At 33.3% G+C, this 72,089-nt stretch overlaps 6 protein-coding genes and 1 long non-coding RNA gene across 14 annotated transcripts in view; 2 read left to right on the top strand and 5 right to left on the bottom strand.

The window, feature by feature from the left end:
• The first annotated feature begins 9,519 nt into the window (after window positions 1–9,519).
• Window positions 9,520–31,992, top strand: LOC110825680 (RING/FYVE/PHD zinc finger superfamily protein). Of its 2 annotated transcripts, XM_088206625.1 has the most exons (10): window positions 9,520–13,952; window positions 16,528–16,625; window positions 17,453–17,741; window positions 20,040–20,347; window positions 21,312–21,397; window positions 22,355–22,501; window positions 23,351–23,459; window positions 26,903–27,026; window positions 30,149–30,419; window positions 31,528–31,992. In XM_088206625.1, exons 4-10 carry the CDS (start codon window positions 20,260–20,262, stop codon window positions 31,633–31,635), a joined length of 933 nt encoding a protein of 310 aa, XP_088062751.1. In that variant the 5' UTR covers window positions 9,520–13,952; window positions 16,528–16,625; window positions 17,453–17,741; window positions 20,040–20,259; the 3' UTR covers window positions 31,636–31,992. The 2 variants fall into 2 exon arrangements, with proteins under 2 accessions (XP_088062751.1, XP_088062750.1); XM_088206624.1 differs by lacking the exon at window positions 20,040–20,347 and having other exon boundaries at window positions 13,583–13,952.
• LOC148253461 (uncharacterized) lies at window positions 12,862–13,236 on the top strand. Its single transcript, XM_088223383.1, has one exon. The coding sequence runs from the start codon at window positions 12,862–12,864 to the stop codon at window positions 13,234–13,236; it is 375 nt and encodes a 124-aa protein (XP_088079509.1).
• Window positions 31,993–32,713: 721 nt separating the features above from the next.
• LOC110825679 (uncharacterized) lies at window positions 32,714–33,664 on the bottom strand. Its single transcript, XM_022056160.2, has one exon. The coding sequence runs from the start codon at window positions 33,509–33,511 to the stop codon at window positions 32,930–32,932; it is 582 nt and encodes a 193-aa protein (XP_021911852.1). The 5' UTR covers window positions 33,512–33,664; the 3' UTR covers window positions 32,714–32,929.
• Window positions 33,665–38,407: 4,743 nt separating this feature from the next.
• LOC148253462 (uncharacterized) lies at window positions 38,408–39,667 on the bottom strand. The gene is made up of 4 exons (XM_088223077.1): window positions 39,519–39,667; window positions 39,260–39,406; window positions 38,845–38,991; window positions 38,408–38,702 (listed from the first exon to the last, which is right to left on the bottom strand). Exons 1-4 carry the CDS (start codon window positions 39,574–39,576, stop codon window positions 38,671–38,673), a joined length of 384 nt encoding a protein of 127 aa, XP_088079203.1. The 5' UTR covers window positions 39,577–39,667; the 3' UTR covers window positions 38,408–38,670.
• A 1,061-nt stretch (window positions 39,668–40,728) lies between these two features.
• LOC110826426 (uncharacterized) lies at window positions 40,729–59,449 on the bottom strand. Of its 6 annotated transcripts, XR_015821465.1 has the most exons (4): window positions 58,768–58,906; window positions 58,558–58,628; window positions 52,947–53,008; window positions 47,973–52,850 (listed from the first exon to the last, which is right to left on the bottom strand). It is a non-coding gene; the product is annotated as an uncharacterized LOC110826426 (long non-coding RNA). The 6 variants fall into 6 exon arrangements; XR_015821469.1 differs by lacking the exons at window positions 47,973–52,850; window positions 52,947–53,008 and adding an exon at window positions 40,729–40,818; XR_015821468.1 differs by lacking the exons at window positions 47,973–52,850; window positions 52,947–53,008 and adding an exon at window positions 43,820–43,936.
• A 4,512-nt stretch (window positions 59,450–63,961) lies between these two features.
• On the bottom strand, window positions 63,962–70,775 carry LOC110826427 (SAP domain-containing protein). Its single transcript, XM_022057065.2, has 5 exons — window positions 70,330–70,775; window positions 68,053–69,502; window positions 65,842–66,042; window positions 65,600–65,751; window positions 63,962–64,839 (listed from the first exon to the last, which is right to left on the bottom strand). Exons 2-5 carry the CDS (start codon window positions 69,470–69,472, stop codon window positions 64,372–64,374), a joined length of 2,241 nt encoding a protein of 746 aa, XP_021912757.1. The 5' UTR covers window positions 69,473–69,502; window positions 70,330–70,775; the 3' UTR covers window positions 63,962–64,371.
• Window positions 70,776–72,030: 1,255 nt separating this feature from the next.
• Window positions 72,031–72,089, bottom strand: part of CSI1 (binding protein) — a 17,500-nt gene continuing 17,441 nt past the window's right edge. For both annotated transcript variants that reach the window (XM_088206740.1, XM_022057068.2), the window contains exon 8: window positions 72,031–72,089. This exon is cut by the window's right edge and continues 446 nt beyond it. The gene's annotated coding sequence lies outside the window, so the exon portion shown is untranslated.

Raw genomic sequence — 72,089 nt, forward strand, 5'->3', positions numbered from 1 at the left:
TCTTGCTTGGGAAAAGATCCCTTATGGTTTAAGGGAATTTTTCATAAGCTTATCTAAGCATCTTCCCTTAATTGGGTGAAAATACATGATCGACTTTGTTCATGATCGAATGAGCTTATTCTTCTTCCCTTGTGGTCTTCCATGCTAGTTCAAGTCCTTCTTTTTGACTAATCCATTCCTTTATATAATTAAAGAAGTAAAGAAGTCTTCCTTAAGCCTCTTGGTCTATGTTCTTGTACTTGGCCCACTTATCTTTGGGATACTTTTCTCATGTGTTCCAACTCCATCATATGAGACTTACAAACTTTATTTCCCTCCATGTAGGCGCTGGTTATTGCCCAAAACACTTTGATTGTAACACTCAGGCTCGAGATAATTTTTTCCAACTTATAAAAGATATATATACAATTAAATTTTAATTTAATTTAGTTTTTATTAAATTTTTGAGAAAAAATAAATTAGGGACGAAATTAAAAATAATTCTAGAGAAAATGGGTGAAATTTGAATAAGAGGGGTGTTTTTGAAAGAAAATTTGAAAATAAAGGTTGAAATCGTAAAAAAAAAAATGGCCACGTGGGACGGCCACGTCAATAGTCACAACGAACCAGAACATGTCACGTGGCAGAGACGCTGATATCGACTCCACGTGGGAGGCCACACGAGCCATTCGTATGCCAAGATGATCTGACGGTCCAGATAGCATTCCACACGCACGGACGACACATATACGTTTTTCCTTCAAGCGCGATCGAACAGTCAGATTTCATCCAATTGTATGGTCCAGATTTATTCTCTGAATAAGAAGGATTTAATGGATGGAAAATGGTCATATGTCTCCACACGGACGGCCCAGATCAACTCGAGAATTGTATTTAAACATCGTATTTTATGAAACCCTAACCATAGCCGAACTAGTTCTCGCCGGATAAAAATAAGAAGAGCGACTGAAAAAGAAACCAATCATCGTCGTCGCTGCACCAGAGCCACTGCTAATCGCCCAAAAAGGTAAAATTTTTCCCTTTCTGCTCAGAATTCAATCCTGAGTCTCTCTATGGTCATATTGGAGAAAAAGGGTCGACAGGTGAGTCGAAAACTGTGGGCAAAGCTCAATCGAGCCACTGCAGCTAAAATCCAAAAATCTCTCTAATGACCCCTTCCCGTTTTCCATTTCGCGTTATTTTTTGACCACCATGCCGTCCTTTTCTAGTGTAGGTTAACTAAAGAGGGACCTGAGCTGCGAAGGAGGACTAATGGAGCCACCGCACCAGGAGACCCTCCACCGGTAAGTTTTGATTTTCTTGGCTTTTTCAGCTAACCGAGGCCTCCTAACTCGTTTTTTTGCAGGTTTACAAGTAAAACCGGCCAAAACTGGCCTAAATCGATCAAAATTAGCCAGATCGTAAACCGCCGCCGTGCTGGAACCCTAAAATCGGCCATAAAGGTTTTAAAAAGCCTATTTTGATATTTTAGAGTATTTTTGGGTACGTGACGGGTGCTTTAATTTCTACATAAAAAATTCAAGATACTTAAGGACTGCTAGAAGGCGCAGTGAAAAGTATGGTACTTCAGACATTAATCTAGTGTAAGAGTCCCTCACCCTCTTCCCTACTATGGTAAATTGAAGCTCAATAATCAATAAAACTGTATTTTGTGAAAATTAGAAAAACCTAAAAATAATTACAGGTCACTAGTAGAGGCAGAACCAGTTAGTGTATATTTTTTCTAGTTTACTGTTTGTTTCTCCTGTACTACTTAAAATGTTTACTATTATATTGTGTGTATTAAATTGTAGTTTAAATCTCTTTCTCGGTTATTTAACTTATCTAACTGCATAGCCCTCATTTGTCGATGTATTTTATAATAAATGTCTCAATTATGTTTCTTGATATACGTATCACCTATTTACATAACTTACGGTTGATCTATAAATATGAGATATTGGTATATAATTGATAATTGGTTAATAGTGTGAATTTATGTATGAAAGACTTACTAGGTACCCTAGAAAATGGTGGACAGACCTGGTACATAAGAAATCCTACTATGAACATTTTTTCAGTCACACAGGGCTAAAAACTCTTATAAGGTTTGGGATTATGGTTTACCTTTATATTGGGCAAGATATCGAGATGATGGTGTTTGACGCCTATTATCGGACGGAGTATGAGTACGACTGTTTAATCGATAAATTTGGATGTTAGATTCACGCATAGAGGACCCCCAGAGATACCAGTAAGCAGATAAAAAAGGAAAAGTTATTGTTCGTATTCATTTGTATATGAAATCATAATGTTATTTGAGTTATTGTCTTTATAGGTCGATTTTAGAAACTCGTAACGGTTAGTGTGAAATAAATAGTTTTATATTAAATGAATTTACTGAAATTAAGGGCTCCATTAATTGTTTTATAATTTTTACCAACATTCAGTTGTTCACATCAATGATTAGTATGATATTTTTACTGCGCTAGTGTAGCTCATCCCCTTATTTAACCATTTTAAATCAAGAAGACCAAGATGCAGATCTTAAATAACAGGAAGATTGCAAGTAAAGAATGTAAACCCTAATTATTATTTACTTTTACTGTTTTAATATATATTCATTTCTTTAAGGTTTCAGGTCTTTATATTGATTATCCATAGAATGACCCATACCATGACCTATTAAGAGTATAAGGTCCAAATCATTCATGCTCACATTATCCCCTCATTCCTTGAAAACAATTCGTCTTAGAAACATAAACTTATTATCTAGGAGTTCTATCAAGTCCCCTCATTGTGAGATGACATCACGTAAAATAATACCACTAGTCAAAGAAAGGTTAGATATAATCTCTTCTATTTCTCCCACCAAGGATTCATCATTGGTCTTTTTTTTCTTAGTAACATTGTTATTTTCTTTTCGGACATCATGTTTCTCTCCTGCATTTTTATTTTCCTCTTCTCCTTTAGTATCACTTTTCACTTCTCTTGCGAATTCATTAATCTCTTCTCTTTAATTTTAATGTCTCATATTCTTTGCTAGTATTTTCTTAATTCTTAGTTGATCTTCGAGTGTTTCTTCGGGTGATCACAAGACAAGTGTATGTTTTTTACCATTCAAGCTAAAAGAATAGTGGTTTCTAAAGCCATCAAGGATTGTTTATCTATCATATTTTCATGGTAGCCATAGTAATATATGACTAACATGCATAGGCGCAACATAACAAAGGATTTCATCAATGTATAACCTAAAAGAAAAAGAAACCAATAGTTGCTTAGTTACCTCCACCTTCTTATATTCATGCAACAATTGTAACTTGTATGGATGAGGATGTGTTGTACATGTTAAGCCCAACCTATTAACCAATATAGAACTAGTAGTGTTGGTGCAATTATCTTCATCAGTCTATAGGCTACATACTTTTGCATTCACAAAACATCATGTATATAATATGTTACCCCTTTGATTGGATCATCTTTCCTCCAAGTCATTACATTAATGGTCCTCCTCCTTTTGGATTTGAATTTTGACCCTTAATGAATTAGGAGTCTTTGTAAACTTTCATTAGAACTCTTCCATAAGGAGCTTCATATTTTTTTGTTTATTAGGCAAAGACATCGTGAGAAACCAGCAAGAAAGGTTAGTAAAAAAAGTAACACTCCCTCATGTGTTTAACTTAAGGTCTTTTTACCTTTCAACGTCCTTCCTTCAAGTTAAATGTTAGAATTAAAATATTTTGAATTAAGATGATCCAGTGTTGTTTAAGACACTTCAAGGAATCATAATTGATGAAAATAGTAAACAAATCTAGTTGAAATAGAATTTAAACATACAGATGAAGATGGTGTATGTTTATGTATAATGCTAAATAACTAGGATCAATTAGTTACTTAATGATGTAATTGAACAAAAGCGCAATGAAAGAAGAAACTTAGAGTGTAAGAAAGACAATATAGATCTGATAGTTTTATTTTTTTTATTATGTGGATGAACATATGCAAAAGATATGTATATAATAATAACTTAATGGAACAAAAATAGAAAAAACTATGCAAAGATAAATTATGTAAGATAGTAAGATCTATCTAGTTTCTGAGCTTTGATATAAAATGATGTAGAATATAAGATTAACAATGTGATCAAAAACTCACATATACATAATTACCACAAAAAACTTAATCTTTTGATAAAACCCTCCCTACTTAACCCAAAAGTAACCTGTGATTGGAACTAAAGTAATAGAGATAAGTGAATTGATTAAAATATCACAAGAAAAACCTTGATAAGTTAAAATTAATTCAAGAAAGAGATTGATAAAAATACAATAAGTTACCTTAATAAATAGAGACCAATTTTCACTCAACAAGAAGGTTGAAGAAACCTCATAAGTTGACAAGGTAGAAAACTTTGTATTTTATTACTTGAATATTTAAATCTTGAACGTTTACAACCAAATTCTTGAGGCCTATTTATATTTAAAGTGCCAAATGAACTATAAAGAAATAAAATCTCCTAATTAATTATACAAGCTTTATTAGGAAACCAAATCAAAAATAAAATAATATAAAAATTATAATAAAGAAAGATTTTATCAAAATAGTGTAGAAATGTTGCTCCCTTTAGAAAACCACTTAATTGATAAAGATCTTTCTTTAATTGATGAGATTCTTGAGTGAAGAAAAGGAAAATTAGGGTTAACTTTAAAGTGGATACCAAATATGTTTATAATCTTGCTAAACCCATGAAGTCCATGCATTTAAATGCTTGAGATTTGGTTTCCTCTTTCTGAATGATTAAGATCGATCAAAAAGGATCTTTTGGATTCAATGAAAATTCTTCTTGAATTTGGTTGCTAGTTTAAGATGAAAAATTTAGGGCAATAATATTTTCTTGCTTGGAAAAAAATCCCTCACAGTTTAAGGAATTATCCATAAGCTTGTCACAACTTCTTCTCTTAATTGAGTGAGGATACATGATTAAATTTGCTAATGGTCGAATGAGCTTATTCTTCTTCCCTTGTGGGCTTCCATATTTGGTCTAAGCCCTTCTTTCTTACTAATCCATCCCTTAATATAATTAAAGAAGTCTTCCTGAAGCTTTTTGGTCCATGTTCTTGTACTATAGAATTCTTTTCTCATGTGTTCCAAGTCCATCATATAAGATTTTCAAGCTTTGCTTCCCTCTATATAGGCATTTTTTATAGCCCAAAACACTTTGATCATCCATGGAACAACCCATACCATGATCTATTAAAAGTATAAAATCTAAATCGTCTGTGTTCACATCATGTTTAACTTTAAAGGAAAATTTAAGAGTTATAGTTTTTTTGTTTTTCTTATTTGAGTGAAAGTGAAGGATTATTGTCTTCTTCTTTATAAAACCCAAAAAAATAAAAGTTTGAATAAATTGAATCTCCAATCATAAATGGATCAACTTCAATAAATGAATTAGATTATAATGGAATGGATGAAAATAAGAATGTAGATTACGATAGAACCAATATAAAAATAAAAACTATTACCATAAAATATTTAAATCCTATTATTACAAATTTATCTACATAAAATCCACCATTATTATGTTTTAATCTTCACTTACTTTAGGTCTGCTCCTAAAAAGAGATAACATATATGCACACTATAATCCCATCTTCTTCCTGTCCAAGCAACAACATCAAAACATCATTCTATTACAAAAGTCAAAACTAATACCTAAAAAAAAAACCTATTAGTTGTCCCTCATCCAATCAACAACACTGTGCAAAACTAACCTTTCATTCTCCTATGGTAAATTGTCATTATAATTTCATGTTCTTCTGCTCGAACATGAAACATCGGTAGTTAGCTTTATATGTGGGTGCCACATTGATTTTTACTATATTCATTGGTTACAGTCCAATTGGATTTATTAGCTATTCTCTTCTTGAAATCGGCTGGCGAAATGAATTTCTACATTAGATATCTTAGATATTCGACTAACCAAAGAAGCCTTATAGGGAAGAGAGGTTATGGGCGGCATTAACAACGTTTTAGAGGTTTGAGTCAATAATCTTGCAAGTTCAGATGTTTAACTCAGGTCATGTCATTTTTCAGGAACTTTGTTTTTACTTTAGTGATACTCATTGGTTTCAATCATCTTGCAACTTCTGTTAACTTCAATTTATACTTTTACTTAATTTTTGGTTTATATTTTTTGTGATGATAAGACTTTTTTTACTTCAATTGTGGTTTATAGTTTTGTTACTTTATATTGGATTAGGTTTATAACTAGATTGTTTCAAGCCTTCAGATCAATTAGTATCCACGATGAAGTAGTGACTTAGTATAATATAGTGTCATGTAAGACTAAATAGAAGTGGTTATATTTTCTTTATTGTTATTATATTTTATGTATTTTAAATATTTATAAGTATTTTAAAGATTACATTATTTTTAATAAGTAGCTAGCATTGGACTTGTTGACTCTTTCACCAAATCCTATATTGAGTCAACTACGATTAATAAACAAGATTCTAATGGACAATGGTGTTGAAGTTAAAAAGTCATGTCAATCTTCTTGTGTACCAAAGAATTGGGCCCAACCTAATCAATAACACAATCACATTTATATACTAAGTTGATTGAGGTAAGACTAAGTGTTATTTTTCTAGTACTAAGTATGTTGTTAATTTTTACAATAACAAAAGTAAAAGTATGTAAAACTATGTGAAAATTATAAATTTAACTCAAATAATAAAAACCACAAGCACAAGTATAATCCCATTTGAACTATAAACATGGAATCAATAGTGGGGAAGAAGGATCATTAACTTGTTAGAAGTTTGATCAAGAATATAGTATAAATCAATTAATAAAAATGAATGTGGTAAATGAAGTTCCATTTAAATATTTTGAGCATCAAGGATTCCAAGATTGTGTCAAGTATTTTTCCTATATTTTTTGTTCATTCACGAACAATTATAGCATATAATCGCTTTAAATTGTACACGATAAAAGAGCGAAATTGAAGGAATTGGTTAACAGCTCATGTCAGTTCTTAATCTTACAATTAAAATTTTGACATTATATTCAAAAGATAGAAGAATTTTGCATGATTGTGTACTTCATTAATAGAAATGAGATATTGTATAAAAAATTATAAATTTCAATCAAATACACTTATAGGGTAATAATGTTGGGAAAAAAATTAAAGCATCTTTTATTGATTAATGACTTGGGAATGAAATCCTACCTGTTGCAACTAATAATGAATCAGCCAATGACTTTGCTTAACAAGACTCGAGGGGAAAACTTACATCGATGGGACTCTGTATTTTTAATAGAAGACACATTCACATTAGATGTATTGCGCACATTGTTAATTTGATTGTGTTGGATGGTTTGAAGAGAATAACAATAGCATTGAATGTGTATATGCAACAGGTGATTTTGTTGGATAAATTCCAAATACCTATTAGATTATTGAAGTTTAAAAGATGTATAACCATTGAGCAAATACTAAGTGAGACTTTTTTATCTTTTAATGTTCAAACACAATGATATTCATATATTATGTTATATGCAACTCAAAAATTTGTGAGAGTATTTGAGAGATTTGTAGAGCAAGATATGATGTTTAGACTTGAACTTGGTGAAAAATACGGTTTACACTGAGGAGGATTAAAGATTTGTTAGATAATTATCAATGATGTCTCAGAGTTTTATGAGATTACTATGTGCATTTTTTGGTGCTTTTATGTGACAACAAATAAATATTTTATAAAAAATATGTCAACACCAAGACCTCTTGAATGGATGGAAAAAAAATAATGATGTCAACATAAAAAAATGGCTAAATCGTAAAGGAAAAGTTTAATAAATGTTAGGTAATAATAAGAAGATGAATATAATGGTTTAAGTTGCTTTTGTTCTTGATCTGATATGGAACATGAAAATTTTATATGTTAGCTTATATGATTTTTATGATGATTTGTAAGCTTATGATATTTTCTACAAGGTAAAAAGAGTTTCTTAATGAACTTTATGATGAAAGTATATGCACCTAATTATAATATAAAGTAGTAGTCAACTTAAAGTGATCAGATGTCATCTAGTACTGTTGGTTCGAAGACTTTTACAAATGAGGATAACATTTTACGGGGATATAAAAAAGCAAGGGTCAATTCAGAGTTGAGCATTGATAGTAAGAATAAATTAGATAAGTGTTTAAGATAAAACATGGAGGAGGATGCAATTACTAAATACTTCAATATACTTTTGTGGTTAAGTTCAAAAGTCCTATATTTCATATTATTTTTAGTATTAAAGGCATACACTTGACTAATTTAGTTATTTGAGCACTAGGATATAATATATTTTCTATTCTATTCTTTTCTCTAAGAACATATAAAAATATTATCATTTGGTATTATTTTTTTCTTTTTTTTGACAATTTAGATAGTGAAAGCTCTAATTTGTGTTCAAGATCATATCAAACCTAAAATGACCTATAAGAAGATCTACGATATATTTTAAAAATTTGAACAAAGTATCATCATTTACTCAATATTCATATATACTCATTTCTAACTTGTATACTATTTTTGGTTTTATGGAATTCAATGAAGCAACCATTACATTGAATTGATGTAGATAAAGATGAGAAATCATATAAGTTCAAGAATAATTGATCATATGAAATGTAATTTTATTTGATTAAGCAATTTTTTTCGTAACTCATCATTGATAGCATTTATGCATTTTTTTTTTTTGTAGATGACTTGAATTTTGAACAATTGAAACTTGATCATGGAACAAATGTTCATGGTATAATCTTAATATAATGATGATATGTTCATAAGTGATGTTGAGAAGATACAATGAGAAATTTGAGAATGGATGTATGTGATTTACAAAAAATGCCGTATCACAATAATAAAAGAAATTAGAGGATGTAGTTAAATGAGTAACTCATCCAGAGAAAAATTTGAACGAGGAATTGGGTGAGGTCAATTTGATAGAAAATAAATTATACCAAGAATTAGGCTTAAGGCTTAAGGCTTAAGGCTTAAGGCTTAAGGCTTAAGGCTTAAGGTTAAACAACTCTTGATCAATCTTTACTAGTATGTATATTTGGTTGGCTTTGGAAAAGAATCCCATGCATTAAAAGATGAAGACGTGCGAGCCAATCCAACTCTAGTTAAAAAAAAAAGAATTAAAAAATAGAAAGAAACCTATTTTAGAGAACTCAAGATTGAATTTTCCAAGATTTAACAAAGAATCAACTAGAGATTGGATATACAAAATAGAATGATATTTTGAGGATAAACTATTATTCTTATTCCCCTCTCTCTCTCTCTCGCTCTCTCTCTCTCTCTCTCTCCCCTGAAAAACCTCTCTCCCTGTTATCTCCTAGGAAATTGCGACTTAGGATGGCGACGTCGACGCTATAGTTCGCCGTTTTCTCCTAGTTCTAGTACGTTGTCTATGCGCGGCCCGTCGCGCATAGGCGACGTTTTCACAGTAAGTCTATGGTCATCGTTTCTCTACGATTTTTGGCAGTCGAGAGGAAGACTTTTGATGTGGTAGCTGAAGGAAAAAATATTAGGGTTTATGAGAATGGAAGAGGATTTCGGAAATCTATTTTCTATCAGAAGGAGGACATCAAATGGTTATTGCAGTGCTTTAGGGAGTTCAGATAGTGTAAGGAAGATGGTGCATGGGGAAGGAGCCGAAGGAATAATTTGAGAACTCTCATGATGACGCTCAGCGGTAATATAAATGGCAGGTTTTTGGTTCTTACGGAAAGGAAAGTGGATGCTATGGGAGACGGGAATAGGTATTTATTCTTGAAGGGGATAAGGCGGAAGGTTGGCGGCAGATGATGGAGGCTCTTTATGAGGTGGCTGGAGTGCCGTTGGTTCCGCCTGAGTGGGTAACGAAGAAAAATGTTATTCCAAAGAGGAATGTGGTTATAGCTGTGGAGCCGCTGGTTAATGTGTTTAGATGCCCAGATTGTAAGACGTGTTTGAGGCGAAAATGGTGAAGTGAAGTGGTGCATCGTTCGCTGATCTTGTTGGAGCGGGTCATGGCAATTTAAAATTTAAAAGCAGAAGTGGAAGGGATCACGTGAGGGAGGTTTGGCAGGATGTTCCAGTTGGGTTCAGGAGTAATGGGCCTAAGACGGGTAATGCTTTTGGTCTGAACGGGAAGAGGAGGCTATCTTGGGTTGAAAAGGGTAAATGGGTGGACCAAGCCAACCATAGTTCTCTAAAAGTTAAATCTTCGGTCCCGAAAATGTACCTACCCCCACAGTTGAAATAGAATCGATGGAAGCTAGGGCTCGGGAGGAAATTATATTCGTCGATGAAGGAGAAATGAAGTCGAAGAAGGCAGAAGTCAGAAGTCAGTGTGGCGGAGAATAAATCCGAGAATGAATTAGATTGTTTGAAGGAAGATTCAAATGAGGGGAACAGAATGGAAGTATGCGGGAGGGAAACTGAAGTTTCGGGGAACATAGCGAATAGGGAGAAGGAAAGGAATTTGTATGATATAGTGATTATGGATGATCCCTCCGAGGAGGTCTTGAATGTGACTCCAATCCAGTGTGAGATACTCATTGGCTCCAGTGACCGAATCTGCCTGACATAGGAGGGATACAGGCAACATATGTATTCTGAATGGGTTCAGAGGAACTTCCAAAAGGTCAGTAAATTATTTGGAGTTTCTTTTCTTGGTTTGGAGGACAGAGTACTTAGTTTGATAGAGGAGATTGAAATGAGGTATGTTGAGAAAGGAAAGTGCAAGACTTCGGTGAAAAAAAAGTAAAGAAAGGCAGGGGCAGTGGGAAAGCAGAGAGCTAAGAAGACTACAATGCTCGGTTAATTATGAAGGAAAAAAGAGTGGTGGGAAGGGGGAGAGGATTCTGTCTAGAGATGTTATTCCATGATCGAAATAATTATATCATGGAATGTGAGGGGGCTGAATGATAAGAAGAAAATGAGAGTGATTAAAGGGTGCATTGGCAGATGGAAACCAGATGTGGTGTGTCTTCAAGAAACTAAAATGGAGGAGGTTAACCAGGTTATTATCAGTGATCTTTGGCAGAATAGAAAGGTGAAGTGGGAGTTTCTTCCGGCAGTAGGTGCGGTTGGATGTGTGGTTGTTATGTGGGATGGGGATAAATATAATTGTAGGAGACATAAGTGGGTAGGGTTTTTTGTCATGTTTTTTTGAGCAGGAGGGTGGTGGGGAGCCTTGGGCGTTCTCTGGGGTAAACTGTAGGGGAACTATGGAAGAGAAAAATTAGCTGTGGAATGAACTTCATCAAAGAAAAATTAGATGGGGAGGGAGATGGGTGGTGGAGGGTGATTTTAACATGGTGCTGCATAATAGGGAAAGATCGGGGGGAAACACAAATCAGGGGGAAATAGAGGAGTTTAGGGAGTGGGTGGATATGTTAGAGTTGGTTGATTTGCCACTGGTCTAATGAAAGGGATATCCAAGCTTGGCCGAGAGTCGACCGATTTTCTTATCTTTAATACCTTACCTATGCAGCTTGCAGGGCTTATACAGTAGACGTTGCAGCGACTTGTTTCTGATAATTTCCCCATTTGTCTTAATCCTGATGGCATCAGTTGGGGTCTGGGGCCATTCTGATTGGACAATAAATGGATTGGTTTGGAGAAGTTCAGAAAGTTGGGGGAGGGTGTGTGGAAGTCTAGGAAGGTTAGTTGTACAACCAGTTTTATTTTTGCATCCAAGCTAAAAGCTTTGGAAAATGAGATTAAAATTTGGGCGAGGATATGGACAGCAAGGCCGATATGATGATTAAGAAGAACCTTGAGGAGCTTGCTGCTTTAGACAATTTGGATGTAGATGGGATATTGGATGATAATGGGAAGGAGAGATGAGGTAAGTTGAAGTTTGACTTAGCTTCCAGCATGTCTAGGGAAGTTATTTTGTGGGGACAAAAGGCGAGGGAGAAGTGACTTAAAGGGGGCAATAGGAACACCAAATATTTTCACTGCTTGGCAAACTATAGAAGGAAAAATAACTGCATTGAGGAGATGTGTATTAATGGAGACAGGATTAGTGGCAATGGGGAGCTGAGGCAGAAGTCTAGGGAGTATTTTCATAATCTTTACAGGGAAGGTGGGCAAAGGTCTCGCCTGGATGATTTTTTCTTTAAACATATAAGTGATGCAAGTAGAGCTAGTTTGGAGGTTCCATTTACAGAAGAGGAGCTGTTAATTTGCTTAAAATAATGTAATAGAGATAAGACTCTAGGTCCCGATGATTTTCATATGAGATTCTATCAGGAATTTTGGGAGGTGACTAAGGTTGAGGTGATGGTTGTGTTTCAAGACTTCCATAGATAGGGTTCTTTTATTCAGTCCATCACTACTACTTTGCTGGTGATTATACCGAAAATCGTTGGAGCTAATAACATCAAGAATTTCAGGCCGATTAGTCTTATGGGGAGCCTTTACAAGCTGTTTGCCAAGGTGTTGGCTAGAAGAATGTCTAAGATGCTTGGTGAGGTCATTGGTGAGAATTAAATTGCTTTTGTTGCGGGTAGACAAATTCTTGATGCGGTTATGGTGGCTAATGAAGTTGTAGATGATATGGTGGGGAAGAAAAAAGAGGGTATCATTTCTAAAATTGATATGGAGAATGCCTATGATCATATTTGTTGGGACTTCATTATTTATATGCTCAAAAGACTTAGTTTTGGGGAGAGATGGAGAAAATGGATTATGACTTGTATCTCAACTACTTATGTTGCGGTTTTGGTGAATGGTGGGCCTTCGTTTTTTTTAGAGCATCCAGGGGTCTTAGACAAAGAGACCGTTGTCGCCTCTATTATTCTTTACGGTCATAGAAGCTTTTAGTAGATTGATGGATAGGGCTGGTGAACTTAATCTACTCAGAGGTATACGAGTGGGAAAGGAGGAGTCCGTAGTGAAGGTGTCTCATCTCTTCTTCACGGATGACGCCCTTATCTTTAGTGAATTTGATTTATTTTCCTTGTTGCATTTGAGGTGTATTCTACTGAGTTTTCAGTTGGTGTCCGACTTGAGAATCAATATAAAAAAAATAAAAATGATTAGAATTGGGGATAGAAGGGATGAGCTGGGTTTGGTGGAGGTTTTGGGTTGCAAGGTTAACTTGCTACCAATAAAATATCTTGGTCTTCCTCTTGGTGCAAAATTTAAAGATGCTAACACTTGGGAACCCGTTATTGACATGTTTGAGAGGAGGTTAATGGTTTAGAATAGGAATTTTTTATCTAAAGGGGGAAGGCTGACTTTGACAAAGAGCATATTGTCTAATTTGCCAATTTCTTACCTTTCCATATTAACTATTCTAGCAAATGTTACGAAGAAACTTGAAAGGATCTAATGCAATTTTCTTTGGGGTGATGATGAGGGGAATAGGAGGTATCATTTGGCGAGATAGAGTGAGGTGAAGAAACCTTTAGTGGAGGGGGGTCTTGGCCTTATCTATTGTGATAATGAATTATTCTCTCCATGAAAAATGGTTGTGCGAGGTTTGGCAATGAAAATGGTGAATTGTGGAGGAGGGTTATTGAGGCAAGGTGGGGGAATTGGGAAAGGGATAGGGGTAGAAGGGGAAGATATAAACCACATGGAATGAGTTTTTGGAAGAATATCAGTAAGGGTGGAAGTGGGTTTGTGAATTGTGTCGGCTGGCAGATTGGGAATGGGAGGGGGGTTTGCTTTGGGTGAGGTAGATTGATGGATAAGTTTCCAAACATTTATTCCATTGCTAAAGAGAGAGACATTATGGTGGAGAAAGCATGTGAAGGTGGGGAAAGAAGGGGTAGCTGGAATGTGAGGGTCAATAGACATCTGAAGGATTGGGAAGTGGGTGAATATTGCAATTTGTTGGGCTGTTTGACCAATATTTTACTAAAGGAAACTGGGGACAGCAGACTTTGGAAACTTGACAAGTAGAAGGGCTTCTCGGTAAAGTCTTATTATAATTTGTAACGGCCCCGGAATTTAAATGAAAATGTATATATTGAAAATCTTAAATGTGGAAGCGTAATAAAAATTTTGATTAACATCCCTTACACAATAATAAAAAACGTACTCAAAACATGAAAGAATAAGCTAATTAAAAGAGATACTCGAAATAAAAACTATAAATAGAACTATAAAGTCTTTAGGCGTCTAACTCGCCGTCTTCCTGCGGAACGGGCTCGGAAATCCCGTCTTCCTGATCTGAAATGGTTAAGTAAGGAATGAGTTACACTAGCCCAGTAAAGACATCATACTATTTCACTGTCACATGAGTAAAGGTCGGTAGAAAACAAAAACAACCAATTGAGCATAATTTATAATAAACTCATTTATTAACATAAAAACATTTACTGTCCGTTTACCTCGGTAAGATTCATGAAAATAACATATGAAAACAATAACATTATAACCATCATAAAATCATATCGACTTTGTAACAGAACACATGTCATACTTTTGCACTTCAATAATCAGACAACAAATTTTCTCTTTTATCAGCCTACTAGTATCCATGGGGATCCATAGGAGGTCCCCGCTACACGTGAACCATTAGCATTAATAACCTGATTCCAGGGCCGTTCCCATACCCCGTCCGGTATGAGCGTCAAAACCATAAACCTCAATACCCCGTCTGGTATGAGAGTGAAACGGGCCGTCCTCATACCCCGTCCGGTATGGGCACCAAAACATATAAGGTCTCCATACCCCGTCCGGTATGAGAGACTACGTTCCCGATAGGGTTCTCTACGGACCCAATTCCTTCTACCATCTGTCAGGATATCTAGTCAGGCTGTCCACATTATCCGTTTATCAATTTACATAACATTTTTGCCCTTTTCCTTGGTCTCAATCATCCAATCATACACAAACATGTAAACCAGTAAACTGACATCAAACAAGACAATACAGTATCGGGTAACCATAATAAAAGAAACAATGATTCATGCATACGAGGCCATAAAATAAATATATCAAATATCATACTGCATTTAATACTGAAAAATAGATCAAGCAACTGACCAACAATGTATTAGATTCGGGCTCCATTGGCAACTTCAATCAATTATGCATATCTATAAAGTCACAAAATACCGTTTAATTATTTATTAAACTTTAATGCCGTGATAGGAGGTAGGGTGAGAGATCCTTACTTGTTTCGGAGTCTGAAATCGGCTTTACGGTGCGCCTATGGGCTGTCCCTAAATTCTCCGAATTTTTTCCAGAAAACTGAAATGCACTACTGGTACCTGCACAAGTCCCAAAAAAATCTCAAATCAGACCTAGGGCACCTTTCGGCCAATATCAGAATTCCAGTATGGCGGCTCCGCCATGCTCTAGCGACGGCGCCGCTGCCTGCGACGGCGATCCGCCTCGAGTTGGCCGTTTTCGGCCGAATTCGGCCAAACTTGCATTGATCCCTGCGATAAAACAACTCTATAGCCATCGGTGGGCCAAAAAATACGAAAAACTGAGACTAACCGGCGGCGGTGCTCTCGGGTGCAACGGCTTCTCCGGCGCAAGTCTCGTTTTGATGTTTTGCTCTGGTCAACCTGTAGAGAAAAAGAGAGTGATCACAGTGGTATAAAAATTGCATCGAACGGAGACCGGGAAGGGCCTCATCGGAGGCAAAAACAGAGGGAAGCCGCGGCGGCGACGCTGGACTTCGGCGGTGTTTTTCGACCAATTGGCCGGTGGTTTGGCTCCGATTTGGCCATAAGCGGATTCAGCATTGAAAAACGAGCCAATGGGAGAAAATTTACCTCGTTTGGCGGTCGAAAAATTTTTCGGTGCGGCGGCCGGCTCCTCCGACATCTGGTTCTTCTTTTCCGGCGAGGCACTGGCGGCTAGGGTTTTGTGATCAGGTGTGGGTGAGGTTATTTATACCATTTCCTTTTTAATCTCAACCGTCCATCAAGATTTAATCTGGATCGTCCGATCATAATTTATTTGGGATTAAATCTGGACCGTCCATCGCGATGCAATCTGGGCCGTCCGTGCCTGATTGAATCTGGATCGTCCGTACGCGTGAGATCTGGGCCGTCCGTGCGCACATTTGATCTAGGCCGTCCGTACGCGTGGGAACGGATCTGGGCCGTCCGATCGTGCGCACGTGGATCGCCCACGTGGCCCCGTCCCGCATCAACGTTCCTTGCCATGCGGCGTGTCCTGGTTGGCCGGGACTGCTGACTGGGCTGCTGACGTGACACAACTTTTCTAAATTGCGTTTTGACCTCCAGTTTCCGATTTTTTTTTTCAAAAATACATTCAGAATCCAAATTTTCACCATTTTTTTTCAAAATCAATTTCAATTAAATTCCAAAAATAATTTTACCCTATTTTATCATTATCATTAATTTTATTTTCATTAAATTAAATTAAAACCTTATAAATTAAATATATACAAAATTAAACTAAAATTCTAATATAAATTAAAATAAAATAAAATAAAAATAATAATATTTATTTATTTATTATTTTTTTTTTTTTTGGTGTTACATAATTTCTTGTGTAAAAATAGGGATAATGTTTTGCTGTCAGCACCTTACCTTACAAGCAGATCTGGAGGTCAAAAAGCTCCTCTCAGAATATCTTTTTTTACCTGGGAAGCTGCTAGAGGTAATATTCTTAATATTGATATTTTGAAAAGGAAATACAATATTTTGGTTAACAAATGCTATCTCTGCAAATGTGCTGAGGAATCATGCAATCATCTCTTATTCTATTGCCAGTTTGTTTATAATATTTGGATGACAGTTTATGGTATGCTGGGGTTAAATTGGGTGGGTCAGTGCGGACGCTGTTGATAAAAAGTTACGGTTTGGTTGGGTATATGCAAAAAGAAAAGACAATTGTTTCTTGTTCCAGGGTTGTGTGGAAGAAAAGAAATATGATAGTTTTTGAGAACATAAAAATTGAGTTTGTAAAAATTAGAAATTGATGAGCTAATACTTTTAAATTTATATTATTGAGTCATGACATGAAGGAGTGGAACGATGATCATCAATTATTTGATTGATATGTAAATTTATTTTGTATGTGGACGGTAATCTTTTAATTTTATTTAAATATACGTTAAATAAAATATATAAAAAAAAAAAATGCGTGAGACTGATAATAAAAATATATTCTTAAAAATATTAAATAATTATTATGTAAAATACTGACATGTTAATATTCTTATTACGTAAAAAATAAAAAAAAATATACTTATTATTCGAAGACTAAAAGCGTGAAATACTTTTTAAAAAAAATCATGGAATTATATCCTTAATATGACCTAAGTAACCACTCCATGAAATGCTTACCTAATGACATCAAAAAAAGAAATCCACCTGTTTCTTTGTTTTTATTTTTATTTTTATTTTTATTTTTGTTTTTCCAATTTTAAGTGGATTTCACCTGTTTCAAATAACCCGTTAAAAAAATGTTCTTCCATTTCACAGTGTCACTGAAAGGGGAAGAAAGCACAAAGAATCATAACCATTACAGGCAGAGAAGAGAACGAAAGAGAAAGTTAATCAGAAAAATCCATGAATTATTTATTTCTTTAACGTCGATTATTTACACAATTCGTCGTTGTCTCTCTTCGTCAGCAGGCTCCGGATTCCATGGCTGACCAATCGGAGTCATCTCCTCTGGTGGCTCCCTTGCCGATCACAGAGCCCAACGAGATCGACCTCGAAGCTGGCCCTGCCGATCAAATTCAGTGTCGAATTTGCCTCGAAACTGACGGTACTCAACTCCGATACTCTTTAATTCCAATTTTACTGCTCCGATTTTTCTAAATTCTCCTTTCTCTTATTTCCCGATAATTTTCTAGCATTTTTCCTGTTTGTGTGCCCAGACAGTAGCCGAAATTTGAAATGTTCAAGTAACGAAAGTTATTACTATGGTGTAGGATTTCTAGTTTCTTAGAGGGTTAAGTAAAACAAACATAGAGAGAAGCTCTTCTCCCTCTGTATATTCTCATCTCATACAACTTTCTGGAAGCTGCTAATTTTAGAAGTTGTATCTCCAGAATGATGGATTTTTTTTTCCTCTTTGAAAAGAGAATTGTGGATTTTCCATTTCCTTCTTCCCCGCAAAATTCAGTGCTGTGTGGTGTTGGCTCCAGACCTTGTTCGGCTGCGGAAAGATTTCAGATTGCTGAAAGGACAAGTTTAGTTCTATATTTGTGTTTGATGTAGGACAAATAAGGTTGATTTGTCCAATTAAGAATTTGGTGATAAAAATCACACCTAGGGTTTATTAGGCATCGCATCTAAGAATTCTTAAGCATTATACTTAAGAGTTTGATTGCATTACAAAATTAAATTAAGAAACTCTCAAAATAGTATTGAAAAACCAAATTTTCTCCCAATAAATGAAATTATGAAGATATTTATAGTAATTTTTAAGTAAAATTTCTTAAATAGAATTAAATTAAGAAATATTAAACTGGTAGAATTAGGAATATTAGTCCTAATACAAATACAAAATATACTAATAAGAACAAAATCTTAAGTTACTGAAACTATAAAATTGCTCTTTAATAATATAGATTCCTAAAATATTATATTAATTTTACATTCAATATAATTACAATTTCTAAACTATTTATGAAAATTTAGTGTTACTCTATTTTGCATCATTCTCTTTTGGTTGGAAAAAACTCGTTTGCTAGTTTTGAAGTGGCAAATGGTGGTAAACCTTAACATTCGAGGTTTTCCATAAAAATTTAACAACCTTTGTGTTCGGTTGTTCTTGACAATATCCAAAATAATAGAAATGCATAATTATTTAGAATTGTTAAATCTTGATAGGAGGATAAAAGAAACATGTTGACCAATTAGTATGTCAAATCCTTTGTTGCATGGAACTTTCATAGAGTTGACTCTTGGGAAAAAATTTCGAGCAATAGGAAGGCAAAGTGATTCTTCTTGCCCATTCATAGAGTTGGCTCTTGGGGAAAGATCTTGAGCAATAGGAAGACATATTCATCATCCTCGTAGGATACATAGCCATCATTTCTTTCTTGCACGTCCTACTTTTCTTTCATTCCAACATGCAAGTTATTCTTTGATGGACATTCATTTATGTGCCCACATTATCCACATCTAAAGCAAACAACTTCCTTACCTTAGAAAGAGTTTTGGAATTTGATTTGATACATTCTTCAGCTCACTTTTTGATTCAAATGTATCATTAAGAGTGGATTATAAGATTAGGGACACAATGTTTATTGAGATTGGATATTTCACATATTCTTTCACATCAAGAGTTGCTTGGTTAGGTTGTGCTATAGTTGCAGGAGTTTGTCGAATTAACTCCCTTTCAATATCAACTCTTAATCCTGCCTTGAATTGAAATGCTGCTTCAAATATCATCTTCGATCCACCAATTAACTATGAATTTTTAATCCCTTAAACTTCTGTATATACTGAGTTATTGTTATGTTTCCCTGAACTAAAGTGTAAGCACGGTCACATACCTTGTCAAAATAGTTGGGGGGTAGATAATGTTAACGAAGAATAGTTTTCATTCATCCCATGTTTCAATTGTTGCTTGTCTCCTTCTTGTTATATTTTCATCAATAGTATACCACCATATTTTTGCAAGTTCAACTAATTTCATCTTGGCAAAATCAAACTCTTCACACATCTGACATGTCATGCTAGTTGAAGTATTCTTCAATTGAATTAAACCAATCAAAAAAGAAATCGAAATCTCTTCTTCCAACAAAATCAGGAGTTTCGACCTTTACCCTCTTGGTAATATCTCTAACATTATCTTCAATGTGTCTACAATCGGCAGCCTGTGCACTTCTACATTTTGAATTGGTTGACATACTTGTGCTGCATGTAAGTGTCTCAGTTCTTCCAAGACCGCATTTATTGCATTTTGCAGTGTTTCAAATCTATTATTAGTGGTTGCCTCGCATACCTCTAGTTTAGTACTTAATCCAGCATCAATCACCATTGTTGAAGTTTATTTTTTCTTAGAAAGGTCTGTTTAAAGTGGGAATGAGTCAAATGAGCCAAAACAGAACAGATTGCAGGAGGTTTACTTGCAGCAGGCGGCGCATGGGCTTCATGCTCTCGCTTTCAATCACTGGAGGACAGCAGCTATTTGGCAGTCAGCTTAAGTGGAGGTGTTGGTCTCAGATTGGAAGCTGGGTTTAGGACACGACGATGCAGAAGTTTGGATTTGCAAGAAACAGTAGCTGTGGAGTTTGCGCCAGTGCGCGTGGTGTTTTTAGTGGAGTTCTGCAATGAGGCTTTGGGGATCAGCCAATCGGAACCTTATGGAGTTGGTGGTAATGGTGGTGTCGATTACCTCTGGGTGGTGGCTGGTGAACGGTACTGGCAGCTGTTTTAGGGTTTATGTAATTTTTCTTTTTGTCATTTCTTTTTCAAATGAGTTTGGGACATTTTTGGTGTAGTGTTTTGAAATTTTGGTGCAGAATTCCTTTAGCAGTGATACCTAATTGAGGCAGGAAAAATAGAGTTGACTTGTCCAATTAGGGGTTTGGAGATAAAAAGCCTGGACATCTAGGTATCAATGTTTAAGAGTTTAATTGCATCATAGAACCAAAATATTGAGAAATTCTCAAAATATTATTGAATAGCTGAATTCCCCCAATAGGTAAAATTCAAAAGTTATTTATAATGATTTTAAAGTAACTTTTGTAAACAGAATTAAACTAAAAAATAGTAAACTAGTTGAATTAGGAATACTATTTCTAAAACAAATAGGAAACATGCTAATAAGAAGAAAATCCTAAATTACTAAACTATAATAATACTACTCAATAATATAGACTTTTAAATAGTATAGTACTTTTACATTTAATACAATTAAAATTTCGTAAGTATTTAAGAAGTTTAGTGCTAGTCCATTCTGCATCAGTGTTTTACACTTTTTTCGATTTTGGAGTGTTGTAAGCAAATTCAACTAAGATATCTTAAATGCATTTCGGGATGTGCATTAGAAAGATTTGGTTAGCAGATTTTGTTTAATTTGATATGACAATTCTCCAACCTGAAGCAAAGGAAGAACAGAGATGTCAACATGCTATTGTGGGTAAAGGCAGAATAACAAGAGTAAAAGAAATAAAAACCACCGAAGCTATAGTTAGTAAAGGTAGGAAGATATAACACATGCTTCTACTGATCTACATGCTCGGTCTTCTAGATTTTATCCTACTCATAAAATGAAAAGTTAGTGATTCTCTGATAGCCATTAAGTTTATGCTTCATAGTTGAGTAGGATCTATCTCCGCCTATTATTATGCTTCTCATGTCTCATATCTGTTATGCTCAGGTAGGGATTTTATTGCACCGTGCAAGTGCAAAGGGACATCAAAATATGTACACCGGGAGTGCTTGGATCATTGGCGAGCTGTGAAGGTATGGGTTTGATATCTGTTTTTCTGATTCTATATTTGGTATCTAGTGTACAGTTGTTATACTGTGTACCTTGGTCAGTTATACTTCTGCAGCTCCCTTGTCACTTGATTCTGAACTTATTCCATTTTAGTTGACATGACTAGATGTTTTTAGAGGTTATTAGATATTCATGTTGCTAGGACTTCTGGATGCAAATATGAGCTTCAAATGCATGTCTATGTTGTGATTTTGATAATATATTGGTCCTATCAGCAAGTTATAATCTCAAGCATCAGATTCTATATATGCAACATATCCTTGTGAAAAGAAACTATCCAGCCATTTTTTTATAGAAAAAGAAGTATTTTAAAGACAAGAAAAGATAGAGTACAATGACGGAGGATAATATATCCTCCTAGAGCCTCTTAGTAGAACTACAAATCATAGTTACAACTGAATCCAACAAAAATCAGTCTATAAATTTGCTAGTAACTTGCTTGCTAATTTATAAACAGGCTAGCTTGGTGGTTTGCCTTAATGGAGACTTTGCTTAGATACTGTCGCAGATATCAGTCTTCTTTTTTTGTGCTGCTTAATTACACATTTCATTGTAGATGTAACTGTTACCTTAGTCTCCTAGATGATAAATTTAGAGTTAGGATCACTGCATTGTCCAAAATTTGATGTTGACTGAATGAATTTGGTATTGCTTACTGTATTTGGATGTTGCTGCTCTTCTTTCTCTGTCTCTGTGAACAACTCAGGTAATGTTTTACAAGTGGTTCATTGTGTTCATTACATAAAAGAAGATTTGATCCCAAAGGACAGAAGCTTTCTGGGAGGGAGTTGGTTCTGGGTGGTTTATGCCAAATGAATGAGAAATTTATAAACATCATTTGCGGGGTTTTCGATTTTCATTTAAGTGTTTTTTAACTTTATTTGACACACTATAATATATTATTCTTAGTTTTTTTCCAGGAAGGGTTTGCATTTGCTCATTGCACAACCTGTAAGGCCCCTTACCATCTGAGGGTGCATGTTGCTGCTGATAGGAAATGGCGGACCTTGAAATTTCGCTTCTTTGTTACTAGAGACATTCTATCTATTTTTCTTGCTGTCCAGCTTGTAAGTATAATTTTTTATTCTCCATATGCAGTTTGTTGCATTGTTTTGAGAATCATATAATTTGTGATTCAAATTTCGGTTTGGTTCAATTTCAAGATAATTTGAATTGTTTAGATAAATTGCAATCTATTAAGAATAATAGGTTTATCATACGATTCAATAATGGATTGCAGAAATCGAATTGAATGGTACTTAAATCATGCCCGATACAATCTGGTTGGATCTAAAATATATAGAAAATAAAAATAAAATGAAATATATTCTTTAACTTTTAGGATGATTTTGACATGAGTTGAAAAAGAGGCAAATAATCTTTTTGAATAAAAAAGAAGACTTCCCATTTTTTTCTACGCTATTTTCTTTGAAAACAAGTACTCTTTTTAGTTGTCTACTTTATTACTTGTCTAAGATTTAATTGTGAAAGAAAATTGTAAGTATTTTTGTTTGAATAGTAGATATTCATGATAGCAAAATCTGATTTATGAACTATGTTCTTATTCACAATTCTTGATTGAAAAAAAGAAATAGAATTTTGATTCACAATATGAATCTCGATTCAACAACTTGTGAAATGTTGCTTTATGAACTATTGCTTGGTTTTTATCATTTCTGTATTTGGACTTTCTTTTGACTATTAATAACAACCTGTGAAATCTGAGTTATGACCCTAGTTGTAGGGGTACAATTTAATCCTATGAGCTCCTCTTTGCAAGAGGAAAAAGATACCACTAAGACAACAGCTTGGTTTTTTCATTTCTGTATTTGGACTTTCTTTCGACTATTAGTATTTTCATCATTTATATATGTACTTATTACATATTCTTATTCATCTAGTATCTATTGATTCAGGTAATAGCTTCATTGGGGTATTTGGTGTATTTAGTCGATGGTTACCAGCAGTCCTGGCTTCGCCATGCTTGGGGTTTTGACAGCGAGCTTAGTTTCTACTATCTATGTGGTAAAATCTTGAGAACCTTAAGTAGTTCTCTTTTCTGTGATTCTCATAACTAATGTTCTGTGTGGTGCCTTTCTGTGTTTCTCATAATCAATGTTCTTTTGTGGTGCCTTTTCTTGAACATTAATCATAGTAGAACTCATAGCTTGAACCATCATTAGTATGCACTTGGGCTTAATATCTTTATACCTTGTTTAAAAAAGAGCTAAGTTGTGTATTCCCAGATGTTTTCTAAATGGAATGCTGGACCAACTAAACAAGTTGCTGATGCAGAAAGCGAACAAGCAATTTAGGATGGAGTGTTTTTTGTATTACAAAGTATTTTTATGATATTTATGTAATTTTTCTATTTTCATCTGTTCTTATATTGTATAGATTATTTAGGACATATTAACTAAAGCTAGGAATAATATGATTTTATCATTTTCATTTTTCTTAAGATGAAATGGCACCTTTTGGTACGCATTTGATTGGTCAGAAAGTGGTGGTCCAGGGAGGTGGCAACCACAAGTTGCCAATGTGTGCCACCTCCCATTGGACAAACGTTGATGGAAATCTCAAGTTGCCAACTTGTTTTGTTGGGTGCTTCTTTCTTGCACATTCATCGTAGTAGAAAACATATCTTGTGTCATCATTAGTACGAATAGGGGCATGAACTCGCTTAGATATCTTCATGTCTTGTTAACAAAATAGTAAAGCTGTGTATTACCATATGTTTTTCTAACTGGAATGTTGTACGTATTAAACATTTTGCTAGTGCAGAACAGGAAGAAGCTAAGATAGAATTTTTTTAGTATTAGAAAGTATTTTTATATGTAATTTTTCTTTTTTAATTCGTTTTTACTTATTAGACTATTTAGGAAATTTAGCCAACCTTAGGAATTATTTTGATTGTACCATCCTTTTTTTTCATTTTTCTTAAAATCAGGTGGCATTTTGTGCTACACTTTTGATTGATCCAAAAATAGTGGACCAAGTTGCCTTTTCTTGCACATTCATCACAGTAGAACATGTATCTTGCATCATAATTAATATGCGTAGGCGTATGAACTAGATTGTGTATTACCATACATTCTTCTATTTGGAATGCTGTACCTATTAAACATACTGCTGATGAGAATGGGAACAAGCTAATATGGAATGTTTTTAGTATTAGAAATTATTTTGTAATCTTTATGTAAATTTTTCTATTTTCCTGTGTTTTTAGATTATGTAGGCTATTTAATACATAGTAGCTAAACTTGGGAAACATTTTGATCTTTTCTTTTTTGCTTTTTTTCTCATTTTTCTTAAGATCAAGTGGCACCTTCTGCTACACTTTTGATTGATCCAAAAATAGTGGATGAAAGAGGGGGCAACCAGAAGTTGCCTTTTTCTTGCACATTCATTATAATAGAATGTATATCTTGAATCATCGTTGATATGCATATGAGCATTGACTAAGTTGTCTGTTACCAGATAATTTTTCTAAGAGGAATTCTGTAACTATATGCTTGTTGCTGATGCAGAACGAGAAGAAGCTAAGATGAAAATTTAGTATTATAAAATATTTCTATAATGTTTGTAACTTTTCTATTTTCATATGTTTTTTATGTTATATAGACTATTAGGACGTATTAGTTGAAATTAGGAATTATTTTAATTTTCTTTTTCTGTTCATTATTCTTAAGACGAGTTGGCACTTTGCTACACTTTCAATTAGTCAAAAAATGTTGGACCAAGGAGGTTGCCACGGCAAGTTTCCAACTTGTATCATCTCCTGTAGGACAAAGATAATGACAATCTCAAGTGTCTAACTTGCACTTTTGAAACCCTTTTTTGTCGATATAAAGATATTTGATGTAGTGAGGATGATATTGTTATTGGAATAGAATTGAAGCACTTTTTTATGTAAATTTTGGTTTCTCTCCCTCTCTTCAATCCTTTTCTCTTCCTTTGTTCCTCTTTTTGCTCTCCCTTTCTCCTCATCTTTCTCTTTTCTCTTTCTCTCAGTGTCTTCTCTTTCTAGCTTAAACTTTGCTAAAACAATGCTGACATTGGGGATCCTATGCACCAACAATAATGATGATGATGATGATGCTGATAATAATAATAATTATTATTAATTATTATTTTGGTTACTACTGTTGTTTAGAATTAATTATTTCTAGTTTTAGGTACTTGAATATTTTTTTTATGTTTAATGGGTCTTTTATATGTTTGTATATGGTAGTATGTATCGAATAAATTTTGTCTGGTCGTTAAAGTTGACCAAGTTTAGGAAGATAAATTTAGGTAGTTGTAGCAGTTATTCATAAGCAGCGTAGCAGTTTCTATGGCAAACTGTCCCTAAAAATTGTGAAAAATAGTCTACAGAAAGTCAGAAAAATAAGTTCAGAAAGTCAGGTAGTTACAGCAGCAATATTTTCTTTATTTTACTGCTGCAGCAAAATTGCTAGCAGCTTCTAAGTTACTTCTTCTTTGCTTACTTTGATAGAGTTCTGTAACTACATATATATAGAGAGATATTTGCCTCTATCATAGAAGAGTTATGAACTAGAAGAACAAGAAGCTCTAGTACCAATTAATATGGGACGAAAAGAATGTCGGAGGAAGAAAGAGGTAATAGCCAGAAAATGGTAGGAAAAGAAGAGGTCGTGGATCATAAAGTTTTAGTAACTATCAAAATTCATCCATCACAGGCATATCTAAAGGATTAACAATGTTAGTCTTTTATATATTTCTCAAATGTAAACTAAGTCCTAATCATGGCAGGAATCTAAATAATATTTCTAATGATTAATTTCCTAGATAACCTAAAAAATTCAAGTATATAAAATTTTAAATATTATAATTTTAATTAAATTCCTTAATATTACAATTTTTTCATTTTTGATTTCTTTATGTTCTCAATGAGGCCATCTGAACTGGTCCTTCCCTGCAGCATTTATAAAATTGTATATTGTTGATTTGTGCTGAAAAGCACAGGTTAGGGGCCAGCTTTTGCATCTAAATCTCAGAGAGAAAAGACCAGAATGGTTCATATGCATAAATATCAATTTTAACATTTTGCTAAATGCTTAATTGTAGTAGACATTATGAATCTTGGCATTGGAGAAACTGAAATGACCCAGAAAAAGAGAGAGCTTGATCATTTGGCTAACAGTTGTAACAAGATTGGCCTTGTTCATGCTTAAAGTTCATCCTCTACCATGCATCTTTAGTCATTTGTGTGACAATTCCCATTTTCATCACTTTTGGTTCTTGTTGGTTTCCATTGTTCTTCTTAGCCAATTAATTTGTTGGGTTGCTATGCATAGCCAATCAATTTCTTGTGGAGTTTTAACAATCTTCTTGCTCTTGATTAATTTTGCTGGTCTGGTGTTTCTATTTGCTAAATTTTTAAACCTTGCCTCAATTATTCATACTGCTTTCTGGGTTTTAATTAACGATATTGTGGAGTACAGGAGCTCTGTTATTTTTCGCTTTACTGGGGCTATCCGGATGCTTCATTACATGTTATGATCGAAGAGTACGCAATGATCTAGCCCAGCCCTGTCGAGAATTATGTCTTTGTTGCTGTCAGCCTGGGTATGATCGACTCCACTGTTTTTCCCCCTCTATTTACTTGGTGTTTTATTCCTAATCTTTTGCTGAGTTGATACCCATGAAGTGATTCATACTGCCTTTTGCTGTTTCTTTGACCATTACGACAATCCTGATGTGCTAGGAAAACTACTCAGTTACTAAATTAGACATTTACTACCATTTCCATTTTTGTTTTGTTTTCTTATTTTTGTGATTGTCTTAGTTTTAGTCTGTGTCATTATTGCTGTTGTTATCATCAGTGTTATATAGTAGAGTGATTTAGAAATGTTTCAGAAGTTATAGGAGCTTAACTGTCTCTATTTCTGATAGTTTTCATCATCTATTCCCATCTTTTTCTTTTTGGTGTTAGGTTGTCCATGTTTTTATCTTGGTTGAAATAAATGAATATTCCTTTTATATTGACTATTTCCTGATCTAGCAATATTATATGTTTTTTCTTGCATGACGAGGTAGACATACTGGGCCAGAGAGGGTTGACATGCATGGACAATCTAGTGTAATATGTGCAAAGTTACAGCATTTACAAATTTCATCATAATAAGGTTTTGAAGTGGTTAGATTCATGAGAGTAGCATTTTCTTTTCTTGCTGAAGATGAGAATAGAAAATTTAAAGAACCACATGAGGTCAACAAGAATAAAATGGGAGAAAAAGAGAAAAGGTTGAGAACTGAATGAACAAACATGCAACATAGCTTTTCATAAGCCTTTTGTAATGCAATTAAAGAATTATGTCAACTTCCATTGAATAGCCCTTGGATTACCAAAAAGGTTTTGTCTGCATCATTGGATGTGAAACCAAAATTTTTTGTGTAATCACCATTTAGAAAGAATAAAATCATCAATCACAATGTAGTTTAGGTAAATTAGTTGTAGGTTTTTGTCTTTTAGGTATAACTACAGCTGGATCTATTCTTTTTGTTTTCAAATTAAAAACTCAGTCACTATAGAACAAGCATGTTTTGTCAATTTCAGTCTAATTTTTTAAACAATGTTAATAACTAGTGAAATATACATTGTGTGTCACTAACATGACTGTGATAATAAAAGAAACAGATAATTTGTTTGGAAAAATACAAAAAAATAAAGATTATAGCTTTTATGCCAAAGAAGAAGCTAAATGAGAGTGTAAAATAAACTGAAAGTTTGCACAGGGACATGTTGTATAATAAATAATTTAAAAATAATATTTTAATTTATGGAAGGACAATACTGATATTTTTGGAAAATTATGACCCAAGTTGTAATAATACCAAAACATCAAGGACCTCTTATAATTTACCCTTCTATTTTTTATTGAAAGAATAAGAATAATTACATTTTGTTGTAATTTTGGCTTCTTTTGTTGTTTTTGTTGGTATCAAAATCAATAAAAAATAAGAAATATTGGAAAAGTTAGGATTCTTAAGACCCTGGCCAATATATCCTCTCAGAAAGAAAGATCCTCCTTGATATCAAGAATAGTTTTCCTCTCGTACAAAGAGAACCTTATAATTTTTGTTAGTTTAATTTTTCTTCCAGACTTGACTGTGTGACTTCGTCTTTGGACTCCGTGGAAACATCTACCCGTAATCCTTTTTTACAATTCTTTGCCCATCATCCCTGAAATTGAAATTTGACCTTCACTATGTCCTCTTGGAAGGAAAATGCTCCCTCTGAACTTATAACCTCTGTTTTGACCACAGTACTCAATTGGATAAACACAGTGGTCTGCTAAAAGTCAAGAGTCCCAATGAGAGTTTATCACCTTATTTGTATGTGATTTGGTTGCTGTTCTGACTATAACTGTTGCCTGTTTCTCTATTGTTATGCAGCATTAAGGTTATGAAATAGTCTCTGCTGTGCTTAAATTTATTCATCTGTAGCAGTTAATTTTAGTAAACATCAGAGAGATAACAGTAGGAAAATCCTCTTTATGATATCTCTATTTCTACCCATACACAGATCCTAAATTAGGGATCAATCTACTGCATAAGGATTTTTGAGGAGGTACCCACTTCTTGGTGCCACATGGATGCTGTTGTTGGAATGCAAATGCTAGGATTTTTAGACACTGTTTAATCCAAAATTACAGCTGGGACGAAGTGGTGTTTTAAGTGTTTAAGCTTCTTTGTTGGGCAAGGCACAAGATTGTCTAGGGGTATCTTGTCAATCCTACAATGGGATCAAGCTGCTACATTGTTTTCTAGTTAATTTCTCTCTTTGTTTTTCATCTGTTATTTCTCAGATCATACCATATCCTTGCACTATGTATGTTCTTCCTTTCTAAGAAATATATTTTTCTGTACCAGAAGGCTACTTCATTATCATACCATGTGCATTCATTTAATTATACCTTAACCTTGCATTTCTATAGTCTCTGTGTTGTGAAGTGTAGACCATTCTTTTCTGAGATGTTAATAGCGTAGAATGAAGCCAATGTCCTTCCTAGTACTAGATTATTGGGCAGCTGATGTTATGAACTGTCTTGAAGCAGTTTCAGTTTAGAAGAATGATATTATATACATGCATACTTGCCACGAATGGAGGCCTATGTTACTTTTAGTGTAAATTATATGGAGGTCGTTAAGGTTGAGTGTAGTTATAAATGGATTTTTTATTCTTCGAAAATAATGACTTATTGTCTAGATAATAAACATATAAAGTTCATTTCAGTTCAATCTTTTGACAGCTATTAAATAATATGTTTTTAAAGGTTATTTGAATATATGTCGTGCTATACATGTAACTATGTAATATAAAATAGAAATACAACAAGCAATTCTACTAAAAAAAATACAAATAAAATGATGATTTTAGCTTATATAATGAGGAAGCTAAGAACTGAAAGTGTATAAGAATATATATTGTATAAATAAGTAACTAAGAACAGGTAAATTTATGAAATTAGTAGTTGTTATTTTGAGAAACAACGAACCTGGTTATAATTATATTCTAGCATCAAAAAGGCCATCTATGTAATTTCTCTTTCATTTAAGTACAGGAACCTACATTTACTGTTTGTTCATGGGATGGAATTAAAATCTTATCTTCGACATTCCATTGAAAGAGATTGATGCAGATCAACAAAAACTTATACTTCTTTTCGTTTTTGTTATTCTTGTAGAATCTGTGCAGATTGCCATTTACCTGGGACTCTTTGTATGTGGACAGACTGTACCACATGCTTTGAAAGTTGTGCTAGCACAGCCACTGAATGTGGTTGCTTAGGAGGTGCTGGTGAAGCAGGGTTACCATTACTGTTTATAATGGCATTAATTATGCTGGGATTATTTACAGTAATTGGTATATTCTACAGTGTTTTGGTAGCAACGATGGTTGGTCAACGTATTTGGCAGCGGCATTATCACATACTGGCAAAACGGATGCTAACAAAAGTGAGTCTACAAAATTTTGTGAATGTACTGCATAGTATCAATTTACTGTCCATGATGGGATGCCAAAAAGATGCCTATTAGGCCTAATTGCTTGCACTAGCATGAAATTGGGGTCTTTGAAAAGACAAAGTTAGCTAACTAAAGAGAATAAGATCCAATGAGCATACTCATGCATTCAGGAAGTATCCATTGGACTTCAGACGTATCTGATTTCCAAATTCACATGAAACATGCCTATATTAGGTTTGGTAGATCAATGTTTTTTGGCTATATTTGGAATACTATAGAGGTTTTGTAAAAATCATTTGCAAATCCAAACTTAGTTTTATTAGAAGATGAGGAAAATTATGAAATTTCACACAAAATTCTATATAAGATAGTTTTTATATTTTAATAGAATTTATATCAGTTCTTAGTTAAACTAAGGTTATGTTTGGAACAAATTCAAAAATTTTATGGAATTATTTTGCAAATAGATATTTAGTTTAACAAGGAGAGGATGTAATCTTATTAGGGTGATTAAAAAAATTAATCTTATAAAGAGTTCTATGTTGAATTGGAATAGGTGGAATCTAGAATATATTTTTCCAGTTCAACATGAAATTTCATATGGTGTTATTTTTTAAAATGTTGGGAAGATTTTCTTGTTTTTTTGTTTTCTGATTGAATTGACTGTAGATTTGCAGGAAGATTATTTTGTATAATGTGTGCATTCTGATGTAGTATTACATTTTTAATAATAATTTAATAAAAATGTGAGTTAGCGAATAAAATTTATGGGAAGAGATTTTTCTCAAACTATAAGTGGAAGTGTGATACGAGATAACTTACCGTTATATAGAATAATTTTTCATATTTGTAAATGAATTTCTCAAAATTTCTGATTTTATTCTACACATTCTTTGTATATGTTTATTTTATTCTTGCTCTTCTGAGTCGATTCATTTTGCTTCCTGGAGGAAAACAAAGGCCATAGCTTTAGCATGTTATTTATTTAGGCTTCTGAATTGACTCCTTGCTGCATCTTTCCTGTGGGTATGGTCATGGCTATCTATTTTGTCGTAATTCAATTTCTTTATGGGTTTCTGAATTTTATATATTGTTTTAGGAATACGTCGTTGAGGATGTTGACGGTGAGAGTACAGGATCTGACTGGTCTCCTCCTCCTCTGCCACCTGAACATGTTCAGCAGTTGAAAACCCTGGGCCTCCTATGAATTGGTAAGTCAGGTTCCATCTTGACATCAATTACTAGTGTGGAAATCCACTGGCTCCATATTTTTGGTTGCTCAGTCCTTATTATAAGCCTTTAGATTGTGATGTAATTCAGAAATAATATTATGCCACTAACGAGTAAAGAAAATTGGCCAAAATATTGTTCGACTATACTTTATAATCTTAGAAAGTTAACTGTAAGAAATTCTTGAAAATCCTCCTCTTTCTTCTTCTTTTTTTAATATAATGTAATTGTTATTATTCCTTCCCAGGGGACAATACAGTAACTCAACTTGAGTTGTGTTATATACAGTTACTCTTTGATGATGGTGTAATACATCTGGGTAGTTAATAGTGGATCCCGGTAGGAAGACAGTTTGGTTAAGTAGTTCTCCAATTGAGCTTGACAAGGCTATGCTTTTTTATAAAAGTTCACGAATTGAATTTCAATTTTATATTTCATTAAACTGGCTAAACTTGAAATGGAAAATTTTGGATTTTAGGGTGAGCTTATTGTAGAAGTGTTTAAAAGAGTTGGTATAAAATGGTCCATCTAAGCAGGCATTAGAGTCTTTGTTTTTTGTTTCCTTTTTCTTTCTTGTAGTTATATATATATAAATATAAATATATAAAGAGTTGAAGTCCAAATATTTAGGGTCGAGTAAATGGTATGTTAACATTTTAAGACAATGCAAGAAGAGAGAATACGTTTCCTTTTCATGATGCACTAAATTGTTGATGAGTTAAAAAGTAAAAGCATATATATGAATAGAGAAAATAAAATGGCTTTTAAAAAATATATATTCTTAAGTATTTTAGTAGAATCTCAATAGACAATATCAGTGCTAATAGGTACTCTTTGTTTTTAATAACTAAAAATTTTATAAAGAAGAAAGAAAGAAAGAAAAAAAAAAAAAAAAAAAAAACTAAGCTTATTTAGAAAATAAAAATATTTTAGTTTGTTATTACTGACTTGATGTTAAATCATAATAATCAACAATATATATTTATCTATTATTATTTTATTTTTTATATTAATAAAAATAATTATTTTTCATAAATCAATAAAATGAAATTAAGTTGTGCAATTTTGATTATTGTGAAACAAAAATTAGCAATACAACATATGTAAGACATTTTCCATAAGATGCTTAATTTAACTATTTTGATCATAATAATTGCCTCTCTTTTTTGTTTTTGTCAAGTTCTAATTATGCATGAGGAATTTAACAAGGCATAGGATCATACATGAAATAGTATTTAAGGGAGGTGAAGTTTAGCAATTTATTACTGAGTTCATTTCTTTCTCTTTTTCGGGGGCTGAATTGCTTCCTCCTCATCTTTGTCTTCATCTTCATCATCATCATCATCATCATCATCTTTTTCTTTTTCCTTCTCTATTTCCTCAACATTCTCCTCTTCTTCACTATTATCACCATTATCATCCTCATTCTCCTCATTTTCGTCGTCGTCGTCGTCGTTATCGTCGTCGTTGTCGTCATCACCCTCACCCTTATTCTTATTGTTTTTGTCTTCTTCATCGCTTTCTTGATCATCTTCATCTTCTACATTCTCTTTCGTGCCACCTGCACCGCCTCCTGAATCCTTCTTCAAGTTACTCTTATTGTTGTTGAGGTTGTCATCATGGTCCCCTTCATCTTTTGATGATAAATCTTCCCATCTTTCAAAGTCGTCATTCCTGTCATTCTCATCTATTCCATCGTATTCGTTATCATCATCTCCTCTGGTATCAACTGATTTGGTTGTACTGAACAAATACTTGTTCTGATTAGTCAACCATTGATCATAATTAAAAAGAATTCTAAAACGAAATTTATAAAACATAGCGAAGGTCAAGTAGGACATGATTCGAAACATAGGTGCGGAAGAAAATATTAGGATGGATCAATTATTTGGAAGAAGGCAAAGTTAACTTTTATGAGTAACCCTAGAAGATATATATTGATTATTCCATGACAGAAGAAATAAAGAGCTAAAAAAAAGGGAACCCAATTCTTGATTAACATATTTAAAAATTAGCATAAGAAATAAGCTTTAAAGAGTGACCACAATCCTAAGAACATTTGTTTCCTTATCCTGACATTAAAAAGGCAAATATAATTTGGTTATTGGTGGTGGGAGTGGAATATGCTTTCCATCGTGGTAGAAAATGTATTCCGTTGCCTCTTGGCCACTTTCTGCCCATGGTATTATTCAATTCATGAAATACAATCAATTGTATTTAGATTTATTTGGAATTTTCTTTTTATTTTTATACTGCAAGTATGTAAAAATTTAATATTTTTAGATAAATTTCCTTGTTAAAAAAATTATTAAAAAAAGATTCAATAGTTTCAAATGTGCCCTTAATTGTCTTCCAATTTATTCTTTGACTACCATGTAGACTATAAATTATATATTTTAATATTTATGTTTTATATAAAAGTGTAGAAATAAAAATTTTAAAATATTTTATAGTGGGAATATTTGATATTCCAAAGACAGAAAGACATTCTTTGAATTTGAAATATTTTTAATAACATTTATTTTGATTGTGTAACTCATTACCTAATACTAAAAATTTTTGTTTTGATTATTAAATTTTTAATTACTTTTAATTTTATCACTTTTACATTAAAAAATAAAAAATAAAAAATAAAAAATTCATGTGGAAATTTAAGAAGAAAAAAATTTTGAAAACTCAAAATTTTATCTTCATTTAGTTCAAATTCTCAAATAATTCCACTCACGAACCAAAACAATGAAAAATACACATAAAAGACAGACCGAGGGAATTAATTCTTTAAATTATATGGTATGTAATATGATAATATATTATAAAGAAGTCCAAATTACTGAATTTTAGCTAGAAATTACATTCTAAGCACTAAATAATTTTCATCATAAAAAAAGTCTCATAACTTTCTTATTTTTTTTCTAACTCTAGGGCAACGATGTATTAATAAATAGTACATTTAAATATAATTATTAAATTATTATTTATTTAAACTCTAGTCTCAAATGATAGTCATAATTATAATTTTTTTTAGGTTAATCCTGTAAACTTTATATATTTATACAAAAAAATTCTTCATATCAATTATGTGTAAATGTTATATGTTTATTATTGGTATTGACATAATAACAGAGAAAACGGCCTTACACTTTCTGAGCTATACTAAAATTAATTATTATAACATCTTAATTGTATTCGTGGAGATTATAGATTAATGCAGTATAACAAAATTAGATCTTCTATTACCAAATTTTGTTTCCTCTATTGACAAAAAAAAAAAAAAAAAAAAAATTAAAGTTCAAAAATTTACTATAAAAACTACAACAATTGCCTCTCAAATCCTGATTTTCTTTGCTAACTTTTAAAGTAATTAAATCGTTGGTGTACTTTACTTTCTTTATGTAATAATGTAGAGTCAAAAAATAGTAAATTGTGTGTTTCGTGTATATATATATATATATATATATATATATATATATATATATATATTTATTAAGAAGTTGTGTTCTTATTATTAATTATTATGTATGTGCTGCATAATTAATAAATATAGTAAATTTTACTTTAAAAATTGTCATTCTTTTTTGTTCTCCAACATTTTTTGATAGAAAAAACATATCTTGTCGCCATGTACATAATCTGTTTATATTGATTTTCCTCTAATTTTTTTCCTTTCACCATCTCTTTATTGCCAATGCTTTCTTATCCAATATTGAAAAGAAGCTACTTTTTTTTTAAATTAAAGAAAAAGGAGGATAAAAAATGATGTGCAGTTATAATAATCTTTAAAAAAAAAAAAAAGTTTGATCATATATTTTTATAATTGTTAAAATAAAATGTAAAAACCCAAGACATTAAAAGAAATGAATTGAGGAAGTCAATAATAATAATATTATGGTTATATTCCTTACACAGTAAAGAAAAATGTCCAATAAAGTTACGAGAATGTTCCTATTACAGTGGCTCGTAAAAAAAATCAAATAAATAATTTAAAACAAATAGATAAATGTCCTAGGAGATAACCTCTATTAACTTTTGAAGAGGTCCGGAAGGTAAACTACTCACAACTTTCTTACTGATCGGGATCTAGATTCTGATTCTCTTGATTTGAAATGGTTAATAGAAAGGTGAGCTACACTAACCTAGTAAGAATATCACGCTAATAACTGTTATAGGAAACAAAGGTTGGTAAAAATTACAAAATAACTAATGGAGCCCTTAATTTAAGTAATTCATTTATTATGAAGAAAATCGTTTATTTCATACTTACCGTTACAAATTTTCTAAAAATCAACCTATGAAAACCAATATCCATTCAACTTTTTAATTTCATGTACAAGTGAACAAAAAATAATAATTTTCATTTCTTACCTGCTTACTAGTACCCCTAAGGGTCCATAAGGATGTCCCACTACACGTGAACTAAATACCCAAATTATCAATTAACTAGTCATCTCCATATCCCGTCTAGTAATGAGCGTCAAACATTTCATCGCCTCAATATCCCGTCTGGTATGAGGGTGAACTATATCTCCGAAACCCTTCTAATATAGGACTTTCCAGCCCCGTCTGACTGAGATAACGTTCATGGCAGAGTTCCCTATATACCGGATCGTCCATTCTTTTCTATAATACCTAGTAAGTCTTTCACATAAAGATCTCCATCAACAAAATAAACACCAAGTGCACATAAACCTCTCATATCATATTCACATATTAATTAAACATCATTTATGCAAACAACACAACTTCATACCTTAATAACCGAGAAACGTACTCAAGGCTTTTATTTTCAACTCAGTCAATCAGATAAGAATTACAATCAGACAATCAATAATGAGAAAGAAATTAAATATGATACTTTAAATCATCCAGCAGAATCATAAGCAATTTAGACAATGCAGAAAAATAAATAGGCAACACATATGAGTTTATGACGAACATACACTAACCAGTTTTCCGGCTCCACTAGTGACATGTAATTATTGTTAGGATTTTTTTAATTTTTATCAAAATACACAATTATCAATTATTAACCTTTCATTTACTGTAACAGGGAATAGGATGATGGATTCTTACCCGAATCAGTGTTTTGAAATGTCGAACTGTGCACTACACCTCCCAACCGGTTTTAGATTTTCTGAATTTTTCCTGTGAGAATCTAAAATAGTCGTGACATACCTAAAAATACCCAAAAAAATTCAAAATCGGTGTTAAAAATCTTTTTTAGCCAATTTTAGGGTTCTGGCACTATGGCACCGCCATGCTTTGACGCTAGCTCCGCCGTCCACGATAACAATTTGCCTCAGTCTGGCCAGTTTTAGCTAGTTTTGGCCAGTTTTAGCTGGTTTTATACGTACCCCTACAGAAAAACACATAAGAGGGCCTTGGTTGGCTAGAAATCACAAAAAAATCGAACCTACCGACCGGAGAGGGGGGGTCTCTGAGTACGGTGGCTCCCCTGGTTCTCCTTCGTGGCTGGGGTTTCTTCTTCGGTTAACCTATACATAAAAGGACAGTGAACACAGTGGTCAAAAAATCACGTGAAATGGGAAACGAGAAGGGCCTCATCAGATGGGGTTTTGGGTTTCGACCGTGGTGGCTCTGTCGAACTTTGTCCTCAGTTTTCGGCTCACCCACTGTCCCTCTTGCTTCGATACGATCACATGAAGGCTCGGAATCAAATTTTGAGTGGGTAGGAAAAATTTTACCTTTTTTGGCGGTCAGCAGTCCGCCTTCTTCTCCAGTGGCTGGTCTTTCTTCTCCAACGAGGGCAGGGCAGCTAGGGTTAAGGTTCCCTTACAACATGATGTTTTTATACTCATGTTGCGTCGATCTGGGACATACATTCACGCTGATGTGGAACGAGGAGAGTCGTCCGATTGTTGTCTATTTAGGCCGATTGCATGGGCGAATCTAAACCATTTATTGCAATTGATCTCATCCATCCGATCATGATTAAGAAGGGAACGAATCTGAGCTGTTCATGCTTGCAGGATCGAACCTGGACCGTCAGATCACTGGGCACGCGGATCGCCTGCGTGGCACCGACATCAGTGTGTTTTGCCACATGGCGTGGTCCGGTTCGTCGGGGCTGCTACTTGGGTCATCCCACATGGCCGAATTTTTTTTTTATATATTTTGGCCCCTTATTTCTAATTTTTTAAAAAAAAAAACACCATCCAAATTTAAATTTTTACCCATTTTTCTTAAAATTACTTTTAATTACGCCCTTAACCTATATTTGTCAAATAAGTTATTAAAATTAAATTAAAAATAATTTTTTATTATTTTTATAATTACTAAAATTGATCTTTGTCTGAATTTCGAATCCGAGTATTACATAAAATAAACTTGCTGTTAAAGCTAATAGAAATTCATAACCAAATGTGTTCTTTGATACATTTTTAGAGTCTGAGATATGCATTGATATAATGAAAAATATAAAAATTCAATTTTGTACAAAGAAAAGTATGACCCCAGCCCAGCCATGGCTTATGATGGTTCCTTGAAAAAAATTTAATTAGAGGTATATAATTTTGAAATGATATGCTTTTGAAAATCATGAAAAATCATTCCTAGGTTATTCATATATTATTCTGATTCACTTAAATCATACATGAAATAAAATTTTATTACATTTTAATAAAATTCACATAATCTTTTAATTAAATTAAATATAAATTTATAATGAGTTCAACTGAATTTATAAATTTATTCCAAACTTGGAATAGATCTCATATTAAAGCTGTGCCGATAATTGAAAACTAGTGGGATTTTGATGAGCATCCCCGGACTAGATCATCAACAAAAATAACAAAATTTTTCAACTTCTGTTGAAAAAATTCAAGGTTGAAATTGAAACATTCATATTCCTCAGTTTGGTTCAGGAGTAATCCAATTCTTATTTATGAATTCACGTTAAGGTCAGTAAATATAGAAAATATTTGATTAATTCCTAGCGCGGTGGAAAATGTTTTGAATTGAAGATGCAAGCTGCTTGTATTGCTTCATGCATCAATCACCTTGACAACGGTCCACGAGCATCGGTTTCTGCTTACAACAATTTGATATGAGAATTATGAATACAGAGTATGAGAATTAGTCGTAATTATTAAAATCAACGAAATTGATTAATCTCGTCAGTTTTAATAAACGTATAAAATAAAAAGAAGATAAAAATTATCCATCTTACTTTGACAGCAACAAACTTTAGGATTGATACAAGCACCGGCAACATTAGGGCCGTAGCCTGCAATACAATAGATAGAGCATTCGGATTTTGTGCATTCCGGGAGCAGCTTGTTGTAGCACAAGTCAGGATCAAATTCTCTTACATAATCTGACTAAAGCAACATAACATGTTAATGTAAATGAAAAAGAAAAGACAAGTAGTATATGCAGTTAAACTCCTCCCTCATCTTTGTTTGGCCTTTTATACAGCTAGGGGATCTAAGCAAGAGTATCTTCACTTAATACTATATATATATATATATGTATGTATACATATGTGAAAGAGTAGAGGATAATTGGGAAGAGACATTAAACAGCTACACAAGTCAATCAATCTTATTGAATAAAAAAAAAAATAGTAAAATTAAGGGGCTTACCTTGACAGCAGCAAGTGAGAGGATTGATACAATAACTGTGAATTTTAGGACCGTAAGCTCCAATACAAAATTTAGAGCATTCGAATTCTGTGCATTTTGGGATCCGACCGGGGTAGCAGAATTGAGCCTCAACTTCCCTTATGTGATCTTATTAAAGCCAGCAGCATCATCATGTTAAATACAAAATGTTTCTTCTTCAGAAATTTTATTAAATAAAAATAAAAATTAAAACTAAAAAGGGTAATAATACAAAAGTTACCATGAGAAAGAAGGTTGAAGACAACAAATATTGACAAAATGTGTCTGCACCTCCTCATCCTTCCTGTCTGCCTCAACACAACTGGGGATCCAAGCGAAAGAATCTCTGAAGACCCTTATACCGTACGAGTACAGAATACTTACATGTAAACATATGTGTGTTTACATATATATATATATATATATATATATATGTGTGTGTATACGCGTAATACAGAGAGAGAGATAGAGAGAGAGTGGTATTAATTACTATAAATAAATAAACAATTAAAAATTACCGTTGAATACTCCTTCAGAGCAGCCGTTTCATTATTAACTATTTTAGACGGTTTTTGTTTCCATAATTATATATCTTTTATCTTTTTCATTGTTTCAATTTCCATTTTTCAAGCATAATAATTACATAACAGTAATAATGATTTTTAAAATCAAAAATAATAATATTAATAATTAGTACTTAATATAATATTTTTTTTTCTTTATTTTAAATATTCGGTTTTCTTTTTAGTTTTTTTTAATAGAAAAGCTAAAATAACTCAAAAATGACTTTAATTAATTAATTAATTAAATTAATAGTTAATAAACTAATCGTAATATTTTATACATTTTTTTTATTACGGTTAATTTATTAATTTTTTTCAAAATATTCAAAAAAAAATATTTAAAATAAATAAATAAATAAATGCCGACTAATCTGATAATTTATTCTAATAATTAATATAATAATAATTATTTATTGACCTTGACCGGTAGACTGTTTGTCGTCAACCATTGGCCATGTTGATTTCCATATATTTACTGTTGAACTTTGATAAAAAAAATTCATTTTTAAAATTTATAGATTTATTTTTTTTCAAAGTAAATTAAATTGGCCTCTTTTATACATGTTGGTTTGTTTTCAAACATGCGAAGATTATTACTTTGAATCACTTCGAAAATAATTAGTCAGAAAAAACTATTATCAATATTTACTAACTATTCCCTCTAAGAGCATCGTTTACAAACTATTACTTTTTTTTGTCTAAAAACTAAATGTTAATGTTGTGATTAGCATCATCTTGTGTAACAGCCCCGAAAATTCATAATGAAATGTATATTAAAAATATCAAATGCGGAAGCGAAGTCAAAATTTGAATAACATCCCTTACACTAAAACCAAAAACTTGCTCACAAAATATAAAAGATCAAACTATCTAAAGGATAAACTTGAAAGTAAAAGCTACGAATGTGACTATGGAGTCTTTAGGCGTCCCCTTCGTCGTCCTCCTGCGGAACCAGCTCGGGAACGATATCCTCTTGATCTGAAATGATTAAATAAGGAATGAGCTACACTAACCCAGTAAAGACATCACGTTATCTCACCGTCACGGAGGTAAAGGTGGGTAGAAAACACAAAAAGACCAATTGAGCATAATTTACAACAAATCCTTTTATCGATAATAAAACATTTACCATTCACTTACCTCGGTGAAATTTATAAAACAATATACGAAAGCAATAACATCATCATCATCATGAAACCATATATATAAACTGTATAACATAATACCTATCAAGTTTTTCGTAATTCAATCGTTACACAACATATTTTCATCATTTACCAGCCCACTAGTATCCATGGGGATCCATAGAGGTCCCGCTACCCGTTAACCCTTAACACTTGAAACCATACTCCAGGGCCGTCCCCATACCCCGTCCGGTATGGGCGCCAAACCATAGACCTCATTACCCCGTCCGGTATGAGGGTGAAACGGGCCGTCCCCATACCCCGTCCGGTATGGGCGCCAAAACACATAAGATCTCCATACCCCGTCCGGTATGGGAGACCACAATCCCGGTAGGGTTCCCTACGGACCCGATCCGTCCACCATCTCCCAGGATATCTAGTCAGGCTGACCACATTATACAATTACCCATTTACATAATCTATCATTCTCTTTTCCCTCAGTCAGCATCATCAATCCACATACAAACAAGCAAAACAGTAATTTATGCCAAACAGACAATATACAGCATCAATATCCCAGTCATTCAATCCATAATCAATAAAACAGTACAATATGCACACAAAACTATAAAATGAAAACATCAAACCTCATACTGCATTAAAAACTGTAAAACAGGCCAAATAACAATTAACCGACAAATACACTAGACTCGGGCTCCATTAGCGACCTTAAGCAATTTCACACATTCGTTGATTCATGAAATACTGTTTTATCATTTATTGAACTTTAAAACCGTGATAGGAAATAGGGTGAGGGGTCCTTACTCGTTTCGGGGTCCGAACACGGCTTCACAGTGCGCTTGCAGGCTGTCCCTAATTTTCCCTGAATTTTTTCCGGAGAACTGAAACGCACTACTGGTACCTGCACGTGTTCCAAAAAATCCCAAATTAGGCCCAGGGCCCCTTTCGGCCAATATCGCAACTCCGGCACGGCGGCTCCGCGATGCTCCGGCGACGGCGCCGCCACTTGCGGCGGTGGTTCACCTCGGGTTGGCCGTTTTCTGCTGTTTCTGGCCAAATTCGGCCACACTCGCATTGGTTCCTGCGATAAAACAACCCTACGGCCCTCGGGGGGCCGAAAATTTACGGAAAACCGAAGCTTACTGGCGGCAGTGCTCTCGGGTGCGGCGACTCTCCGGTGAAGTTCGTGTTTTGGTGATTTAGCTCCGATCAACCTGTAGAGAAAAGAATGGTGATCACAGTGATATAAAAATTGCATTAAACGGAGGCCGGGAAGGGCTTCATCGGAGGCAAAAACCGAGAAGGGGCGCGGGGGTGCCGCTAGCTTTCGGCCGTTTGGCCTGGATTTTGGCTCCGATTTGGCCACTGGGGAAATTAGTGTGGAAAAACGAGTCGGGGGTATGAAATTTACCTCGATCGGCGGTCGAAAATCCCTCCGGTGCGGCGGCGGGTGGCGGCGGCCGGCTTCTGGTTCGTCTTCTCCGGCGAGGGCAGGCGGCTAGGGTTTGGGGTCTGGTGTGGGGGTCTTATTTATACCCTTTTGCCTTTTGATCTCAGCCGTCCATTTTGATTAAATCTGGGCCATCCGTGCGATTAAATCTGGGCCGTCCATGCGCGCGATTGATCTGGGTCGTCCGATCGCGCGCACGCGGATCGCCAACGTGGCCCGTCCCCGGTCGACGTAGTTTTGCCACGTGGCAGGTCCTGGTTGGCCAGGCCTGCTGACTGGGTCTGCTGACGTGGCTGCTGACGTGGCACGCATTTTTTTTTTTTTCCTTCTTCAATTTCCTCGGGCGCTACATCTTGTCGTGACCCCGTATAGTTTTATTCTATGTTTTATTTTCTGTATTCACATAACATATTTGTTAACTGTGAGCTTGATATGATAGTAATTTCAGTAAATAAAATGAGCATATTACCATTATGCTTAGATATATATGGATTTAAATTATACGATCCAAATTGAAGAACCTCGAGCCCATACTCCTAATAATATTATTAAAGAATGACATTTTGTACTAAACGGGATTATTTTAACTGTCGAGGCTCTACAATGTACCATCATTAAGATAAAATTTGATTTTTGTTTTATGTTTTGACAAATATGTTTATTCTTATTCATTTGAAATTGAAATTTTAATCTTTTTGAGTATTCGAGAATTATTGGTTTTAATTCTTTAGTTGATAATTTGTATAAAATGGATATCTGTACCTCGTGTATTAATGAACTTTTATTGCAGAGTAAGTGGGGTATAAAGTACAAATTAATTAATGAGAATTTTTCCTTATAATAGAACAAACACTTAAGTTATATTTTTGAACAAAGAATAAGAAGACTTGCATTGGATGAAATCCTTAATTCTCTTGATTTTCAATTTTAAACTTTACATTGAATACATCAAGGGAAAATAAACAAACTTTAGGAAATTTGGCCCCAATATGAGTTCAAATGTCTTAGAATTAATATACTAGTAGTTACGGTTTATTCCTTAAAGTTTCTTGGTGTGAGTCAATAGTATTTTATTATTTCATAATTGATTATTCTTGTTATGAATATCTTTACTTGATACATCAGAAGTCCCGATTATTGAACATTTTTAAAACTTATGCAACTAAATGTAAAATCAGCTTAGTAAAAAAATATATATATATTCTCTTAAATATTTTCTTAGATATAACAGAATAAGTGAATAAAGTATGTAACGATCCGCCTTCTCAGCTGAGAAATGAGTGTTATCACACGTATAGAATTTAATAAATAGTGCAACAATATATTAAAATTTAAACTCAATCACACATTCCTTATAAAAAGTTGTAAATCATAAAGCTAACAAAATATTTAATAATGTTTTTACAATAAATCTTCAATCTACTTTATAAAACGATTTTTCAAAATCATAAAAGTGATATTTTCTAGTCTTCTTTTGACCTTGAACTTGCTCTTAATTCTCCTATCATAAAAATGATAAAAATGAGTAAGCCACCACATGCTCGGTAAGAATAATTTAAGACTCTAATTTAAAGATCGGAAATAATATACTAATTCGACTCATTACCTTCACTCCAAAACTTACCACACCCTTCACATCCATCTGATATTCCCACTCGAACTATAACTTTGTCGATCTACTAATCACAAGTTTTCATTTCTCGTATGCCTCACTTCATTCAAAAGATGTCCACAATTGCATAACTTACAAGCTCGTAATTACTTTTGATTCACTCTTAAATCTCACAATACAGTATCATAATCACATTAATTATATATTTTTACACATATAATACCCTTCTTTAAACATGTATTCACTCATGGAATACCCTTCCTTGAACACACATTCACACATAAAATACTCTTCCTTAAACATATATTCACACATAGTATAACCTTCCTCAAACACATATTTACATAACAGTAAATTCTCATCATTCACCAAACACAACCAACACACATGTGTAAATCCGTATTATTTCATCTGATAATATTTAGTCACAATCATGGAAAGAAATGATAACTCATACTATCAACATGGATGTAGTCATAATTACACACACATATATTATAGTTATTGTCATAGTTACAATCATAGTTATGATTCATATCGTCCCTTAGGGACATAGTCATAGTTACAGTCATAATTACTATTATAATCACAATCGTAGTTACAATCATAGTTATGAAATAATAAAATGGTCCATGAGATAGAGTTCATACTCATTCCATACTGATCCAAGGCTACACATTTACTTACATCACCTGGATAAGAAATTGTTATTGCTTACCTCTTACCCACTCACATGTATTTTCTAACATGCTTTCTTAGATATTATAGTTTTAAACTTCTTACCTAATTATTTTCATTTAACTTTCATATGAGTCATATTTCTTTATTTCTAACAACAAAATTAATTAATTCATAAATCATCAAAGATTATGATTTTCACATGTAATCACCAAAAATCTTTAATTCATGAAAATATTAAATCATCTCATTGATTCTCATTCATATAAAATAATTTTGACAATTTCTCATAATAATATCTCTTATTGATCACAATTATATTCAATCCATGAAGTATTCACAATTATCTTTCTAAATCACATTCACTGAACAATTTCTATAATATCCTACAATAGGATTTTCCTATTAATCTCGAACATTCATACTTTGTTTACTACCATATAGTATTTTATACATTCTATCATTTTTAATTTCAAGATTTTTTATTGTTAACCTTATTACATTTACCTACTTAGAGTTTTAACTAAACCTCACTCATTAATTTACTAAATTAATTTTTTCTGGGCTTTTAGCCTAATTTTATTTACCCAGCCCATTACTATTCACCTGCTAGATAGGTAGATAATTTGTTTTGCTGACTCTTGGACTCAAATATTAGCTATGATATGCTTTACTTAATTATGGGCTACAAGCCCAATAGGACAACCCATTTTGGTTTGTTTAAATTTATATTATATACTCTCTTAAATTAAATTTATGTTCATACTTTACTGCCTAAATCCTTCACTCCTAACCCATTTAGAAGAATTTGGCCCACTAGGGTATAAAACTTTCCTTGTACCCTTCCCATGGACTTGGCCCACTCCACATTAAATTCCCTCATTTCAATTTTTTTCTAGACCCAATAAAATCTGAGCATCTTTATTCGGCCTCAGTTCAATAAAACTAAACCCAATTTTTTAATATTAATAATTTTTTTTGGTTTTATTTATTTCTTTTCTTTTTTTTTTATTTTCTCTTTATTTTTCTCCTTCCCAGGCCCATTAGGGGCTGACTAGACTTGGTCTCACTCGGACTACCAAGGCTTTTTGGATATAGGGTGACAGGTTGTCAACCCGACACGTTACCCCTCCCAACATATCATCTTATTCCTCCTGATGCCTGGGACATCTGAAACCCTAAATCACCGATTACTTTACTAGATTTCAAACTTATCTCAACTATATCATCATATACAAAGGCAAGATAAATTTTTCAATATCATCACTATAAAATATTCACAAAATAAATAACCTCCACACAATATCATATCATTTATTAAATCGAAGAATCAGAATCACTACATTATGTTAGATTTGGGGATTTAGAGTATAAATTACTCTTACCCATCCTCGGATCCCAGGTAACTAGATCGATGTGCGGTGTCAATTCCTTTCTTCACTTGTAGTAGCACACACATGACACACACATAGATTACCTTGGCCTTTTATATAAAATGATGAGGCTATCTGATTAGGATCACAAAAGAATGAATAATCATCGAACGAAAAATACCTCTTGGGTCGACGTTTATATGCTAACAAGGTGGAGGCTCGCACGACTCTTCCCCTATCCTTTTCTTCCTTAATTGATCACCTCTCACTCTCTCTCTTAACGACTCTCTCTTTTTCCCCCCACGGCTTCCTCTGTCCCCTCTTTTGAGGAGGGGCTAAAAAAGGAGTTTATATATAGGGATTTTTTTGTATTTTGGCCATCAGATCTTGATGGTTTGATTCTTTTAAGTTATTATAAATTCTATGACATTTTACAAGATATTTAATAAAATATTAAGTACACCATTTTGATAACTCTAAGCCAAAATGTTGTGGCTAGAAAATAAAATAGGATCTTAAAGAATATAATGATAAATATGATAAGCCATTCTTCCTTATTAGAACTATTTTTTAGGAAAAGTTCTAAAGATTGCAATATATGTTCTTAACTGAGTTCCTTGTAAAAAGGTACTTAAAACCCCACATGGGCTACAAACTGAGAATAAGTCTAGTAATAGGCATTTATATGTATGGGATTGTCCACCTGCGGCTAGGTCTTATAGCCTTAATAAAAGAAAATTAGACTCAATAATAGAAAATTGTTATCTTCTTGAGTAATTAAAAAGGTCAATTGAGTTCCAATTTTATGATCCCTCAAGTAATCCTTGATGGATATGCTAAGTTTATTAAAGATGTTTGATATAGTGGGAGCTTAAGAGCTTTGTTTTTTAAGAGAAATATGTTATCACATGAAGACTTTCTAATAAGTAACTCATCAAAATATTGTTCTTGCTAAGCACCTTAGTCATGACAATCTAATGGGATCTTATTCATAGGTGTTAACTATGATCACTTCTACCATATTTCGCACAACAATCAAGTGTATTAATGTTGGTATAATCTCACATGTTTTATTCCCTACCATAATGCATATGCGTCTTCTTGTCCCTCAACTGCAAAAGCAATCCTGTAACTTTTTGCATTTGTTTTTGTAATATCCCAAAATTATATGATATCCTTATGTGTGCAATATAAGTTTAGCAAGTATGCCTATGGATATAAGAATACATAAAAACAGGAATTAAATTGTTTTGAGCTATGAATTTAATCCCTAAACCTTAAATGAGGTCTTAAAACATTTAAAAATATTTCAAGCTAACACAAAAAAAAAATCAAAATAAAAATTAGAATTATAAGGTAATCAATCCCCCGAGTAGGGGATAAAATGATCTTTCAAATTTAAAACGCTTCCAACCCAATCATAAGAGCTAAAAATTCAAAATTTTGTGGGACATTAGTTAACATATGAGAGAAAAAAATGATTGAAAAAAAAAAAGAAAACATTTTAAATTACTCATACCATAAATTATATAGTACAATATTATTCTATAATACATAGGTATATATATATAAATTAATTAAATTATAATTATACATATATTGTTCTAAGTTAATTAAAATTTTACTAAGATTATATAATATATATTATACATAATGCATTCATTAATATTAATTAATAAAATAATGGGAATATTAATTGATGGAGATAATTAATTAATATTATATGTATACAATGTACTAATTTATTAATTAATGTATGAATTAATTAATGTTATATATTAATATATATATATATATTATAAATATAAAAGAAGATAAGAGAGGACTATAAAAAAATGAAGTGGACGCATTTATATTATATAATATATATGCATAATTTATAGTTATATAATGACCTAAGTGAGGGACGTGGTTGCTTAGGTATATAATAAAAAATTATATTACTATTATATATATAAATTAAGGTTTAATTATATATACATATATATACATGAAGAGAGAGAATATATGGCCACATGAATTATTTAAAATTATATGTATATATATATATATCAACTAATTAATGTAGAAATTTCAAAACTAGATATGAAATCTAAATAACTAAACTTATATCAAATTAATGTTAGATATATAACGAAAACGTACCTGAATATATAGCGAAAGAAATCTATATGTCATGCGATAGATCTTCTAAATTAACATGTAACCTTTTGAGCTCTCACACTCTCTATTTCTAATTATGAGATATCATAATAGAAAAACTCTTACGTGTAATTTGGGAACCATAACTGCTTATTTATAGCAAACTTATCTATAAATTTTTCATATCCCTAATTTGACTCATCACAAAATTAAAAATTATAGATTTGGTCTCTACACTTAAAAAATAAAGCTCACAATTTAATATGATGTATTAAGGCCTAATATACCTTTAATCATATTAGATCATTTTTTAATCAGGTCTAATTAATTTGATAGTCTTTTAATGCACAGTAATTTATACATATAAGTCCACATGGTAAATTTAAAACCCAAGAATCTCCTCTTTGGGCTATACGTATTACATTATAATTGTGCATTAAATAATTTTATGAGTACTTCAAATTTTGCTATCATTACCTGAATACATCACTAAACAATCTAGTCCATCAATTATATCAACATAGAATCAAAGCAGTTTTTGCTACATCTATTATAACTGAATCCATCAATAGTCATGTATATCAATATAATTGAATGACATTGATCAAGTATGGATGTGTAGCATAGAAATTACATACAATGTGATCTGAGCATGCCTATTTCTAACTAGTCCTACCTTAAACCTTAGTGAGATTAACTTTAAACAAGTTCGGAGACAAAATAAATTGAATTTGTTATAATTGAAACATGATAACCAAATATATGTAAACCTTTTCCAAAGTTTACCAAAAGACATGTCTTAATCTAAAGAGCAATTAAGGTACAAAACTCCCACTGAAACTATATATCCTCAAGAGATACAATAACCATATGAGCAATGTGATCATAATAGACCTTAAATGGTAATCCCTTAGTCAACATATCCACCACTATGGAATCTATCCCGATGTACTCTATCGATATCTATTTACTATGAACTTTGTTTTTTCTTTAACAACCAGGAACTTGATTTTTATATGTTTTGACTTCGTCGAACTCATGTTGTTATTAAAATATACAAGTGAAAATTTATTGTCATAAAATAACTTTAGTGTTCTTTCAATGTCATCTATAATGTGTAACCTAGTGATAAAATTTCGCATCCATATTCCATTATTTGGACATCTCATAACATGTTATAAACTATGCTACCATAGTGGAAGAGGCTATGAGTGTCTGTTTAACACTCTTCAAAGAAATGACTCCTCCAACAAATAAGAAGATATAGTTTGATGCCGATCTCCTGCTATCTTGACATCTGACGAAATCAAAATCAGAATAATCAATAATCTTCAGCTAATCTGATCTCTTGTATGTGAGCATGTAGTCATTCGTTCTCTATAGATATTGTATGACACGTTTCACTGTTTTCTAATGATCCATACCTAGATTTCTCAAATATCTCTCTAGTATCCTAATAATGTACGCAATATCCAAATGCGTACAAACTTGAGCATATATAAGACTCCCTACAGCTGAAGCATAAGGAATCTTTTGCATTTATTTAATCTCATAATCATTCTTGGGGTTTTGACTTAGAGTAAACTTATCTCCCTTAGATACAGAGGTGTCACCTGATTTACAATCCTGCATGTCAAATTTCTTAAGAACCTTTTCGATATACCTCTTTTCTGACAATAAAAAAATATCCCAAAAGCGATCCTGGTGTATCCAAATTCCTAATACAAAATAAGTATCACAAAGATATTTCATTTCAAATTTCTTTATCAGAAATCTTTTGGTTTCATATAATAAGTCTATATTATTATTGGCAAGCAGTATGTCATCGATATGTAAAACTAAAAAAATATATTTACTCCCACTAAACTTATAGTATACACAGTATTGCATTACATTCATCTCAAAACCAAATGAGATGACAACTTGATGAAATTGGTGATACCACTAATGAGAAGCCTACTTGAGTCCATAGATAGATTTTTTTAATTTATAAACCATTTGCTTCGCATCGCCCGACACAAAGTTTTCTGACTGCACAATAAAAATTGTCTCATCAATGCAACTATTGAGAAACATTATCTTAACATCCATCTTATGCAACTCAATATCAAAATATACCACTAAAGCTATTATAGTCCTGAAAGAGTTTTTCCATAATACTGGAAAGAGTCTCTTTATAATCGATGTCTTCTTTCTATGTGAACCTTTTAGCGACAAAACGAGTCTTGTACCTCTTCAATTGTCTTTTAAATCCCTCTTTATCTTAAATATCCATTTGCAACCAATGGGTTCTGCACCTTTAGGCAATGAGACAATATCTCATACATCATTGTCTTTTATGGACTTAATCTCTTTATTCATGGCATCAATCTACTTTTGAGAGTTAGAACTTTATATGACTTGAAAAAAATTGATTGAATCATTTTTCATCATTCCAATATCGTCTTTATGTTCCTAAAAAAAATACAATATAATTATCCAAAATTACACTTCTTCTTTTTCTAGTAGATCTTCTTAATGACATTAGTTCTTGAGGTTGTGGAGTTTATTCTTCTAGAACAACTTCTTGAGTTTGAATAGGAGGTACAATGACATTGTATAAGTTTAGAATTGCTTCTTAAGCAATGTCAGGTATATGAGTCTGATCCTAATCATTATCAATAGCAGTCGATGGAATATCAATGTATTTCTCTTTAAAGATAAGGTTCTAAACTCTCTATCCCCCCACTAACTCAACATCTTCAAAGAATCGAGCATTTTTTGTCTTAAAATTTGACTTAGTCATGGGAGCATAAAACTTATAACCCTTGGATTTTTTAGAATATCCAACAAAATAACAACTAATAGTTCTTGAGTCCAGTTTCTTTCCATTCAGTCTGTAAGGCCTTATCTCAATTGGACATCTGCAAATGTGTACATGCTTTAAACTAAATTTCTTGCCCTTCCAAAACTCATAAGAGGTTTTTATACTTACTTTAGTTGGAATTTTGTTTAAGTATATATGTTACGGTCTTTAATGTTTCTTCCTAGAGAGATTCAAGTAAGGTAAAATGACTAATTATGTTCCTCACCATGTCTTTAAATGTTCTATTTCACTTTCCACCAACACCATTCATGTTAGGCGAAACCCAACATGGTGTACTGTGGGACGATACCGCATTCCTCCAGGAATCTAGCAAACGGTCCTAGACGTTGTTCACATGATCCATTATATCTGTCATAGTATTCACTATCACGGTCAGATCTGACGGTCTAAATTCTTTTGTTGAGTTGGTTCTCAACTTCAGCTTTAAAATTTTTGAACACATCCAGTGACTGTGATTTCTCATGAATGAGATAAAAGTAGTCATATCTAAAATAATCATGTATGAACATTATGAAGTATTGTTAAACATTCCAAAAGCGTCCAAAAATATTTGTATGTATAACTTCTAATATGTTCATATTCTTGTTGGCACCCAATCTCCTTATGTTTATCTATTTTCTCTTGATGCAATTAACACACATGTCAAAATTTGCAAAATCTAGGGGATCAAAAATTTCGTCCGACGCAAGTCTCTTAATTCTCTTTCTGGAGATATGACCTAATTTTTTGAGCCATAATGAGATGAAATCCTCGCTGGTTAATTTACGCTTTACACCCTGTATACTTATATGTAAGGATTCATTATAAGAAGCAATTGCATCAAGCAAATATAGATTATCATAACCTGATAAAGAACCAGTACCAATCAACTTTGAATCATAAAAAAGATTAAACTTTCTATTTCCAAAATAACAAAAATAACCAAATTTGTCCAAAACAGAAATAGAGATCAAATTTCATCTAAATAATGATACAATATAAGTCTCAGTCAATTCCAAATAAATACTAGTTTTTAATAATAATCTAAATGTTTTAATCACTTTTACTTCTACCGATTTGTCATCGCAACATAAACGAATCTAGGATCTTTATTTGGTTTTTGGCAACTCACGCAATTCTGTATAGACACACTGATGTGAGTTGTTATACCAAAATCTATCCACCAAGTGTGTTTAGGTACCAAAGCTAAATTAACCTCAAAACAAACAAAGTTAAGAAACATACATTTCTTTACACACTATGCATGATAGTTAGTGCATTGCTTCTTCTGATGATCTGCAGCTTCACAAAAAAACCAAATATCTTTATTTTGGACTTTCTGTTGTTTCTTCTGTGGTGCTAGAACTGTAATATTCTTATCTTTCTTTCTTTTCTTGTTCTTATGTCCTTTGAGACCGTGGCTAAGTGAGCTTTATTTGTCTTCTCATACTTCAACCTTTTTTCCTCTTGAACACAATAAGATATGAGCTCATTAAGGTATCCAGAGTCCTTTTGACAATTGTAGCTCACCTTAAACTGACTAAACTATGATGGAAGAGATATCAAAACTAAGTACACTAGTAATTCTTATGATAATTCCAATTTTAGTGTCTTGAGTTTGAAATAAATATGAGACATTTTCATAGTGTACTCCCTTATGTTTTCTTTCTCTTTGTATCTCATGGAAATAAGGTTCGCGAAGAGTGTACTTACTTCAACCTTTTCATTCTTGGCGAAACATTTCTCGAGATCCTCAAGAAAACCCCTAGTCATAGTGATCTCATTAAATATAGTGCCCTAAAAAAATTTTGAAATGACATGTTTCATAATCATCAAACTTATATAGTTTGATCGATCTCACCTATTAAACTCCCTCTTATTATCAGAGGTATTCTCAATAGTAGATGAATCGAATTGATCAACCTATAAAGCAAGATCCAAATCCATAATGAGAACATTTTTTTTCCTTCCCTTGGAGTTTGTACCAATTAAGATTGGGATGGAATTAACACTCATGGAGATATTTGCAGCATAACAAAAAACTTAATAGAGAAAAACCATTACTCACATAAATCTTTAAACTAAAAACAATAATAATGAATTCAAATAAAGGTGAATCTCATCACAAGATACCAATCACTCTAATAACACTCTATCGTTGAATAGAATATTAACTTTATAAATGATATCTTAGCGCAGTAATCAAATACTGACAATAAAAATACGCCAAATAATAAATCTTCCTTTGGGCCGATTTATAGTTCACATACAAAACCAAATAACTATCACGCATTTATTACCACATGTAGAAATCCAATCATGTTAAATAATAACATTCATTTTGGTGATTAACATTCATATAAATTACATCTGTACAACTATTTGCATTCTAAAATAAATCAGTTTAACACAAAAGAGATTACTTTGGCGACATGTTGTGTAAATCGATTCATTTCAAAATATATACATTGTAACACCCAAAAATTTTATTTTATTTTATTTTAATTTTTATTCGAATTTTGTTTAATTTTATTCTATTTTAATATTTAATTTATAAAGTTTTAATTTAATTTAATTTAATTTAATAGAAATAAAAATAATAATAATAATAAAATAGGGTAAATTTATTTTTGAGATTTAATTGAAATTGATTTTGAAAAAAATGGGTCAAATTTTGGATTCTATTGGTGTTTTTGAAAAGAAAATCGAAAATCAGGAGGTCAAAAAGTAATTTAGAAAAATAGTACCATGTCAACAGCCCCAGCCAACCAGGACTCGCCGCGTGGTAGGGACGCTGACGCGGGAAGCCACGCGGGACGGAGACACGTGGGCAATCCGCGTGTGCGCGATTGGACAGCCCAGATCTGTTCCCGCGCACACGGACGGCCCAGATCAAAGGCGTGTGTGGATGGTACAGATCTCACGTGTGCGGACGGTACAGATTTGATCACGCATGGATGGCCCAGATCGCATCGCGATGGACGACCCAGATTTATTTCCAATTTAATCGCAATTGGACGGTCTAGATTATATCATGATGGACGGCTCAGATTAAAATGAGAGGCTTATAATTAATCGCATCCACACCCAACCCCAAACCCTAACCACCAGAACCCTCGCCGGAGAAGACAACCCAGCCACCAGAGGAACCGGCCGCCGCCACCCACTGCCGCACCAGAGGACTTTTCAGCCGCCAAACGAGGTAAAATTTATCCCCTAAGCTCGTTTTTCGATGCCGTGCTCCGCGACGGCGCCGCCGCAAGCAGCGGCGATTCGCCTCGAGTTGGCCGTTTTCGACCGAATTCGGCCACACTTGCATTGGTCCCTGTGATAAAACAACTCTAGGGCCCTCGGTGGGCCAAAAAATCACGAAAAACTAAGACTTACCGGCGGCGGTGCTCTCAGGTGCGGCGGCTCCTCCGGTGTGAGTCGTGTTTTGATGTTTGGCTCCGATCAACCTGTAGAGAAAAGAACAGTGATCACAGTGGTATAAAATTTGCATCGAACGGAAGCCGAGAGGGGCCTCATCGGAGGCAAAAACTGAGGAGGGGCACGGCGGCACCGCTAGGCTTCGGCTGGGTTTTTCGGACGTTTAGCTGGTGGTTTGGCTCCGGTTTAGCCATAGGCGGACTCAGCATCGAAAAACGAGTAAGGGGGATAAAATTTACCTCGATCGACGGTCGAAAACTTCCCCGGTGCGGCGGCAGGTGGCGGCGACCAACTCCTCCGGCGTCTGGTTCTTCTTCTCCGGCGAGGGACTGGCAGCTAGGGTTTTTGTGGTCAAGTGTGGGTGGGGTTATTTATACCTTTTGCCTTTTAATCTCAACCGTCCATCAAGACTAAATCTGGACCGTTCGATCGCGATTTAATTGAGATTAAATCTGGGACGTCCATTACGATGCAATCTGGGCCGTCCGTGCCTGATTGAATCTGGATCATCCGTGCGCGTGAATCTGGACCGTCCATGCTCATGTTTGATCGGGGCCGTCCGTGTGCGCAGGAACGGATCTGGGTCGTCCGTCCGATCGCTCGCACGCGGATCGCCCACGTGGCCCGTTCCCTGGTCAGCGTTGCCTTGCCACGCAGCGGGTCCTGATTGGCCGGAGCTGCTGACCGGGCCGCTGACGTGGCTGCTGAGGTGGGTACTGACGTGACACAATTTTTTTAAATTATATTTTGACCCCCGATTTCTAATTTTCTTTTCAAAAACACCCCCATAATCCAAATTTTCGCCCTTTTTTCCCAAAATCAATTTCAATTAAATTCAAATAATATTTTTACTCAATTTTATCATTATTATTATTTTTATTTTCATTAAATTAAATTAAATTAAATAAAAATCAAATAAATAAAAATAAAAATAATAAAATAAAATTTTATTTTACTTGGGTGTTACACCACTGTTTACTGTTTGCTCCCATTTCTTATAAATTGAAAGGGGAAGGAAGGAGATTTTATTCATCTAATGAGCGAGAAATTTTTGAGAAAAAATTATGGGGGAATGTTAAAGAGATTTTGGAAGATATCTTTTTAGGAAGAATAAACCTTAAAATCTAAAAAGAATAAAATAATAGGAGAATGAGTAAAACACAATGAACTTAATAAGTAAATCTAACACGCAGCAAACATGTCTTATCATTTTTAAAAAAATCATGAATTTAAAACAAACAATAGTTACTATCAAACAATCAAGTGTGGGAGTTCTATGAGCATTTTGTTGTTTGATGATTGAGAATTGTATTAATTATGTGCTCCCTATAGTTCTCACTAAATTCAATAACTATCAATTCTATACACAAAACGATGTGTCTAGCATAATATGTACTATTTTGGAATCTCGATCCCCCAACCACATAGGCAGTAACACTACACTCATACACAACAGTCCTTCACCTGGTAACCTAATCCCAATTACATCTGAAAAGACTTTCATCTACCCATAGGCAAAATTCACCCACCGCTAAATTTCAGTCATACTATTTTGATTATTTCACTTTTTACTTTGAGTTATCACTGTACATTGTTTATTGTGTAATTGTTTTATTACATTAAGTTTTATCTGCCTATTTTGTATTTTTCACTAACTACTTGTGATATTTTCAAACCTACACATTTCATTCTCATCTTTTCACTTCACTAATCATTATTTATTTTGCATTCTTTTTAATTACTTTAATTTGTAAAATTGAAGTCTTGTATTTCAATTTGGTAGTTTTCACATTCCTTTTTCTACATTCTTATTTCGAAGTATTCCTAATTTTTCTATTTTTTTGACACATGAGGGTATAAGAAGAATCGTTTTGACTCCCGGAATCTCAACTCAATCACATGCAATATTAAAACTCAACAACCTAATTAAACTCCTCCCTCTAATTGAATATATGATCCTAAAATTAGGAATGTAAAAACAGAACTAGAGAAACAAGAATGAGAAAAATAAAGACGTCACAGATTTACATGATTAGTCGATCTCAACTCCTCAGCTCAATCAAGACTTTTAAAAGCTCACCTAACTTTGAAGATCTTGAAGAGAAGAAAATTAGCACAAAATTAATTTAGATAAAAAGCTGAAAGCGTAATTTTTATTAATTTTCAATGTATGATTACAATATTTGAGCTAAGGCCTTTATATAGGCTCTTAACTTCTATTTTTTTACTTGCAATAGGATTTAAGAATCATATCCAAACTCTAAGATTTATTCTAACTAGAAATTAAATACTTAAATAATAAAATAATTAAATCATGTCCTAATTTAAATTCAAATACATAAAATAAAATACATATCCTTATCCAAATCTTAATATAATAATTAATTAATCCTACATATAAGACTTAATATTAAAATGTTAATAAATTAATAGTCTCCTTCTCCCAAATCTTCAAGGATCTTGTTCTTCCTTAAACTCCCACCTTAAAGAGACTTCTTTCTTCAAATTATCCATATTTATCACATGGGATAAATTAGATAGAGTTGTTGCACCTTTGGAGACCTTGTAAAAGTAGGAAAAAGGAAAATAAATCCTAAAGGATTTAAAAAATGAGCATGTCGCACGAGCTTCATGGGGCTACTCGGGTTGGGCCTGGTTTGTGCAAATGGTCTGGTGGCCCGTGCAAGGCTACTACGGGCATGAGCTTGGGCCATATGCGTGTGCCCTTGTTCGGTGTGGGCCAGATGGCCAGCACACATGCGGGTTGTTGCGCACATGTGGGCTTCCCCTTGCGCGTATGTGTGCGCACACCGTGCATGCTGGCAACCTTGTCCACACATGCATACGGGTCTTCCCAACGTGTGGCATGGGTCAGCCTTTGCCTTTGGGTTTGATCTTCTTAGGTCGTGCCCCCCTTAGGCCATATGACCTTGTAAGTCCATTAAGTGTCACTTAGGCCTTAAGCTTCCTCTGAACAAACTTTGGCACACTCACTAAAATAATCTTATTTAAGAAAGTAGTTAAGAATAAAATTTCTTTTTTGTTCTAGGTGTTCTCAGTTTATGAAACTAGAACTTAATTTTTCATTTGAGTCTATCCTGTTTAAGAAACCAAAACATGTTGGAATTCCCTTTTTCGCAAGGTTTCTTCTTGATGCGAGATTGCATCTTTAGAATTAATTTTAAGTTGTTTAGGATCACATCATTTTCTTTATTTGATTATTCTTAATCGGGTTTAATTTATTATGTAGGTGTCGGGGTTTGGTTTGTTTATTTAGTATAATTTTATTTTGGATGTTTCATTTTGTTTTGTAATTTTGATTTTTTTTTTTTTTTTTGTTTGTTTGTTTGTTTTATGTGGCATCTCTTTTCACAGTCTTGCAATCACTCTATTTCATTCCACTTTATGTCCATTCATTGATTTTAGTTTTGTAAGTTTTGTTTTATGTGTAAATTTGAAATTATTGCTTAATGTGTTTTACCTTTAAATTCCTAACCTATTCATTTCTAACTTACTTATCTTATTAATTTCAATTGCATCTCTTTTATTTCTTTATTTCCTTTCCACTTTCTTTTCCCATTCCAATTAATTTCTTTGAATCTTCTCTTATTCGTTTATTTCTCCACTTTTATCTCCTAATTGTTTTCCATTTTCTTTTCATATCAATCTTAATAAACTTATTCATTCAAACTCAAAACATTCACTTTCACTTTCAAACACATACACACCACATGCATCACCAATGAAAATCCATTTTTAAATTCTTTTCCAATTTCCACATTTAATTATTTTCCATCCCTACTTATTCCTCGATTAATTTCTCTCTTTAAACTATTTAATTTTCGAATTTTGAAAACAATGCATATTACTACACTCATTTTTTAAGACTGACCGTTCAATTTACAATCCTTGATACTTTCCCACTTCCAAATTTTCCAGCAAAAACTATACATAGATTTTAATAATTTTTTCTATGACTTAGAATTCAATTTAACCACTAAATTATCTATATTGATACTTAGAACTAATTTTAGGAGTTTTACCTTGAACCAGTCTGGGATCCCAAGGGAAATGTTCCCAGTTCATCGCATGAGGTGTTTGGGTTTGATAGAACCTGCAAAACAGCAAACAAAACCAGTTAATGGCTCAAACTGGTCAAAAAAGAGTTGAACCAGTCAGAATCGACTAAATCGGTTTGGACCCGGTCGGATCGGTCAACCCGGTCAACTAGAACCAGAATTTAGAAAACTCACCAGCACGTCGCCAGAAGAGGCATGTAATGCGGCACCCATCATTTCCCTTCACGGTCGCGCATGACCCACTGCCAAGTCCCTTAATCAAGCTTCACAGAAGCCTCTACATGCAGCGGCGGGACGCCACACGCACGGGAATCACCGGATCCCACAGATCCAGCCTCAGCCGTTCGTTTCTACGGTGGCAATCGGCCAACCGCGACACATAGACGCTTCTTATGCTTCTCCTCTTTTCTATCTTCTCTTCTCTCCCTTCCCCCCCCCCCTGCCCGGCTCGCGGTTCTCTCCTTTCTCGCTCAAGATCGCCTCTGGGCTATCTCTCCTCCGCCACAAAGATCACTGATGAAGCGATCTCTTCTCCCTCAACCGGGATTGCCGCTAGGTGGTCCTATTTCTCCATGGTTGAGAACGCCAGCGGCAATCTCTTTTGCCCCTCACTCTTCACAGAGATTGTCGGTGAGGCGATTCCCCTCTCCCTTGGACCGTCGAGGATTGCTAGTCGCAATCTCCTCTTCTTTTCCAGCGTAGATCGCAGCTGCGCAATCTCCTCTGCCCTCCATTACTCGAAACCGAATGACCAGGAGGTAAAATACTCGTTCAGTCTCCCTTCGCTACTTTCAATTAAAGTAAATGATAGGATTTTAATATATGATGTTTCGTGGTAGGAGAAAATTATGTTTGTTTCTACTTTTAATTGTAATAAACAGAATTTGACTGGAATGAATTTTAAAGATACCAATGACTGTCAAGTTATTTTTTTTTTCTTTTATAATCTTATATAATATATTTAATTTTATTTTTGTTTTTATAATTTATTATTTATTATATTAAATATAAAAATTTTATTTATAATAATTATTTATTTACTTAAATATAAATATAATTATATTGGTTAATAATTTATTTTTTTATTATATATTTTTTATATATTATTTATTATTATATAAATAAGTAGAGATAAATTAATAATTTAATTAAAAATATAATTATATTATTTTATTATCTAAATAAAAATATGTAATTAATATATAATTATCTAAATATAAAAAAAAATTTATCATTCTCATTGTATATTATTGTCATCCAATTATTGTTATTGTCATACATTAATTAACCATCACTAAAATTTATTCAAACAGGGTGTAAGTAGTTACAACGCCGATCATCAGATCTCCATGGTGAGATATGTGTTGTCGATTTGGTCATAAGCATTTTGATCATTTTACACGTGTAAAATCTCAATCGTTCGATCATATCTATGCACGATCTAAGTTGTTCACCTAACATGCGATCTGAGCCATCTGATATGCAAAACAAGAACAATCATGGTCGTACGATCGGCATATCGCACGTGAACCGTCTAATCATGCATCATTGCATATACACGCATGCAGGTCGTTCAATCGTGATCCGTATGAAACAGGCTCCTAGCAGTTGGATCGGCTTAGGCATAAAGTGTTAGGAGCTGTTAGATCATGCAGAATGCGGGATTTACACGTGAACCATCAGGTCGCCTCACCAGGACGCGATCTGAGCCGTTCATTCGAATATGAGGCGAGAATGTGTGACAACTGTTGATTACACCTAAGCAGGAACCACTCCCATGGATCGAATCGCGATCCATGCGTGAACACATCTTGGCCACACAATCTGTCCCCACACATGTCAGTCGTGACATCAGCCTCACACGGATCGCAGACGCAAACAGCCACGTGAGTGTACCCATGATGGTGTGTCCGCCACACAACACGATGTCGTTGGTCACGTGGCCACGTGACACACTGATGTGGCCAGAATTGCATAAAGTCTCTGTCTTTTAAATTTTTATTCAATTAGGTCATCGGACCCTGTTTTGGACACAAAAGTCCTCCAAATTTTTCGATTTTTCGCTTGCAGCTTCCTAAATTCTTATTTAATTTATTTTTGGGTTTAAAATTATTTTTAAATTGTTTTAAGATTTATTTTACAATTTCTAACTTAATTAATTTTCTATTTCTTTAAAAAATTAATTTTCTAATTTTCAAAATAAATTATTCTATTAATTTCTGAACTTATTTCCTTAATTGTTAATTAATTAGTTTTATTTAATTTATGAATTCTAATATTCCTAAATAAATATAATTTAATTAATTTCACTATTAATATATTTTGATATTTTTAATTTCTCTCTTAATTTATTTTGAAATCTAATTTTCTAAATAGAGTTTTAATGCCCAATCAAATTCATTTTAATTTTTCAAATCTATTTTATAAGTCGTTTCAAATTTTTTCTTCCAAATTTCGTAAATAAAATTCAGAGTCAAGTTGCAAGCTGTTACACATAGTTATAGTATTATTTTAAAATAAATGTAAACATAAAATAATTTAAGGTTTCACCTAAAATTAAAGATAAAATCAATACTTGAGTAGACCACCATCAGGACAAAGAAAAGGTTTAGGAGAATTTTGAACAATTAGTGGATTTGAGGTAAGTATTCTCAATATGTAAAATTATTATTGAAAAATAATATGTTGAAATGTTAGAATTTTGGATTTTGAAAAATTACCGTTATTATGTCCACATTTTGAAATAAATTTTTGATTTGAAAATTGATTTGTTATCCCAACTATGTTCATAAAAGAATTTTGATTTGCATTCATCATTTGTTATGGGTGGAGTCTGGCCTCATCGACACTGAAACCACTTATATCATGTTATGAGTTTGTTTGTGCCCACATATGCCAGTTATGTGTTCGAGTATATTGAGAGTCTGGTGTCCACACACAAGTGAGTGTTAGGAGTCTGGCCTTATTGGCAATATGTCTATGCATGGTATAATTGGATATATCTCTTGTGCCCTCCATGATAATGATGAAGTTGAACTCATCGTACAATGTAGCATTCTAACTATGTTTTCGAGAAACATATGTTATGGTTTAAACTATGAAAAGATTTTTGTAAATTATGCATTATTTTATTAAATTGTTATATTGTTTATATTAAAATATTGTATGTATGATGTTATGATACTATAATAACTTATTAAGATAGTGTACCTCATTCAATTATCACTATTTCAGATATTAAGGATATCATTACCAAATAGTGGGTGATACATATAAGATATTCTTAAACTAAACTCTGAATATCAGTATTTTAAAGTTATTACTTTATGTGTTTAACACTGTAACTATGAAAAATTTTAGAATATTGTATTATATGTAAATATTGTACATACATTTCAAGAGATACGCTTTTACGAGGTAATAAAATATTATTACTAGTCATGAGACTGTACTTCAGGCATACCCTATAAGAGGGGGTTGTGACAGTTTTTCAAGAAAAATTTTTTATATTTTATTAAATTCACTTTAAAATAACTTTTTTTAACTTCGAATATGAACCTAATATCTTCTTGAAATTGACCACATAATAGAGTCTTGAGAAAATTTACCAACGACATCTTTTTAGCCTAAATCAAAGTTTGTGATAAAAAAAAATTATGAATGTTTAAAGTTTACTTCCTCAAAAACTTATTTTTGATCTTGGCCAATTCTCCACAACCACAAAAAAATGTATAATAATAAAATAACATAGAGTTTTATGATTTAATCACCCAGAATTCCTTTTTTCAGTTACAAAAAGATAAGTACAACGCAAGTACTTCCCAAAAGTTACCTAAGTACTACTCTCACCCAAGAGATACGTTATATTAGTGTTTGTATGATCACACTTTTTATGTAAATGTATATATGTCTTTTTCCTTTAACATACAAATGTAATATAGTCCATTATTGCACTCGTTTTTCGTCAAAACTTCCTAAATTTTACTAAATAAAATTCAAAATATGTTTCAAATATAAAGTACAATCTCCTTCAAAAATTTACTATGTAATAGTGTTATGAGAAAGCTTCCTATGATATTTTATTTGCCTCAATCAGAGTTCGGAATCAAAAATTATTACTACTTGAAATTTAATCATTTTAAAACTTATTTTCAACCTCGGTTAATTTCCCTCACCACAAATAAAAAATAAATAATGATAATAATAACGGAGAATTTTATGACTTGAACACCCAAAATTCCTCCCTTCTAAGACCAAAAAGACAAGTGCAGCAAAAGAACTTCCTAAAAGGTCATCCACTCTCATACAAACATATTTGATTTTCTGAGTTCTGATGGGATCCAATGAATTAGTGTTAGCACGGTTAAATTTATTTTGCATTACAAATATATATATATATATATATATATATACATCTTCTCACATCTTGGCTTGTAAATATAATCCAATTTCTTTAAAAATTTTGAGCACCAAGTGAGTTTATGAGAAAGTTTCTCAGTTATATCTTATTTGTTTTCATCAGAGTTTGGAATCAAACATCAAAACTGTTAGAATATTAATACATCGAAAACTTGTTTTCGGCTCAAGTTCAAGTCAATCATTCCACTGCCACAAACAATAAATAGAGAAAAGAGAGTAGTATAAATATTTTAAAACTACTAATTTAATATTATTGTCTAAATATATACTCTTCTTTTTTTCTAATACATTGATATACCATATAAATATTAATTAATTCATATTGAAAATTTCTTCCTAATTTCAGAGATTCGCTGACAATTTGTGGTGTAAATGTCAATTAAGTTTGTCGTGAACTAAATATTGTGTGTTAAAACATTTTAATAAAATATAAAATAATTATAATACTCCACGTATCGAAGATGTGAAGTAAAAATATATACGATTGAGAATTTATAATTTTAAATGTAACCAACTAAAATTAGTCACGTAATACATAATAATTATTTACGTGATCATATTAATTTTGGTTTAATATTAACATTAATAATAATTAAAATTTATTTTATATTTAAATAAATATCCATCACGTATTAAAAAATATAAATGCAAAATTATTTTAAAAATAAAAAATTGACGCATCACGCTTTGACTTTTGTTCTGTATTATTGTTTTATTTATCATTAACAAATTTTTTTTTATTTTTTTTTTAAGGAAATTATTTCAAATATAAAAAAACCTCAGTAAACTTGTTTTTTTTTTAGGTGTTACACATCCGTAACATTCCACCTAACACGTAATACACGTATTTGTTGCGAGTATCTTCTCCACTTTTACCTAATAAACATAAAGGACACACACACATCCACTAGTTTCATCCTGTAGGGCAGGAGGCCAGAAGCAAAATCCAAACAAGAATTATGTCTCTGATGCTACAACTACATTTCCCACAATGTACCAAAAGTCATAATCAAAAGTCGGGTTTCTGTGAAATTAAGTTTAGGAAAGAGTTCTGGCTCCACTGAAAAGCATGACTGAAACCAAAAGGTCAACTGATCTACTCTTATAAGGAGTTATAGGGTTCTAAACCAAAAGTAAGCTTATCCCTTAATAACCCAACCCAACCCAAGGCAGCCTTTGGAAAACCAATTTCAACATCGAACCAGATCCCTCCACTCGACTTGAATGATCCCTTCCCATAAGCAACACCTGCAGACCTGCAAAGATTGCAATTATGTGATACTTTCTTACCTTAATCAACATATGACCAACTCAATGAAATCCCAGGAGCAGCCAGGGATTTTTACTACTGTCTGAACCCTACTGCTTCATGTTTTTCCCCCGAGATGCAAGTTTCGCTGCAACTTGATCTTCTGACAAAGGTAAGTAATAGATCCGAGGAGTTGCTTTGGTCTTCCTAAACAGGTCATCCAGAGTAACAATAGGGGGGTCTTGTTTCTCAGGAAGTGGGGGAGGTGGAGGAAGAGGAAGTCGTTCCCTTACTGGAAGTGGATTAGACAATGGTGGTGGAGGAGGTAAAGCTGAGGGCGGTGGAAGCTGCTGCCTTGAAACCTGTTGACGGGGAGAGGGTTGAGGCTGCAAAGTAGTTTGGGCTGTAGCAGTAGAGCCAGAATTGACAGGTGTAGTAGGAGTTGGAGGAGCCTCCAAACGCAACTTTACATCCTGGGGATCAACAAACTCAGCCACTAGAAGGCGTCCCCCATTTGGGGGCCACTGCAAATTATAAACGGCATTCCGTGTCTCTACAGCTTCTTCAACTGACGAATACTGCAAATTTTGCAAGATATCTTTTATCAGATTTATTATCAATAGAGAACCTTTGAGAAGAACAAGACACCTTACTCTCATGTTCCCACCAAAATACAGGGTTCCAGCTTTACTACCCTATAGATCTTATTTATTGTTCCAGTAGATATCACTCTAATTGGTTTCATATAATTAAGATTTACAGCCTCATGACTTGGTTTTGATGACACGTTTGAAAACAAACCAATAAATGGAATATCCAGTCTTTTAGTTTACTTATAAATACCACCACCACCACCACCCCAACCCACCAAACAACAACTCTCTTATTGAGAGTCTCTCAGCAATCAGGGATTACTCTTTTTTTTCCTCCCTCAGAATAAGGGGAAATAATAAAGCAAGTACAAAAATTTAGCACTTTTGCCTACCCCATATTTTGCAAAAAGAAAAAATATAAAGTCTTTTTGGTGCCTCCATATCCTGTATAGAAAACGAAACACAACCAGAAATACTTGCTTTCTCATTTTCCCAATAATGAAACTTATCATCTTGGTATTAGCCCATCAAATTTATTTGAGAAATCTGCAAATTATATTTGACAATAAAGGCCCAACACAAGCATTGCTTAATAATCTATCTGGTTGATTCAGTTCCCGATTTTGTCCAACCCAATTACTTCAGTTATAGTTAAGATTTTTAAGACATCCAACTGGAACCAACCCGCACCCTCATAGGCAAGATGGAGTTGATTCACCAAGTGAAGTGAGAGAAGAAGTCTTACAGTGACATAGCAATGAGTCTTTATGTGGTCCATCCAGAAACTGGTAGCAGTCCCAGTTTTTCCCAAAAGTTCTTGCACAGCTTTTAGTGTAAAAGGCCGCAAGAAACGATCAATCCTGAGGGAATTCGTAGGAGTTTTTTGCGATATTGGAACTGGCAAACAACAAACAGAAGTGGCAACTCTCAGCTTTTAAATCAATTATAGGTTAAATTCTCAACATCCACAAAGGAAGGGTAACTCACCAACACGTTCTTTGGGAGCGTCTTCATTAGCCGAAGAGTCCAATTTAGAAAAGCTCCGTTTCAGACTTGTTGACTGAAAGTTGCCCTTAGGCGTGATAGTAGGCGTGACATCAGCCCCGTGCAGTTCTGGCACTTTTATGTTCTCTGAGTTCCATCTGCGTTGCCTCTTTAAAGGCTCATTATTTCCAACTGTTTCTTGATCTGCAAAGACAACCAATCAGACAGAAATATAGCTAATTTCTAATCTGTAAGCAACAAACACAATCAAGTATTGAATTTATTGCAAAAAATTTCAGGAATATTAACCTTTCAAAAAACTTTAGCATAAACAGCAGAGCAAACTCGGAGACAGATCTAACATGGAACAGAAATTGTGAATAAAAATGAGAGTGTCCTAGCTGATATACTATTGCCCAATTAAAAGCTTTGTCCTTAAGCTGCAATTTCCTATAACCTTAACCCTCGTAATGAAAATTAAAAGAGAAAAACAAGATTCCATTTGTTGTGCTTCTCTACTGGACTTCTTAAGCTAAATATCAGCCAAACAGAGACTATAGATTCTCTGACCAGCTTAATCAAAAGTCTTATTACTTCTACCATAAAAGATACAACTGTAGTCCAAGAAATTAGAAGTTCCCAGACAATGTGACCCCATAGTGCAAAAAGATCACCCCTGAGTCCTCTCAATTCCAAGAGCAAAAAGTAAAACCAACTCTTTCATCAAATTACAAATATGAGTCTTCTAAACATGAAATGACCATCCCTTACAGGAAGATACAGGTATGGAAAGAAAATTTGATAAACTTGCAAGCTTAAGCCAATTTAACATCTAGTAAGATTGGAGTTGAAGGTGAACTTAAGTTGTAACAAACTATTTTTCCAAGTTGGTGTACAAGAACATCTGTGCACCATCTGAAAGCACGAATGGGCAAGAAAAAAATCCAATTTTATGGATCACAGGTAAGTATCATATGGACTAGCAAACAATATGTTTTAAATTACTAAAAGAAATGTGTTTAATTAGTAGATGCTTTAATAAGCTTAGAGCCTGTAGACACTGATTTAGAAATTAAGCTGATATATAATGGATTGAGATACCTGTTATAAAAGAAAATATTTAGGACCTTTTTCACAAAAAATAAATATGATGCTAAAGGAGAAACTAAATTTGTTAACAAAATATGCATTCTAAGACAATATACAAAAGGTCAGGGAAAAAATTTAATTTTCCAATTAGCAGTCAATAAGCCCGTTTATTCTATCACCTAACAGTAGATTTGAACATAGTTCTTTAAAAGCTGCTTATAAGCATAGCCAAACACCACTTTAACATGTTTTTTTTTTTAAATTAAAAAATAAAGTGTTAAAGTAGTGTTTGGCTATGCTTATAAGCGGCTTTTAAAAGAACAAGACTTTAGCACGTTAAATACTAAAACATTGAGCATATTTCTTTCTACGAAGTAAATTATATTGCTTCTCAAAAAGGAGAAAAATTATGTTTAAACATCAATGAAGTATAGAAAAGCATAAAAGAAAAAGATGTGCTGGAAGTGTTGTACCATTCCGAATACCTTGTGCATGTCGCACACTTATTCATTCAGGAATGTGAATATTTTTTCTAAAAACCAAGTTTCAACTTATCCCAGTTCCAAACTCATACTGGAAAAACCTAGACTCCATTCATATAACAATTAGTACTTACAACAAGACAGCTAGACCTTTAAGAATTAAACAACAAAGGACCAGAATCAGACATACTACAGAGAACAAAAGGTACTTCCAATACTAATTAACATTCTTTTAGTTCAGCAACCCACCTACACTACTCACCTTATTGGGCTGAATCAATTTTGACCAAGCTTCTTTAAACCTACACACCTATTAGTACTCACGCAAGTGCGAGTTAGGAGAAACAAACTCATTATAGAAAGAGAGCACAAGGCAATTGAATGCCATATTCACAATTAGACAGCATTTGACCTCACAACACCTACATTTGATATGGACAAAATTGCCACAAGCAGGCTCCATTTGCAAATATCAAGTAAGGACAAACATAATTATTTACGAAATATTCACTCAAACCAGAAATCCTTAAAAATAACATAAAATTGCATAGAGGAAAAGACAGATATTAGCCACAGAGAGAGAACATCGACACTCTAGAAGAAACAATTAATAAATAAAAAAATCTCCACAGACAATGCTTACCATGTAACTTTCTCTTTTCAGCAGGTACAGATGGAACAGTCTTATTCTCATCAGGCATGACAGTTTTTGCTGTAGATAAATCATCTCCTACAACATCAACAGGACTTTCATCCTTTACAACAAGCATTTTACTTTTCTCGCTCCTATTTCCCACTTCATCAGAATTATATTTAGAATCAATTTGCTTACTCTCCAAAACATCATCCTCCATCGAGTCATCACCAGAACTTCTATCTAAATTCAATTTTTCGGAATACCCTATATCTGCACTGTCATTTTTCTTGGATGCGTCTGCATTTGTAATATTTTCATCATCTTTTTCTTCAACAGATGCCTTCTTCTCAAGTGGCTCTTCAACATCCATTGGATGCAATTCACCACTGACTGGGACAACACTGCTGGATGATGGTTGCACCATCTCCGGCCTAACAACATCTTGTTCTATTTTAACATTATCAGCAATTATATTATCCTTTAGTTCAATCTTTTTGTTAATTGACACAGAATCAGTAGAAATAGAATCAGATTTTACTTGAAACCCTAAAACAGGGCTGACCTCAGATACCTGGTTGCTTGAAGCAGAAGTCTCGTGCACGTCATCTGTTAGCTGAGCCGTTAAGCTACCAGTCTCCAGCTTAGGTTTTGAATCCTTATTTTCCTGCTGAATACTTGAATTACCCTTCTCGTCCATGGCTCCAGAATTCTGCATATCTTGTCCACAAGCCACTTCAGAAGACACACTTTCCACAATCACAATGCCAGTCTCCACATGAGCTGCCTGAACATCTGATACCCCTTCCATCCTAGCAGTATTGACATCACCTATCATGTCTCTTTCTTCACATTTCTCCTCGGCTGAACAATTCACAGGATCATTGATGTCAACCTGAAGTCTATCATCATCTACCCTCTTATTTTTGTTACTGCCAAGCCTCACTTCCTTTACTGTTTCATCAGCAATGATAACTGTCTCTGTATCTTTTACTCCAGTGACAGGTTGAGGATCAGTACTAAAACCATTGTCTGCTTTATCAGCATTTTTTCTTTTGGGAGTTCCCTTTCCAGATTTTTCCCTTTCGGCATTCTCCACTTCAAGTTTCTTATTTTCAGCATTACCCATTTGAGCATTCTCCATTTCAGCATTCTCTCTTTCAGAGAGTTCCTTTTCGGCAATTTCCCTCTCGGCAATTTCCTTTTCGGCAATTTCTCTCTCGGCAATTTCCTTTTCAGCACGTTCCCTTTCAGCAAGCTCCTTTTCAGAATTTTCCCTTTCAATACGAAGAGCTTCATCCAAACGTTTGATCAAATCATCCTTTAAGCCCTTGGTTGTCAACTTCCGCCTCTTAAGCTCTTCTTTCAACTCTGTAACCTTCCACTGATCAATTGGTCGATTGTCGAGAACTGGATAAGGGGATGACATCTTTGCCAATTAAAAACTCACCTTCAAAACCTGATCAAAACATTATATGTGAAATGTTCTGAACGAATAGAAGAAATTCCTAAAGGAGACAACATTTTAGCTAACACGCATAATCTACTGCCAAGTATACACCATAAACAAGAATGCAACCACGATTCAAGTGAAAAGACCATAAAAAGTTACATCACAAGTACGGCACTTGGTATGTATGCAAGCCAAAATAAATATATCAATTCATAAAAGAATATTCATAAGCAGTATCCCATGCAATGAAGATCAAAGATGTTAACTTCCTCAAATGCATACATCAAGAATTAAAATAAAGGAAAACCGCCAAACAAAACAGAATACTTCAGAAGAAGAATTGGATCTAATGCACGAAAATATAATAAGATAACCTCAAAACCAAGAAATCAAATTAAATAATTGAGATCTAAGTATAGCAGCCGCTAATCTTATGACAACATGCAGAAACTCTGGTGTTCTATCTATCTAATAGAGATGTTATGCGAACGCTTATGCTACAGCCCTGAAGCAAAACATGACGGCCACATAAGTACTTACTAAGAAATTCCTGGAGAAAAAGTAGATAACAATTATAACAGGATACAGGATACCTCCAATGTATAAAAATACCAATCTGCACAAATCAAAGCCCAAAAACCAACCTACGCTCTAAGATTAAGGTACGAAAGAGCAAGAGGAACGTTCACACCCCATTAAGGTAAATATGGCCTAAAAGATAGAAATGCGGCGATGGCGGGTACGTGCAAAGCTATACCTCAAATCCAGAGCAACAAATGCAAGCAAAAATTGTAATGAAACCTACTCATGGCGAAATTTAAGAATTTACTCACAGGAATTTTGGCTTCGTACAGGACCGCGAGAGAATTCAAAAGTGCAAACTTCCTTTGATGGAAAGAAGTGAATAGGTATATAAGAAACCCTAAGTTGACAACAGAAAAACCACCATTAGAGAGAAAAGACAAAGCAAAAGATGGATAAACCCACGTAAAATAAGGAAGCTATATAGCTCCCGAAACAAAGAAAACAGCAAAAGAAATCTCTCCGCGAGGACTCGTCTCTGTTCCCTGAAAACAAAAGGAAAGAAGAAACAAGAAAAAAAGGGTGTGCTGTCTAGAACATATAAAAGCGGAAAAGGGATGATAATATGAGTAAAATGGAAAGGCGAAAATGGGAGATGTAGGTATTGGATTATGTTGTGGAATTTTAAAAGAAAAATGAAATTTAGGGTTTTGCTCAGGGTGTTAGCGTCTGACCGTGCGACAATCGAGAGGGATGAGGGGTGGAATCTAAAAGCCAGAGATTTGGATGTGAAATGACCAAAAAGTCCTCATGACATACCATATACAGTGGTTGGGTATGTAAGGGTATGACCCTAGGCCCAGTTAAGTTTGGGTTTGGGTCCTGAGCCAACTGTTGACATTTTGATAAAACTATGCTTTTGAAACAACAATAAAAATCTTGAAAACTAATTATATTATTTATTATTAAACTATAATATTGAATATAGTTCAAAGGTTAAATAATATATTTGTCATTTTTATTTTTCAGATTCATTAAAGATGATTTTTTTTTAGAGATGGTAGATCAAGAATTTATTATAATTGCTTTGAAGACCTTTTGATTTTTAATCCCGCATTTCAAATTGGTAAGTAAAAATTTAGTCTGTGCATTACTTATTATTGTCAATTATCATTTGCAGAATATAATGTTTGGTTGCACACCTAACTTCATAAATATGCTATATCATACCTAAGATGATAATTACAAATCAAGATTGATTATGTCGAAAGCAATTCTCAAATAATATTCTCGGGTACAATTATCTTCGTGACGTATTTATAAGAAATGCACCATGTAGGTTGGGTAGCCTCAACTGAATGCTTGGATTTCAAAATTTATCAAATAACTGTATATATATATATACATACATGCATATAATTTTGGAATCTGAGGATGAGTTTGCAAGATCATGGATTAAGAGAGATTAATGATTTTGATATTATAGATTATAGTTGGTTTAGATAACTATGGAATATTGGCTATAACTTGAAATCATCTCAAATGAGTGAAAGAACAAAAAGTACCTTGTGTTGGATATGAAAAGCAAATACTTCCCTCCTTGAATTCGCAATAAGTTTTGAAAATGAGTCATGAAAATGGTACTTTGCCATGTGGTGCTATAGAGATAGTGAAATCAAAACGATGCCATGAAGACATCTACATATTATATATAAGAAATTAGAGAGAGTTATTCATTCTCTTTCAATCACTTGATCTGAAATAACAATAATTTTCACAAACGTGACCTTATTTAACAGTAGACTATGAAGAGATTGAGTAAAGATACTAAAAACCAGGTTTCTTATGATGAGATCAGCATATCCTTTTCTGGAATTATGTAATGCATATAGCTTACAAATGATAATGAGAACACCAACATTTCAGAGAAATCAAACACTGTAATTGTTTTTGAGGATAAGATACAATAATATAATGTAAGTAATGAAATAAGTTATTATCTTGCAGAAAAATAAAAATAAAAACTGAAATTAAATTATTTATACCTATGCAATTTAGTCTTAAAAATATG

The sequence above is a fragment of the Carica papaya genome, chromosome 6, assembly GCF_054855325.1.
Source record: "Carica papaya isolate Zhongbai chromosome 6, ASM5485532v1, whole genome shotgun sequence".
Taxonomy (NCBI): domain Eukaryota; kingdom Viridiplantae; phylum Streptophyta; class Magnoliopsida; order Brassicales; family Caricaceae; genus Carica; species Carica papaya.

What these genes read in the sequence shown, in the direction of transcription:
- LOC148253461 (XM_088223383.1), top strand. Translation starts at nt 12,862, where the DNA reads ATGGATAGGGCTGGTGAACTTAATCTACTCAGAGGTATACGAGTGGGA.
- LOC110825680 (XM_088206624.1), top strand. Translation starts at nt 17,618, where the DNA reads ATGGCTGACCAATCGGAGTCATCTCCTCTGGTGGCTCCCTTGCCGATC. An exon ending in ATCATTGGCGAGCTGTGAAG is followed by an intron (nt 21,398 to 22,354) that starts GTATGGGTTTGA and finishes GTTTTTTTCCAG; the next exon opens with GAAGGGTTTGCATTTGCTCA. An exon ending in CAAAACGGATGCTAACAAAA is followed by an intron (nt 30,420 to 31,527) that starts GTGAGTCTACAA and finishes ATATTGTTTTAG; the next exon opens with GAATACGTCGTTGAGGATGT.
- LOC110825679 (XM_022056160.2), bottom strand. Translation starts at nt 33,511, where the DNA reads ATGTTTCGAATCATGTCCTACTTGACCTTCGCTATGTTTTATAAATTT.
- LOC148253462 (XM_088223077.1), bottom strand. Translation starts at nt 39,576, where the DNA reads ATGAGGAGGTGCAGACACATTTTGTCAATATTTGTTGTCTTCAACCTT. An exon ending in TCTCACTTGCTGCTGTCAAG is followed by an intron (nt 38,992 to 39,259) that starts GTAAGCCCCTTA and finishes TGCTTTAGTCAG; the next exon opens with ATTATGTAAGAGAATTTGAT. An exon ending in TAAAGTTTGTTGCTGTCAAA is followed by an intron (nt 38,703 to 38,844) that starts GTAAGATGGATA and finishes TGTTGTAAGCAG; the next exon opens with AAACCGATGCTCGTGGACCG.
- LOC110826427 (XM_022057065.2), bottom strand. Translation starts at nt 69,472, where the DNA reads ATGTCATCCCCTTATCCAGTTCTCGACAATCGACCAATTGATCAGTGG. An exon ending in TGAAAAGAGAAAGTTACATG is followed by an intron (nt 66,043 to 68,052) that starts GTAAGCATTGTC and finishes TTGTCTTTGCAG; the next exon opens with ATCAAGAAACAGTTGGAAAT. An exon ending in CGCTCCCAAAGAACGTGTTG is followed by an intron (nt 65,752 to 65,841) that starts GTGAGTTACCCT and finishes GTTGTTTGCCAG; the next exon opens with TTCCAATATCGCAAAAAACT.